Below are 72,089 nucleotides of genomic sequence, written 5' to 3' on the forward strand. Positions count from 1 at the left end.
CTCTACTCCACTCTGGTGGGACCCCAGCGTCCAGCTCTAGAGCCCTCAGCACAGGAAAGACATGGACCTGTTGGAGTGGGTCCTTCTGGGCCACAAATGTGATCAGAGGGCTGGAACACCTCTCCTATGAGGACAGGCTGAGAGAGTTGGGGTTGTTCAGCCTGGAGAAGAGAAGGCTCCAGGGAGACCTTACTGCAGCCTTCCAGTACTTAAAGGGGGCTTATAAGAAACATGGGGACAGACTTTTTAGCGGGGCCTTTTGCATAGGACAAGGGGTAATGGTTTTAAACTAAAAGAGGGTAGATTTAGACTAGACATAAGGAAGAATTTTTTCACAGTGAGGGTGGTGAAACACTGGAACAGGTTGCCCAGAGAGGTGGTAGATGCCCCATCTCTGGAAACATTCAAGGTCAGGTTGGTCAGGCCTCTTAGCATTGGGATTGGACTAGATGACCTTAAAAGGTCCCTTCCAATCCAAAGATTCTGTGATTCTATGAAATAGAAACATAATTCTTGTACTCTTTTTTACAAGGCAGACAGAAACTTATGAGCTACCTGCAGTGGTGACAGCCATATGCATTTTAATAGTATTTCAAATATATTTTTTGTAACTTTATCATAAGTATTCAAGTCCTGGCATCATGATCAGTATGCATCATACAAGATGCACCATAAATACAATCTCTGACATTGTATATGTGAAGCCTGAGGGCTTGATCCTAAAATAAAACTGTTTCATTTCAAATGAAACTAACTGGGACTCAATGCAGATTAGGAGACTCTGAGGCAAATATATGCAGAAATATGAATTCCAAGTCTCATTCTATCATACTACCTGTAGCAATATTTATCCAAGACCTTCTAGAAACTTCAGCCTGAAATGGTTACAGTGTAGAGACAGTTAAAGTTTCCAGATTTATAGGTTTAAAGGTCAGAAGGATCAATGGTGATCCCCAGTGTGATCTCACTTGCTAATTTCCTCATGAAGCCCATAATACATTTAAACAATAACATGTATTTAAGACAGACATCGAATCTTAATTCAAAGACATCACTTGATAGAAAACCCATCACACCACTCCACAAATTGTTCAAGTGTTAATAATCAGTACAGCCAACAAAAAGCAGGTTTTCCCTAGTCCTCTGAGATTTGCTCAGTGATGTAAATTTTACCCTAAAACTAAAAGTAGTAGTCTGGACAGCTCTTGGGACAATCTTTTTACTGTCCTGATGTTGTGTTACAATGATATAAATGTTTAACACCTGCTGCTAAACATTCTCTTTAGTTACTGATAGAACACAAAGGAATTCATTGTCATTCAAAACTGTGAATATAATTTTTCAACATGAAGAGCATAAATATTTATTGAATACCCTTTGATATATTTAATATCTCTTCTGTATCACAATTGGCAGTTTTAGCATCTTCATGCCATACTCGTCTAAACTACTGTTAGGATTTTGTTTATTCCTGTGGAAGTTCTGCCCATTGTCCCACTGGCCATATAATTTTTAATATACCTTTAGCTTTTTCTCATAACTGTCAATTGCTATTTCTTTCTATCAACTTCTTAATCTTTCCATTTCCATTTTCACTTGCCCTTTTTGTAATAATATATTTTAAATTCAGATAATTCTACTTATATGAATACAGTTCCATATTCTTCTAGATGTATGCAGAATGACCATAGGCAGATTCTGACACTTTTTCTATTAAAAAATTATCATCTCTTAACATTTCACTAATGGTATGGGATGCCCAGTATGTCTCCAACACTGAAATCCCTTCTAAAGCAAGGGTTTAATAAGGAAAGTGACAGGCTGCACTATCTGCGATAAGGAATTCATACTTCTCACCTTCTCACCAATACATAGCCCAAACCAAGTACAGCAGGAACTTTCTTCACCACCTCATCCTTTGCAGGCCTCTATGTTTGCCAAAAGACCAGCAAAACCCAGAAACTAAAACATTTACCTTAGAGTAATGAAACAAGGATCTAAAACAATTCTAAGGTTCTAGCATGTGTCACTAATCAACTGTAAGTTTTGCAAGTTTCTTAACATATGGAAGGTTATTGATTACATGATTAGATTAACTTTAGTATAGAATTATTTAGCCTAATAACTATGTGATTATGTTTAACAGCCTACTCTCATAGTCCTTAGGCTGTATTTCCTCAATGCTAACATTGTAACTATGTGTAAACAGTTAATCACGAGGAAAGCAGGCCTCATGAAAATTAAAATAAAGAAGAGTTAAGAGCAAGGACTGGGAGATTAAAGAGAACAGAGAAGATATCTTAACCTTGAGCATAGAGACAGACTGGCAGGAATGCTCAAACAAGGATGATAAGAAGGAACCGCTTGGCTGGACAACAGAAGGGGTGAACATCTAAGGAGAAGAAATTATCCTCAGGAGACCCGTGACCATAAAAGGGAAAAAGGAGTAGGGGGCTAACTCCCCAAACGACCACTGACGACCATCCGAGACACCCGCGCATGCGTAGTGTAGTTTTGCAATGCCAGCATTATGTAAATGTAATAGATAAGCAAGGAGGCAGTGATTTCTTAGAGAATGTGTGAATATTCATGTCTTTAAGGTATATAAAGGATGAACTTTTGTTTCAGCGCACGCATGTTAGGAGGAGATATCCCCCATGCATCCAGCGCTGCAATAAAGATGTCTGCTTAATAACACTTTGATGTTATTGAGTTTAAATTTCTTAAGTTTGAATTTCTTTGAATCAGTAACTTAATGCTGTTTTCAGCCATCAGGGTTCTCTGAACTCATCTCTTGAGCTGACACAGACAACATGAACACTTCCTTGGCCATCCTTTCTGTACTGCATGTCCTCAAGCAACAAAACAAGCTAAAATTTTCACCTTAAAGATGACAGCAATCTCACTGTCATGGTTTAACCCTAGCCTGTAACTAAGCACCACACAGCTGCTTGCTCACTCCCCCCTCCCCAGGTGGGAAGGGGGAGAGAATCAGAACAAAAATGTGGGTTGAGATAAAAACAATTTCATAGGACAGCAAAGAAAGAGAAAGTAATAATAATACTGATAAAGGAATATACAAAAACAAGTGATGCACAATGCAACAATTGCTCACCACCCGGTGATTGATAGCCCGTCCCCGAGCAGCGATTCCTGCCCCCCGCTAACTCCAGTTTATGTACTGGGCGTGATGTTATATGGTAGGGAATATCTCTTTGGCCAGTCTGGGTCAGCTGTCCTGGCTGTGCCCCCTCCCAGCTTCTTGTGCACCTCCCTGCTGGCAGAGCATGGGAATCTGAAAAGTCGTTGACTGAGTATAAGCACTACAACTATTTAGCAACAACCAAAAACATCGGCGTGTAATCAACATTATTCTCATACTAAATCCGAACCACAGCACTATACCAGCTATTAGGAAGAAAATTAACTCTATCCCAGCTGAAACCAGGACACTCACTCAAAATTTAATGTCACTGCCTCCTGCTAGCAGAATGCACTGTGTCAGCTTAAACACAAGTGCTGAGAGAATGGAAGATACTTTGATGGTGTCCTGGTTTCAGCCAGGGTAGAGTTAATTTTCTTCATAGAAGCTAGCATGAGGCTATGTTTTGGATTTGGGATGAGAAAATGTTGATAAGGTGCTGATGTTTTGAGTTGTTGCTAAGTAGTCAAGGACAGTCCAGCTTCTCATGCTGGCCTGCAGCGAGCAGGCTGGGGGTGCACGGGAAGCTGGGAGGGGACACAGCCGGGACAGCTGACCCAGGCTGGCCAAAGAGATATTCCATACCATATAACGTCATGCTCAGTATATAAAGCTGGGACAAAGAAGAAGGAAGGGGTGGAGGGACGTTCGGAGTTATGGCGTCTGTCTTCCCAAGAAACCATTACGAGTGACGGAGCCCTGCTTCCCTGGAGATGGCTGAACACCTGCCTGCCCATGGGGAGTGGTGAATGGATTCCTTGTCTTGCTTTGCTTGCATGCGCAGCTTTTGCTTTACTTATTAAACTGTCTTTATCTCAAACCATGAGTTTCCTCACTTTTACTCTTCCGATTCTCTCCCCCGTCCCACCGTGGGGGAGTGAGTGAGCGGTTGCGTGGGGCTTAGTTGCTGGCTGGGGCTAAACCACGACAGATGGCCAAACTGCCATCAAAACTGGTCTGTTGCCTAAGTTAGTGAGAACTTGATCTGATTCCCAGGCTGAGACTGAGAAGTCACTCTCATAAGGTTCCACAATGGACAGTAAAAACTCATGGACAAATAAACTTGAGTTAAGGCTCATCCATCCTGATTAATTGACAGGTATAAGCGAAGAGCTGCTGGTGACTAGTCCTTCACTTTGAGACCAGCCTCTGCCAGCCACCTCTCTGCACAGGGCCAGAGCAACTTGAGGGTTGACATGAACCTCTTCAGCCCAAAGACGACCCAAGTCCCATGGATTTCTAGAAACCAGTGGCATTTATTTGCCCATGATAAACCCCTGTGGGGAGTGACCAGGGTTAACACAGGCACAGAACCCACTAATAAGATCCTTTCCACAACTTTTTATCCTGAGTGAGGATAGAGATACTTGCATGTGGGAAATGAATGAATGCTCAATCCTTCATTCTTGCTATACGATACTTTATTCATCCTATACAATGGGTTTATTGCTGAGATCACTTTATTACTGAGATGCATGTTAAGGACTGGCAGTTGACCTGGGTCCATTCGTCTGTAACCATGAAAGACTCTCAGCACCATCCAGAATGTCTGTCTAGCACATGCCCCCGCTGCCACAGCATGGAAGAACTGCATACGTAATGGATTTATCTTGACAGCATCCTTAGATGGTTATGAAACATTATCTCTTCAGACAGGGAACAGAGACAGACATGCATTCCAAGCAATATTAAATGGAGGGTTAAGAATTTCTGAGTAACAGTCATCTATTACACAGATGGGGACTGAGATAGCTAATACATATTGCAAAGGTTAAACGAGAACCTCAGCATTTCTGCTCAATTATCTCTAATTTTACACAACCTAGTTTGAAAAAAACTTCTGCAATTTTATGTTCCCACTTGAAAAATATTTTGTTTTCTCCTAAATTCCATAGCACACTATAGTGTCTCCATTTCTGATATCTGTTTTATGTTTTCAAGTATGATTGTACAAAACATTTAAAAGCTAATCATATTGTATCTTTTAGAAGCTTAAAACGAAAAAAACCCAAACCCTAGAATAACATATTTGTCGCATTTTTTGCATTTTCTTCATTGCTTTGCTAGTTCAGTCTTTACCTCCTTTTAGTGTGGTAACTTCAGTGTTCAAAATCATTTCGTGCCCTCTAATGGCAGCCCTGCCGGGCACGCTGAACTTCTGCTCTGGGAGGATTGGGAATTAGATATTACAGTTACAGATGATATAGAAATGGAAGAAAAACAATTTATTACCCTTTTAAGTGAAATTTATTATCCATCTCTATAGTTTAAAAAATTACAGTCATTTCTAGTTATGATGAGATAGTACCTCCAGCAAAACAAAATCATCTAGAGATACAACATAAATAGCAACAATTAAAAATCACATACTGACTAAGCATTCATTTGACTGAGTTTGCTCTTAGAAATTATATTGATGAAAATTGGCCTATTTGTAGCCATTTCCTTGCACAAAGCACTATTCAGTGTGTTTCCTACTAGGTAATTGTCCAATATGAAGATGCACTGTTTTTCCAGGGTCCACAAAGGGGTATAATCATAATGGTGATCATGAAAAGAGGAAATGCCATCAGAGCTTCATCTTCTCTCATGGAAAATCACTTTGATTTTCTTACTAAAGCACCAAAATGATATCATAGAGGAAAATTAAAAAAATAAAGAAGGAAACATTTGGGGGCTTCAAGGAAAAGTTACCCAGGGGGTAAAACACACTTTTTTTATTTTTGATTTCAGAGCCTCTACTCATTCACTTTTTCTTAATTCAAGATAGCCTATACTTTATCTTTTCCCCAAAGTATTCCCAAATTTTTTATTATAATAAAGCTTCTGCATCTGAGCAGAAAAATAAATCAAAATGCTTTCAAACACCTCTTTCAGCATAGATTCTCAGGGGTCTTGAGATGCCTAACTCCAAATGAAAATAATGAGATATCCCATATGTAGACATCTTTAGCCATTTGGCTTTCAGTTTTACCCCCCAAATTACAAATGCCTAGGAACACATTAAATAATAAGCATTTTCACTGAATTATAGGTTATCAGTCTCAAGAGGATCAGAATAACATTCACTTTGACTCTAAAAATTTAATTCCCAATGAAGATGGCAGAAATTCCTGACCAAGCAAAGCATTCAGATACATGCTTTGTGCAGCTAAAACACCACAAGTCAATATGTGCTATTCTTATTTTGAAATCCTTGCCACCGTGTCCTGCTTTCGGCTGAGATAGATAGAGTCAATTTTCTTCCTAGTAGCTGGTATAGTGCTGTGTTTTGGATTTGGGATGAAAAAATGTTGATAGCATACTAATGTTCTTAGTTGTTGCTAAGTAGTCAAGGACTGTCCAGCTTCTCATGCTGGCCTGCCAGCAAGAAGGCAGGGGGTGCACAAGAAGCTGGGAGGGGACACAGCCAGGACAGCTGACCCAAACTGGCCAAAGGGATATTCTATACCATATGACATCATGCTCAGTATATAAACTGGGGGAGTTGGCCGGGGAGGCTCCACAGCTCGGGAACTAACTGGGCATCAGTCAGTGGGTGGTGAGCAATTGTGCTGTGCATCACTTGTTTGTCTATTCTTTTATCATTATTGCTACCATTATTATTATTCTTTTTTTCCCCTGTCCTATTAAACTGTCTTTATCTCAACCCACAAGTTCTACCTTTTTTCCGATTCTCTCCCCCATCCCACTGGGGGTGTGTGTGAGCAAACAGCTGTGTTTTAGCTTTGTTTTAGCTACCTGCCAGGTTAAACCACGACACTCTGCTAGTCTGAACAAGAAACAAAGCTCAATCAGTCCTTCTACTTGGCACTGTAGATGGTTACCAAGGGCCTAAGACGTTGACTTCTTCAAACCGTTGAGTTTTTTAAAATGTTAATTTTAACATCCACAACAGAGTGCCTGCACACAATGCTAATCAGAGTTGGCTCACTGGTGGGAGAGAGATGGAAAATGTAATTTCAAGCTAGTTATTGTTACAAGTTCTCTTTGCAATTTTGTCCACCAGGGAAATAATATAACACACTTTTTCCTTTCATAATTTTGTCTGATTTCACGTAACTTAATTTTTGTTAAAATCTCAAGATAAAACTGGAAGATTTTAGAGAATAACTACTTCACTAGTTTACACTTGTTTATTCAAGAAATATTATTTTCATTAGCTTTACAGATTTGATGCCTTCAAATTCTCCTGGTAGCAGTTTTTGTACCTGTTGAACTTGATACTTTGCTTGTGTCCGTTTGAGATGATACAAATAATGAGACAGTACTTATTAAGAAAACATCAGATCTAATGCACTAAGAGGGGCAGGGGGAAGCAGGAAAGCTGCCACCTCCACCTGTGCACCCAAGGAAGTAAGTCAGGCCCCCTGCTCAACTTTGTCCCTTCATCCTGCCCTGGCCATGACAGCCACAGCCTGACAGGCATCAGCATGACTCCTCACCATTTGGAGCAGCAAAATCACATTCCTGAACGGGCTTTGCAGCTGCGCAAGGCATCTTGTTCATCACTCCTGATTGTTCAGTGAAACAAATCTTAAATGTGTCTATTTACACAAATCAAGTAGGTCAGCATCATTTCCAGTACTGATCACCTCATGTGAAAAAGACTATTTCAGAGATAACAACAATAATGATTAAGGGCACTGAAAAGTAAGATGAATAGGGACTGAAAAGTTTGTGAAAGGAGTTGAATCAGATGCATTAAAACGTATATAAAACAATAAGTGGTACAGAAAAGGCAGACCAGGAACTAATTTTCCTGTAGTTTAACCTGTGAGGATTCATGTGAATGCACAAGACTGCCCAGATCAAATCATGATCAAAGTTAGGACTAACTTTGGAAGGAATACAAAACCTCTATCACTTATCTTAATTTGCTGTAGTCAGAATTTGGGATGAAATCTAAGACAGAGGTTAAACTGATCCACATCTACCTCCTGTTGGGGTTTTAGTCCTTACTCTAAGTTGGCTGTGTGGGTGGAGGGCAGCATACTGGACCTTGGATCAGGTACCTTAGGAATCCCTGCATTTGGCAGAAGAGACCCACATCTGTATCGAAGGCAGACACTGACAGCGCACTGGCTGCAGCAGCAGAAAGCTGACGATCACTAGCCTTGACAGAAAAAGAGCTTTGGCAGTTCTAAGAGTGCTGACAAATGCTGATGCAGGGCTTGAAGAGCACCTCAGAGCCTGCTGGGGGTGTTAATCATGACCAGGCCAGGTCAAGTTGCTTCCACTAGTACCAAGCAAGCTGGCAGGGAAACCCAGAAGCCTTGATACAGAGTTGTTTGAAGTCAAGGTCTTCAGCTGTACCATTTCTCGGGAGGAGACTGATGCTTCTTGCTTTATCACTGATGTGGATATTCAGTATTGCTCTCCGTAAACTTGCTGCTGCAAATTTAGTGCTTGGGTTTGGAGATAGTGGCACAAATGATGCAACATGAATGTGTTCCACCGGGCTGGCCGCCGAGGAGCTGGTTGCATGGTGAACTATGTGGTTCTTTGGGCACTATTGGTATTGGCTAATTAAAATAGACTTCCAGAGTTAAGCAGTGAAGGAATTTGGGGATAACATGCTAGGCTGGGGTGAGCTGATATATTAAAAATGCTAAGTACACAAGTAAAGCAACAGTAATAGAAAAGCACTGTGATAATATATGCACTAACACTGAAAAATGAAGATCAGAAGAAAAAAGTGAACAAAAGCAAAACCCAGGTATCAAACACTAAAACCAGCAATGAAAGCAAGCGGTGGGTCTTGTAGGATTCCCGTGAATTGCTCCCAGACGAAGACAAATTATTTGACACAGAGACCTTTGAGAAGTAACATACACTTTGAACTACGTCAGAGAAATCTGCATATCTGGCAGGATGTTGATGGGAAAACATGAAGAACTGGCGGCCAAACAGGAACAGTCTCCTCCAGAGAACTTATTTCCTAGCAGGGGCAAGAAAGAACACGCCACAACATGGTGAAGGCAGTGTTTACACCCAGGAGGAAGACAGCAGGCAGGAAAAAGTTTGTAGCCAGTGCGTGCCACACCAACTTTATTTCAAATTGTTCTTTAACGGGTAGAAATCTTGAGAGAAACTTGCAACCAGAGATCCAAAGACAGCTCATCATTAATGGGATGGGATCCATGTGATTAGACAACACAGGACAGGAGTTATGAGGGGAAATGATCATGGCAGGGAAAAAAGCACAGGTACAGAATTGAGGCTGTTCCACAAAAAGCCAACATAAGCAGCATGACCACATTTTTCAAGAGGGATAAAATACACATCATTCACAACTAAAATGCATGCTTTCCTAATTCTAACCTTATTTTTCTTGCTGCTTTGTAAGCAAGAACCAGCTGGACCACCAGAAACAATGTGACCTTCCCGTAGCATCTGCATAATACACCTACTACTGAAAAGTTCAAGAAGCGATGGTATAAATTCTTCCTTCTCACAACATGGAAACCCTGAAAAGAAAACAAAGCATCTGAGAAGACGCACAAGCTTCTTTGCCAATCCTGGAGAAGTGCTGAAACATCTTTGAGGGGGGTTGGAAGTAATCATCATGTGTTTGAGTAACGGAAATCTTGTAGACTTATGAAAATTCAATCAACAGATTTGAAGAGGCTGAACTTGCAAGTATTACAACCTATAAAACTTGGTATAAAACACTCAAAACACGGCAATTTGGAAACTCTACCAGAGTTTTATTATTACCGTTTTATTGTTCTGGCCGCGAGGCCGGGGTGCCTTTCTCGGGTGAGGGCAGAAGCCGCGGAGGGGAGGGTAAGCAGGGGCACGGCTGGGGTTTGGCGCCCCTCCCCTCGTGGCCAGTCGGACGTCAGGGGGCGGGCGGGGAAGGGGCGGGCCGGACCCATCGATGGGGCGGCCGCTCTGCGGTCGGCTCTTCCCTCCTGCCTCTCGGCTCTGGATTAGCGAAACTGGCGACGTGGGACGGTCGCTGGCCCGGCCCTCGCGCCCTGTCTCGCCCGCTGGGGTGAAGCTGGGACTCGGAGCCGGCCGTGCCGCAGCGCAGCTGAGCCGGGGGAGTCAGCCGCCGCAGCGTCCCCGCGGGCGGGACTTGGAGGCAGGGGCAGCCGCCGCGCTCTTCTGCCGCAGCCCCGACGGCGTGGCACCGCGGCGGCGGGGAGCCCCCGGGGGGCGGTTGGGCGGTGGGGCCATGGCGCTGCGGGCCCGGGCGCTGTACGACTTCAGGTCGGAGAACCCGGGCGAGATCTCGCTGCGGGAGCACGAGGTGCTGAGCCTCTGCAGCGAGCAGGACATCGAGGGCTGGCTGGAGGGCATCAACAGCCGCGGCGACCGCGGCCTCTTCCCGGCCTCTTACGTGCAGGTCATCCACGCCCCGGCCGCTGAGCCACCGCCGCCCACCCACTACGCCAACCTCCCCGCCGGCGGCTTCGAGCCACTGCCGCCCCCTGCCACCTTCAAGCCGGCGACAGAGCAGGCCCCACCGACGGCGGCGCCCGAGCCCTTCTCGCTGCCCCCCGCCGCCGAGTACCCCTTCCCGCTGGAGCCCTATGGTGGCTTCTACCAGCCCAACCAGGGCAGCGATGACGAGTGGGACGAAAACTCCACGGTGGCCGATGAGCCAGGTGCCCTGGGCAGCTCCTACCCATACTATGAGGCGGAGGGCAGCCGGGCCTCTGGCCGCTACTGCCTGTCTGCCCAGTCCGAGCTCTCCCTGAGCTCCCGTGGTGGCCACCTGGCAGGCCACCTGCACCTGCCCAGTAGTGGCCCCAAGAGCTCAGCCACGGTGAGCCGTAACCTCAACCGCTTCTCTACCTTCGTCAAGTCCGGCGGGGAGGCCTTCGTGCTGGGCGAGGCATCGGGCTTCGTGAAGGACGGGGATAAGCTGTGTGTGGTACTGGGCCCCCGGGGCCCTGAGTGGCAGGAGAACCCCTACCCCTTCCAGTGCTCCATTGAGGACCCCACCAAGCAGACCAAGTTCAAGGGTATGAAGAGCTACATCACCTACAAGCTGGTGCCCAGCCACACTGGGCAGCAGGTGCACCGCCGCTACAAGCACTTTGACTGGCTCTACGGGCGCCTGGCCGAGAAGTTCCCTGTGATCTCTGTGCCCCACTTGCCAGAGAAGCAGGCCACCGGCCGCTTTGAGGAGGACTTCATCTCCAAACGTCGCAAAGGCCTGGCCTGGTGGATGGACCACATGTGCAGCCACCCCATGCTGGCTCAGTGTGATGCCTTCCAGCACTTCCTCACCTGTCCCAGCACGGATGAGAAGGCCTGGAAACAAGGCAAGCGTAAGGCTGAGAAGGATGAGATGGTGGGTGCCAACTTTTTCCTGACCATCACTGGCCCTGGGGCCAGCCTGGACTTGCAGGAGGTAGAAAGCCAGGTGGATGGCTTCAAAGCCTTCACAAAGAAGATGGATGAGAGTGCCCTGCAGCTTAATCACACAGCCAATGAGTTTGCCCGCAAACAAGTCACTGGTTTCAAGAAGGAATACCAGAAGGTGGGGCATTCCTTTAAGTGCCTCAGTCAGGCATTTGAGATGGACCAGCAGGCCTTTTCGGCTGGCCTCAACCAAGCCATAGCCTTCACTGCAGAAGCCTATGACGCCATTGGGGACTTCTTTGCAGATCAGCCCCGGCAGGACCTAGATGCTGTGATGGATTTGTTAGCGCTGTATCTGGGGCATTTAGCCAACTTTCCAGACATCATCCACGTCCAGAAAGGTAACACCCTTATGTGTTTTCTGAAATGATGAAGTTTTATGTATCAGTGGTATGCACACAGATATAGAGACAAAGGGATAAATTTGCTCTGCAACTGGCTTGCTGGCCTTGGGTTAAATCTTTCAGTGTTTACTCAGGTAAACTGTTGCTAAAAATGCAAAAACCACATCAGTAACAATTTTCATTCTGTGTCAAAGGTCTAGACGTTGGGAATTTTATTGGTCAGAGGTTACTGTGTTTGGCTGCGTATCTCTGAAAGAAACCACATCTGCCTATAATGCTGATACATTAAAGATTAATGGGCTCGTTTACAAACCCTGGAGATCAAGTGGTATGAAAACATCTATTACTCTTTGATGTATGTTAGGTATCTTAAATATCTGATCTAGTAGATAGTAAATACGAAGTAATCTGAAGATGGAGATACCCCAATTGACCACATTGTTTGAGATATGCATAGTGGTGTGTGTGTTTTGCAGTGTCAGACATTCAGATGAGATATTTAAAGCTACTGGGGTTTGTCAGTTTGGCCATGCATTAAACTCTCTTGGTACCTTTATAAGGATGATGGTCTGCCATGATGTTCTTAGTTGGAGTTGTTCATCCTTTGCCCTTATTATCATAAAAAGACGTTGCTCACCTGTTTATATTTTTGTCATCTTTCTAGCTGAAACATGCTTCTGAGGTTCAGGTTGCTGTTTGTATGGTGCTTTGTGATCCATCGGAAAGAAACTCCAAAAATGAAAGAATCATTTGCTATATAACTAGTGACACTTGTCCAGATAAATAGAAGTTTGTAGCACTATATATGTGTAGATGATTTCCCAGCTGTGAAGTTAATACTATTCATATATTCTTCACCATTGTGAGAAGACTAGCCCATCATTCATTGTTTTTGCTGTTATACATGATCAGGGATGTGTGGGGATTAGAGCTGTAAAAGAGACCAAGAAAACATCACATATGCTGTACAGAAATGGGTGTGTGTAACGGTTATCTGAGAAAATGCGTGAGCTGCTTTGGAGATTAATAAGTGGTGTTCTGCACCCCAAGAGGCAGAGCTTGAATTGTCACCCCCAGTGAATCAGCCTTTTGTGCCCTTACGTGACATTTCCAAAGTCTTTGTATCTGGAACAGTACCTTGAGTTTTATGATAAAAGAGTGGGAAGAGTTTTTTCAAAAGATCAAGAAGTCAGGTTTCTGGGAGGTATGCATTATTGCTGGGAAAATCTGAGGAGGCAGAGTTGGTACAAAGTTCACAATTTGTTGTTACTTTAAAAAGTAAGCTTTTCATTAAAATTACATGCATCAAAGTAATATTTCTATTCTCCTGTCAAATCTTGAAAATTGTGAGTGGAAACTTAATCAATATTATTTTGGAGAGAAAAGGGAAGTGTACAATCTAACCTTAGAGGAGTTGTTCTGTTAGCTGCTGTGGCATTGTGTTCTGATAACAACTTCAAAGTATTTTAAATTTGGAGAGAAGGATGACCTTGGTAATGCCTCATGTTTGGGAGTAGAGGATTTTAAAGTGAGTTGTCAATTAATAATAGGATTATTTGTAAGCTTCTGGAAAAAAAAAGGAAAGATTTTTTTATTAGGTGGAATAGAACAGCAGATGATATATACTATTTAAATACTATACCCTCAGGCTTTAAGACTATATAGAGTTCTTCACTGTAATATTTTTGGAGACTTTACTTTGAGGAGAGGATTGGGAATAATAAGATACGTGCTCGACTCAACCCATATCTCCTTCAACTTGCATGTCTCCGTTTCCTTTATAGTTCTGTTTAAATTTGCGCTTATTGGTTAGGTTTACCATGCTGAACCAGGGAAAGTTCATCTAAATGAGCTTCCACTAGAGCAGTGCATGAGCATGATGTATGTAGAGTTGATTTTGTGCCAGAACACTGTCCTGGAACTGGTTGGAGAAACTTACAGCTGGTCTGTGTGCAGGCGTTAATGCTCCAGCACCTCTGGGCTAACACTGCCTTCAACACAATGTTATCCCTGGTACATACTTGCCATCAGAAAATGGCATGGGCTTGAGATATGGTCTCTGGAGTGTCCATGTTCATCACAGGAATAGGGTTAGAGCCATATTACATGTTTGTTCATAGAATCCTTAAGGTTGGAAGCCGCTTCTCATAAGACTTGTTCTACAGACCCCTCACCAGCTTCGTTGCCCTGCTCTGGACATGCTCCAGCAACTCAATGTCCTTCTTGCAGTGAGGGGCCCAAAACTGAACACAGTATTCGAGGTGTGGCCTCACCAGCACTGAGTACAGGGACACAATCACTTCCCTGCTCTTGCTGGCCACACTATTTCTGATACAGGCCAGGATGCTGTTTGCCTTCTTGGCCACCTGGGTACTCTGCTGGCTTATGTTCAGCCGGCTGTCAGCCAGCACCCCCAGGTCCTTTACTGCCAGGCAGATTTCCAGCCACTCCTCCCCAAGCCTGTAGCATTGCATGGGGTTGTTGTGGCCAAAGTGTAGAACCTGGCACTTAGCCTTGTTAAACCTCATACAGCTGACCTCACCCCATTGATTGAGCCTGTCCATATCCCTCTGCAGAGCCCTCCTACCCTCCAGCAGATCAACACTCCCACCTGTCGTGGTTTAGCCCCAGCCAGCAACTAAGCACCACGAAGCCGCTCGCTCACTCCCCCTCCCACAGTAGGGTGGGGGAGAGAATTAGGAAAAAAAACCTTGTGGGTTGAGATAAACACGGTTTAATAGGACAGAAAGAAAGAAGGAAACAACAATGATAATACCAACAAAGGAATGTACAAGAACAAGTGATGCCCAATACAGCAATTGCTCACCACCCGGCGATCGACAGCCTGTCCCCGAGCAGCGATTTCCGCCCCCCGGCCAACTCCAGTTTATGTACTGGGCATGACGTCGTATGGTAGGGAATATCTCTTTGGCCAGTCTGGGTCAGCTGTCCCGGCTGTGTCCCCTCCCAGCTCCCCGTGCACCCCCCAACCTCCTTGCTAGCAGGCCAGCATGAGAAGCTGGACTGTCCTTGACTGCTCAGCAGCAACCCAAAACATCAGCACATTATCAACTGTTTCTCATCCCAAATCCAAAACACAGTCTCACACTGGCTTCTGTGAAGAAAACCAGCTCTATCCTGGCTGAAACCAGGACACCACCCAACTTGGTGTCGTTTGCAAACTTACTGAGGGAGCACTCGATCCCCTCATCCAGATCATCGATAAAGATACTAAACAAGACCGGCCCCAATACTGAGCCCTGGGGAACACCACTTGTGACCGGCCGCCAACTGGATTTAACTCCGTTCACCAGAACTCTCTGGGCTTGGCCGTCCAGCCAGTTTTCCACCCAGTGAGGAGTGCACCCAGCTTCTCCAGGAGAATGCTGTGGGAGATGGTGTCAAAGGCTTTACTAAAGTCCAGGTAGACAACAGCCACAGCCTTTCCCTCATCCACTAGATGGGTCACCTGGTCATAGAAGGAGATCAGGTTGGTCAAGCAGGACCTGCCTTTCATGAACCCATGCTGGCTGGGCCTGATCCCTTGGTTGTTCTGCTCGTGCCTTGTGAGTGCCCTCAAGATGAACCTCTCCATAATCTTCCCCGGTACCGAGGTCAGACTGACAGGCCTGTAGTTCCCTGGTTCCTCCTTCTGGCCCTTCTTGTACATGGGCGTCAACATTGGCAAGCCTCCAGTTGTCTAGGACCTCTCCTGTTAACCAGGACTGCTGATAAATGATGGTTGTTCCCTTTACAAAATAGGCAAACTGGAAGAAAACTGAGAGTAAGATCATAGAATCATAGAATCATTAAGGCTGGAAAAGACCTTTAAGATCATCAAGTCCAACCATCAACCCAACACCACATGCCCGCTAAACCATGTCCCAAAGTGCCACATCCACATGTTTTTTGAACACTTCCAGTGATGGTGACTCCATCACCTCCTTGGGCAGCCTGTTCCAATGTTTGACCACTCTCTCAGTAAAGGAATTCTTCCTGATATCTAGTCTAAACCTCCCCTGGTGCAATTTGAGGCCATTTCCTCTCGTCCTATCGCTAGTTACTTGGGAGAACCAACACCCGCCTCACTACAAACTCCTTTCAGGTAGTTGTAGAGAGCGATAAAGTCTCCCCTCAGCCTCCTCTTTTCCAGACTGAACAACCCCAGTTCCCTCAGCCGCTCCTTGTAAGACTTGTGCTCCAGACCCCCAGTATGTTGCTGGTTTATTACTTTTAAGAGTTACTTGTTACAAGGTATAACTTTTCATTTCCAAATTGTAAACTTCTGATGAAAATATGGACTGTTTGGTGTTCTTACAACATATGAGCTTTCTTTTAAATTTACTAACCGTGATAGTTGTCAGTATTTGAGAATTATTGTCTGTATAGACCAAACAAAAATCAGTTCGTGATAATAGATCATCTGAAAAATAAAGTTGATGCATCTTTCTTTCAGTGTTTTATTTTCTAGTGCACAACTTCTTCATGCAGTAAAATGACCCCAAAGTGCCCTTAGAAGTGATAAAAACAGCAGGCTGATTGACATATTGCTTACATGGCCATAACTTTAAAAAGATGAACTCTGAAGTTGGGAGTACTTCTCCATTTTTCTTCTATGTAGTGCAAATGTATTGTCCACTTGGGATAAAAAATGAAGCCTTTTCTAGACTCCATTTCTGTATTACCCTAGACCTGAGAAGGACCAAAAAATAAAGGCTGTTATGCCCAAAACATACCCATATCTGTGGGTAGAATATTAGACTGTTATGGGTTTGCTGTACTGCAGATAGTTGAACAGCTGCTTAATGTGATTTGGAAGTGTGTTTTGTGGTATGGACTGAGAAGTCTGCATGTCTGGGGTTTTTGAATAATTTCTGCAACTTCTGCAAAAAGGAGGCCAGAGAATCTCTGAGCCAGATACAAAAATTTCCCTCCTTTCGGGCTTTATCTTTTCTCCTACAATTATGAACCAAAGCCATGTAAACCCCGCTATTGCTTTGTCTGCGTATCAGCAGGAAAATGTGTTAACCATTGTGCTTTTAATTGCTCTGGGGTCCAGGTCTTTCTGCCTCCTGTGTTGACATCATACATGACCTGAAGTATGCAGAAAGGGATTGTCATTTTGGTCACTTGTGTAAACCATGTTGTTGCAAATGAGTGGTTTAGGCTGCTTAAAGAATCACTGCTAAAGATATTAGGAAGCAAATGATTTTAATATACATTTGTCAAAAGTGCAACTTAACAGAATTCGATGTCAAGGTCCACTCTATTACTTATTCAACATGGAAAAGGTATACAAAGATAAACCAAATTACAGTTAGGTTGGAATGATTTACATGTGGGTCGGGAGGAATGATTTACGTGGAGTCAGGGAAATCGAGTCAGAATCGGGTTGATGTGATTTATCACTTGTGATTAACACTATTAAGGTAAATCACAAGTTGTATAATTTTCTAACTAAGCTTAATAATGCAACAACTTAGTTAAAGACTTAACAAGGTTCTCAAATTGCATACACACAGATATAGATATAGATGTAGATATATATAAAGAGATCTGAAGAAAGACATATATAGAAAGGTACCTGTTAAGGATTCCCTTTGAGTCCAGTGAAATATTCATGTCGAATGCTTTTGCATTTCTCAACGGGTGAGGGTTGAACCTCAAAGAGTGAGGGTTTCAGCCCAGGTCCTGTGGTGGTCTTTGGCAACAGTCCTCCGAACTTATCGCGAACTTAAGAGTTCATGAGCTCTGAGAGTCCCACTCAGAGGGAGATGCTAGTCGCAGCCTGCTGCAGTCCAGGAGCGCTCAGAGGGCTTCACTTGGGACTGCTGTTTACAGGGTCGGGAGATGATTGACTTTAGGCATGAGTGAATTTCCATCCTGGCCACAGCCCAGACAGGTAATTTCTCAACTCTCCAGTAGCACTGGTACCGGTTGTTCCAGGGTTGTCAGGAGATAATTAATCCTGTTCCCATTCCTCACCCTGGTCAGGCAACCGCATTCCTGATACAATCAGTGCTATTCTCCACTTCAGCTACGCAAGAGTGCTTGGTATGGTTGAGGTGCTCTCAACTGCCAAATTCTTTGTTCAAAGGCCAAGGCTTGCCAGGCAACTGAATTCCCCAGGTTGTAGAGCGGCCCAGGTACAAGGTGAGGAGAGAGGAGGGGAAATGCACCACACAGTCCACCTCGTGACTAAAGTCAATCCATCTCTTTCTCACAGAGTGGCGGTATGGTCGCCTCTTGCCTCTGTGCCTATAAACAGAGCAATGTTATATTCCAATTGTATTTTAAGGGGAAATTCTTGTGTTAGATTAACCTTTGTAACCAGTAAAGACTTCATTAGATGGGGTTAAACAACATTATATATGTGAGAACGTTTTTGCACTAACATAATTTGGTGTGCCATTCGCCAAGTTTTGATGTATAGAACAATGTTTGACAATAAACATAGTATAACAAGAGTCAATAGAATTACGATGGGATGTAGCATCTGGTTCAGAGTTCCTGTTGCTTTTGGAGACTATCCAAACAGAGTGTCCCACCAGTGATGTTCCCCTGCGACGAGCGAGGGAAGGCATGCAGTCGACTCAATATGAGTGATAAAGCAAGCTTCAACTTTATTGCAAAACCTTACACATATTTATACACTAAGTTCTACCTTATGCATACTTGTCTTACAATCATTGGCTTAGCTCTAAAGATTGCATTATCATACTCCTCCTACTTGCCGTTACTGCTACGTGGTCCGGGTTCCATCCTGTTTTTCTTATACAGTGCTGCTTCTTAGCTGTTTACCACAGCTCCTTCTCCTCAAGGCCGAGCCCTGCAGATGTCCAGCTGTTTACCAGCTTCCCAGTGCCACAGCTCCCTCTTCTCAAGGCCGAGCCGTGCAGATATCTAGCTGTTTACCAGCTTCTCAATGCTGCAGCTCCTTCTCCTTAAGGTCGAGCCGTGCAGAGTGATCCCAACATTCCCCATCTTTCTTCACCCTTTCCAAGACACGGTGTATTTCTTCTGTATCATGATGAGCGGTGATTGGAGTGTTGTATCCATTGTTTTGGATGTGTTCTAGCGGTTGGCTCAGGTCATCATGTTGTAACAGTTTTCTCATCAATGTGAGATTCATTCCAATAGGGGTAAGTAGTAAATACTAAAGGAATCAAGATATGATATAGATTGTAACAATTGATAAGATGTGACAGTAGCTGAATAATTAAAGTCACATCACATAATTTTGGTAAAGTTACAAACGCAAATATTTGAGTGGTTGCTTGTCTTAGTGGTGTCGTCTGCAAATGTCGAATCACAAAGGGTTCTTATACAAACACATTCATTTCCAATATATACTAGCACAATTTCAGGGGTTTCATTGGGGTGTACTTCAAAATTACAAACATTTTGCTTGGTATCAAGACAAATATCTTGAGCCTTGATGGTATTGCTTTCACAGATAAATCCCTGTTATTCCCATACCACACATGCATCAACATCGACAGTTTTCCATTTGTTTCCATTTTGTTGGGCCCATATTCTATGTTCTAACAAGTAGAGTACGGTTCCATGATGATTTAATCCCAGCATAATGATTGGGTATATGGTGTATACCGAAGCATTGCGTATTGTCAGAACAAAAGCTGTGGCTTTACTGTCTGTGGAGTCATAAGTGAAATTAACTAGATGCCACCAGGATTGGAATTCCTTTTCAAATTTGGTTGCATTATCCCAGATTATCTTTCGAATTTCAGTGGGTAAGGTTCCTCCTTCTCCTTCTCTAATAATAGATGCTACTACAGACTGTATCCACAATTGTGCTTGGATACAACTCAAGGCAAGAGAGGTGTTACCTTGGGTTGCTCCAAGGGCATTTATAATTGATTGGTGGTCATTTTCTTCTATTCATTCCCAGTGAGGTAAAATGTTTGATAGGAGCCATTGATTTGCTCCTAATGCCAATAGAGATGATTTTAATGGGTGTTCTAATTTGTTTAGGTCATTGGTAGTCACAGTTAATTTGTTCATTTAGGACTTCAGCGTCTATGCTATTCAATACTCCCAGTCCTGTTCCTAAGATACCAGTTACATCTCTCCTTGATCATTTTGGAGAGGTGAGGGTTTGTCCATGCAACCATGCCAACCATCCTGTATAAGATGTATTCAGGAATGGTGAGCAGGTAGGTTTAGTTGCAGAGATATCAACATGCACTGACAGTTCCACTCGTTTGAGAGACCATGATGGGCTGAATAGCACTTGCTGTTGCCCAATATTTTTAATTATGTAAGGGCCAGTGTTATAAATGTGAGGAGACAATTTGATAGGAGGCTGAGTTGGTGAAAATGATTGTTTGACATCAATCTTGAATTGAAAGCCTAGATCGGAACGAGAGTTGGGATCTGTCCAAAGGCACGTTATGAGTGCTGAATGTGGTATGGTAAAAGTATACCAACATTCATTTTTGAAAGGACAGTCATGTCTGTGTTGTTTTCCCTCAACATAGTTTATGATAATGTGCAAAGTTGTTGTCATGCACTTAGTGTGGTTTTCAATTCGGCATCCTATCAAAATGGTATCTCCTTTGGTTCCCTTGAAAGATGGAATTTGTTGATCTTCATTTTCATCTTTAATGACCCATTCTTGTCTGTGGAAGGTGACATTGTTGTGTAGTACTACTGTTGATAAATTTAGATTAGGTGTAGGTATGTCAAAAAGTATGTATGCATCAGTCCATGGCCACCCCGTCACACATGAATTCCACATTTTGTGTTCGGTAATCACGAAATCAAATATGGGGTGTTTTTTATATATATATATATAAAAATATATATATAATATATAATCAAATATGGGGTTCTGCACCACGATTACCCCAGAGGCAGAGTGCGATGACAGGTTGTATGAAAGTGAAATTATACCAGCAGCCTGGTTCTGGTATCTTATAACAAAATTTCTCATCTTTTGGTTTAGAAAAATCAGTATAATCTATTTTAATTTCAGTGGGTTTTCTATAGACCAATTCATTGATTGCTCAGCACCCTATTTTTATTTCTTCCCCTGGTGTGGCTTGAAGTAATAATATTTGATAAATGTTGTTGTGGTTATGAGATATTTTAATATTTTGATTATACAGCGTCTCCCATCTCCAGTCACCTTTTAGATATGTCTCGTTTCCATGAACAACTAAAGTAGCAAGGTTCAGGTTTGCCTTATCTTTTGGTTAGATTTAGCACTTCAAATATAATTTAGTAATGCATGGTCTCAAAAATTTTGTGCCCAAATTGGAGTGATCATACTTATCCCGATTAATAGGGAAAGCGAGGTTGGCTAGAGAGCATGCTGCCGTTGTCATTGCTGCCATCAATGTAGATTCTTGTCCTCCTGTAAAAGAAAAGAAGGGAAAAATGTTTCAGTGGGGAAGGCCGAACAGGTTACCCCTTTTATGATGCAGGATAGATCCATTGCGTGCCGATTCTGTGTTTTGCACCATTGTTATCAGCAGCCTCCCATGCATACAGGCCACGAGGCTTAGTTGAAGTCATGGGCACAGTGCCAATGGACAGTAGGTTAACCATTACAGGTTGTCCTGGTTGTAATGTCGTAAGGCACTTTCTTTGCTCGGTAGATGGAGCACTGAGCTTAGTCTCCGGAAAGAATGCTCAGCTCACCGGGCTCCCCATGGGCCCATACCGATTATTTAATTGACGAAACACTTTGGAAAGTTGAGTATCCCACTGGGCCTTGTGTGGTTCAAGGCTCCTTTTCAATAGGCCATTGGCTCTTTCTACCATCCCATTTGATTCGGGGTAATATGGGGTATGGAACACCCATTGAATTTCTTCCTGTTTTGCCCATTCTTGTACCTCTTTGCATGAGAAGTGCAAGCCATTATCGCTTTGGATGACATCAGGAGTAGGTAGGCCTGAGAACCAAGATGATTGTATTGTATTGTATTGTATTGATTGATGATTGTATTGTATTTTGTCCATCGGCTTTCCGACACTTAGTTGCCATAAGTAAGCCAAAGACTACCTCTACTCCTGTGAGGATATATCGATATCCTGCAGAGGATTTCAGTGGTCCGATATAGTCAATTTGCCATGTGGGCCACAAAGTTTTGCCTTTACTGATATGTAGAGGTGGTACTTTAGCAGGGTGATCTGCTTGTAGTTTTAATGTACACTGGGGACATTCTGTAAGGATAGTTTCACAAGTTTTTCTGTTAATAGGCCAACCTTTGCTTTGTGCAGCAAAAAAAAGTGCTGCTTTACCTGTGTGGCCTAGGTTTTGATGTAACCATTCTCCCAATTGATACCACTCAGGGTCTAAAGTGATTTTCCTAATCTTTGTTAATTCATCTACCTTTTGGTTCCAATTTGTATCTGGCTTATTATCCTTAGCATGAGCTTTCATCCATCCCATCTTAAATGGGGTTTTCCTGGCTATATTTAATAACACTTGCCAGTCTTGAGTTCTCTAAACTGGAGACCTGTTTACTTCCCAGTTCAGGGATTCCCACTGACAGAGCCCTTTCTGACTGTAGGTTTTTGTGCAATTCCTTCTGGCAGAGCAGTTCCTTTTAGGACTGTTTCTAATAAGTTAAGTGGCCCTCTAGTCTGAACAGGTTGTCCCTGGTGTATTTTCTCAACTTGTTTGACCGCTTGGACTAAAGTCCCTTTTCCCATTTGGAATATCTCTGTTCTGTTTCTTTGAATGCAGTCGAACTGAACAATAAAGGTCTCTTTGGTCTGTCAGGGCCAGTTTGAAATAGATTATAGTAAGTACCATGTTCAGCAAAACCCCATTCTGCTATAATAGGATCGTGGAGGCGTACTGGTCCTAGTGACTGGTATGTTTTTAATTCCTGTATTAAAGTCTTAATTGCCTCTTCATGTTCTGGGTCCCATTTCCATGATTTTCCCTTTCGTAGAAGTGAGTACAGTGGACGAGCAATGATAGAAAATCCAGGTACATGTTTTCTCCAATATCCTAGAGTACCCATAAGCTGTTGTAATTCCTTTCGAGATTGGGGCATCTGCAATTGTTCTATTTTATTTAAGGTGCAAATTTAAGGAATTGCTGCACTACCTGCAATCCACCAAGTACCTAAAAATTTTACTTCTCTGCTTGGTCCCTGACATTTTTCAGGTGGGACTTCAACTTCTGTCTGATGTAGCGCTTACCATACTGCTGTTGCTGCCTCCCCCACCTTTTCTGAGGAGGTTCCTCCGATTAGAATATCATCTACATATTGGTACAGTTTCACATCCTGAGGGAGTGAGACTGTTTGTAAAAGTTCAGCAAGTGCAGCATGAGCAATCGTGGGTGAATGTTTATATCCCTGTGGGAGTCTGTTAAAGGTGTATTGTACGCCTTCCCAAGTAAAAGCAAATTTCCCTTTATCCTTTTCTTGTAAGGGGACCATAAAGAACATATCTTTTATGTCTAGCGCTGCCATCCATGGGTGCGCGGCTGCTTGGAGTGTGGCTGTTAAAGTTGCAATATTAGGTACTGCAGCTGTTAATGGGCCTGTGTTAGCATTTAAGCACGGGTAATCAATAATTAATTGCCATCTCCCATCCGGTTTTCTGACTGGCCAGATGAATTATATGGGGAGTGGGTTCTGGAGATAATTTGTCATTTTTCCAAATCTGCTATTACCTCAGAAATTCCATTTTGTGCCGCAGCAGAAATCGGGTACTGTGGGACGTTAGTAATTTTTGAATCAGGGAGCGCAGGGGCTGCATGGAGTACTCGCACTGTAGCCTCCTGATTTAGCCTCCTGATTTTTATTTGGGTTAGACTTTATTTTTTAACCGAAGGACCACACACTGCTGTCTGGCAGGCGCCAAGTTTAGCCGTTCAAAACATCAAAACCTAAAATATTTTCATTGTGATCTTTAACTGCAAAGTGAGCAGAGGACATGCACCCGCTGTGGTCCAGGAGAGCTCAAAGGGCCTCACTTGGGACCGCTGTTTATAGGGTCAGGAGATGATTGGCTTTAGGCATGAGTGAATTTCCATCCTGGCCACAGCCCAGACAGGTAATTTCTCAACTCTCCAGTAGCACTGGTACCGGTTGTTCCAGGGTTGTCAGGAGATAATTAATCCTGTTCCCATTCCTCACCCTGGTCAGGCAACCGCATTCCTGATACAATCAGTGCTATTCTCCACTTCAGCTACGCAAGAGTGCTTGGTATGGTTGAGGTGCTCTCAACTGCCAAATTCTTTGTTCAAAGGCCAAGGCTTGCCAGGCAACTGAATTCCCCAGGTTGTAGAGCAGCCCAGGTACAAGGTGAGGAGAGAGGAGGGGAAATGCACCACCACACATGTGGACCAATGGACTCTGAGAATGTTTTCAAACTGCTTATTATCTTATCAATATTGTAAGTATTTTATGAAATAGCAATAACTTCAATAGGAGATTTTAAAAGCTTCTTCTCCTTCATCTTGTGCACCCAATGTTTAAGGAATTTTCTGTGATGGAAGGAAGAGTTGAAGTTCCTGCTCCAGAAGAAACAGGGGAAGGATTTGAACTCCCACATGCCAGTTGAGGACCAACTTCTGGTTTAGTAGGCTTGAAAACTAAGCTGTGCTTTTTTAATTTCTTTTGCAGAACTGGTATATCTTTCAAGAAATACCAGTTTCAGTTGCTTTAATTTTGAGAAGAAAAGCAGCCTTCCATTTTCATTTGTAATGCATAATGCCTTCTTTTCTGTTTTTTTAAGGTCAACTTGTGGAAATTCCCTAGGCATTCTTGGCAAAATAATTCCTAAATATTAATTGCTAGAGCTTCACTCAACTGATGAGATCTTCTGACTTACATATGTTATAAATGATTTAGTCCCAAACAGGATTCCAATTCAAATTTACAATTTATTAAGCGAATAGAGGCAAGCAAACAGCGCTGGGTGCGCCGGGAGTCTCCGCTCCACCAAGACGCACGCGGTACAGTTCCTGTTCCTGGTTTATATCCTGTCCGTTAATACATATTCATGAACAGGCGTGTCTTCTTCGGCGCATGCCCTCTTCTCCTTCTAGAATCTTCTCGAATCTTCCTCAGCGTGATCCTGTTCGCTAATACATATTCATGAATAGGCGTGTCTTCTAATACATATTAATGAACAGGCATGTCTTCTTCAGCGCATGCCCTCTTCTCCTGCTAGAGTCTTCTCGAATCTTCCTCGGCATGCCCCCAGGATGGCCCCAAACCTTATGCATGCACTTTCTTTACACAATACTATGCGGTCAGTGGTCAAACTGGTTTGAGCTGATATACCAGCAAAGTAGTTTAACTTTCTCCTGTAAAATACCCCTTTTTATGGTGCAGGAGAAATCCATGAAAGTACAGAAGATTACACTTCATCACACGAATCAGATAAACATATTTCACAATCCCCCATCTTCTTCTTTATAGTATTGATTCGTGTTTTCATTTCCAATTGAGTATAACCGAGTAGATTAATCTAGTAACAATCCCACACATATCCTCAATACAACTATCCCCATTTTAGTAAGCCGATCACCACCCATAAAATCTCCTAATTTATGGGTAACAGGAAAAACTAGGTTTTATTGTTGATTACAGGTATGGGCTGTACTATTAGAAAAGGTCCTCAGTTTTTCCATTTTTCTGGAGTAAACTCCAGCTCGACTTGTTAGTCGGAGTCAAGAAACTCACCCCACGTAGAACTAGAAGAGGTCCGGTCAGGGCCATAGTGATCGGCGGTCACAGCCCGAAGGGGTTGCAGCCCTTGGCAGACCCTTTTTAAGCCGCAACACCAGTTCCCCTCCGGTCTTGCCCTCTTCTTTCCTTTAAGGGGGTGCTTTCTTAGTACCCAAATTAATTGAGCACTGCTTGTGAAGGCCAGAGCTTTGATAGATCAGTGGTTTGTCCAGACCTAAGCACTTGCCCGAGCCTGGTGATCCTCTTTATTTGCAAGGCTTTATGGCTACAGAAAACTGCCAGTTAGCCTGCAACACTAATCTTACAAATACACACCACCTTCTACACAAAGGACAAATTCTAGTTCCAGCTCCTTTTTCCTGTTCTTCTTTTGCCAACAACTCCTTCCGATTATACTCGTTTGGAGTACCCATTGTTGTTTCCTATTACCCTTTCCCATTGTTTTCCAAACTTGGGGATTGCTTACATTTCTCTCCATAGCTTCCCATGGCCATCGTTCACCTTGATTTGTTCCACCACAAACGTAACAATTAGTTATATTCCATGACTTTACAAATAGATTTTTAAAATTAGAATTTAAAAAGAAATGGGGAGTTTGTTGGAAGACCCCCTAGGGGTCTCGGAAAAATTAGACCAGTTCCTAGGTCCTAATATATATACCTGGGATGAGCTACAAGCGATTTTGAGTATTTTATTTACGTCTGAAGAGAGAGAGATGATCAGACGAGCTGGAATGAGAATATGGGACCATCAACATCAAGGAGGTCCGGCAGCAGATATAAAGTGGCCAACCCAAAAACCTAATTGGAATAATCAGAACGAAGTTGATAGAGGCCACATGTCCGATTTACGGATAATAATTATACAGGGAATTAAAGAAGCCGTTCCTCGAGGACAGATTATTAACAAAGCATTTAACGAACAGCAAAAGAAAGATGAAACCCCTACAGAATGGTTAGAAAGATTAAGGAAGAGTTTACAATTGTACTCCGGGATAGATCCAACCACTGATTTAGGGCAAGCGTTACTAAAAACTCAGTTTGTGGCTAAATCATGGATCGATATCCGGAAGAAATTAGAAAAGATGGAGGACTGGCAGCAAAGGGGATTAGATGAGTTACTCCGGGAGGCGCAGAAGGTTTATGTCCGGAGAGAGGAAGAAACTCAGAAGAAACAAGCTAGGCTTTTGGTTGCAGCAGTAAGGGAAGGACAGAGAGGTACTCCGCCCAGACGGAATAACCCATCGGGACCCTCTGGAAAGGAAAGTAGGGACCAGGGAAGGAAAAAGGAAACAAGAACCTGTTTTTATTGTGGGAAGATTGTAGAAAAAGGATGATGGATGAGAGAATGTTTAAAGAAGATTAGGGGGGTCAGGGGCTTTATTTGCTGGGGACCCATGAGAAAACTGAGCCCTTGATAAAATTAAAAGTGGGTCCCCAGCAACAAGAAATAGAGTTCCTAGTAGACTCTGGAGCAGAAAGATCTACTGTTCAAAAATTGCCCCGGGGGTGTAAGATATCCTCGGAAAAAGTGGAAGTTATTGGAGCGAAAGGGGAACCTTTTAAAGTAACTAATAAAAAATGTGGTTCTTGAAAGTGATTCTAAATTAGGGGTGGGGTCCTTGCTGTTAATGCCTGAGGCGGACTATAACTTATTAGGCAGGGATTTAATGACAGAATTAGAGATTGGTTTAGAAGTCATAAGAAATGAACTAAGAATTAAATCGTGTCCTTTACGGGCAGTTGATGAGGGAAGAATAAACCCTGAGGTATGGTATACTCCGGAGACCATTGGAAAATTAGATATCAAACCTTTTTCGGTGACAATAAGAAATCCAGAAATACCAGTGAGAATAAAACAATACCCCTTACCGATGGAGGGGAGACAGGGATTGAAACCTGAAATTCAAAGGTTAATTGAAAAAGGAATATTAGAACCTTGCATGTCCCCTTTTAATACCCCCATTTTACCTGTAAAGAAACCTGATGGAACATATCGATTAGTGCATGATTTGCGAGAAATTAACAAACGAACGGTTACTAGATTCCCTGTAGTGGCAAACCCTCATACACTTTTAAGCCAGTTAGGCCCAGATGATCAATGGTATAGTGTAATAGATTTAAAGGATGCCTTCTGGGCATGCCCCTTAAAGGAAGATTGCAGGGATTATTTTGCCTTTGAATGGGAAGATCCGGACACTCACAGAAAACAACAATTACGGTGGACAGTCTTACCTCAGGGGTTCACCGAGTCTCCAAATTTGTTTGGACAGGCATTAGAACAAATATTGCAGGGGTACGAACTAGAAGGTGGGGTGACCCTTGTCCAGTATGTGGATGATTTACTGTTGACCGGTGGCGACGAGGAGGCAGTTAGGAAGGAGAGTATTAGGTTACTAAGTTTTTTTAGCTTACAGGGATTAAAGGTGTCAAAATCAAAACTGCAGTTTGTCGAAGAGGAAGTGAAATATTTAGGACACAGGCTGAGCAAAGGAACTAAGAAATTAGACCCAGAAAGGGTACAGGGCATATTATCATTGCCGGCTCCAAAAACTAAGAGACAGATCAGACAATTGTTGGGCCTTTTGGGATATTGCAATGGATTGAAGGCTACAGTAGAAAAGTAAAATTTTTATATGCTAAGATACCTAAGGATGGCCTATTAAAATGGTCTAAGGATGATGATGAACAATTAGAAGTTTTAAAAACTGATTTGGTAAACGCTCCTGTTTTGAGCTTACCGGATGTCAAGAAACCATTTTATTTATTTATTAATGTTGATGAAGGAACGGCATATGGGGTGTTAGCACAAGAATGGGCAGGGAAGAAAAAGCCTGTAGGATACCTTTCTAAATTGTTAGACCCTGTAAGCAGAGGATGGCCTATCTGCCTACAAGCTATAGTGGCTGCAGCTCTGCTAGTGGAAGAGGCTCACAAAATTACCTTTGGGGGAGAACTGAAAGTATTATCACCCCACAATATCAGAGGAATCCTACAACAGAAAGCTGAAAAGTGGATTACTGATGCCAGGCTCCTAAAGTATGAAGGTATCCTGATATCTTCGCCTAAACTTGAACTTGAAGTTACTAGTTTACAGAATCCAGCACAATTTCTGTACGGGGAACCGTCAGAAGAAATAACTCATGACTGCCTGCACACTATTGAAGAACAAACTAAAATTAGACCAGATTTAGAGGGAGAAGAACTGGAAGATGGGGAAAAACTTTTTGTAGATGGATCTTCCCGGGTCGTGGAAGGGAAAAGAAAATCAGGATATGCAGTAATTAATGGAAAAACATTCAAGGTAATGGAATCAGGGCGCCTAAGTCCCAGCTGGTCGGCCCAAGCATGTGAGTTATACGCGGTTTTAAGAGCTTTACAATTATTAAAAGGAAAAATCGGTACAATTTATACAGATTCTAGATATGCCTTTGGAATAGTGCATACATTTGGAAAAATTTGGGAAGAAAGAGGCTTAATAAATTCCCAGGGAAAGGGGTTGATTCATCAGAAATTAATAGTTGAAATTTTGCAGGCTTTACGGGGACCAGTAGGAATAGCAGTGGTTCATTTAAAAGGACATCAATGGGGATTGACTCTGCTGACAAGGGGAAACAACTTAGCAGATCAAGAAGCAAAAAGAGCTGCTCTGATGATTTTTAAGGAGAAGAAAGTTAGAAATCACGGGAATGAAACCCATCAAAGGTGTATCAATTGCAGGGATAATTTGCTTGAGCCTCCCTGTTATGATTGTTGGAAGGATTCTGGGAGCGATGCGCTCCATTGTAGTTGTGATAATCCCAAGTATAAATTTTGTAGTGTGCATGGGAAAAAGTTTTACCTGTACAGCTTTACTGTACAGGAAAAAGACAAGTTAACTCAGATGGGAGCAAAGGAGATCAAATCAGGAAAGTGGGAACTTCCTGATGGGCGAGAAGTCATCTCAAAGACTATGGCTATAAGAATCATGCGCAAGTACCATGAAAACACCCATTGGGGGGTTCAAGCATTAGTAGACCAATTTGCTATAAAATATGCCTGTATTGGGGTATATAATATAGCAAAAAGAATAATTGGAAACTGCTTAACTTGTCAAAGGGTGAACAAGCACCAACTAAGAGAAAGGCCATTAGGAGGAAGAGAGTTAACCCATCGACCTTTTGCTAAAATTCAGTTAGACTTTACCGAATTACCGAAGGTAGGAAGATATAGATATTTGTTGGTAATAATAGACCATTTAACACACTTTGTAGAAGCATTTCCGACTGCCAGGGCCACTGCCCAAACGGTAACCAAACTACTGCTTGAAAATGTGATACCTAGGTATGGCTCTATTGAAACTATTGACTCTGATAGGGGACCACATTTTGTTTCAAAAATCATAAAGGAAGTTTTTACTGCTTTGGGGACTAAATGGGAATATCATACACCTTGGCACCCACAGAGTTCGGGAAAAGTGGAACGGGTAAACGGTGAGATAAAGAAACAACTAACCAAATTGATGATGGAGACCAAAATGTCTTGGGTGAAATGTCTTCCCCTAGCCTTATTAAATATTAGGACTCAACCCCGTACTGATGTGGGAATCTCCCCTTTTGAGATGTTATATGGAATGCTTTATGATTTGGAGGTTCCCCGAGATCATCCCCAGGTTGAAAGTTTACAACTGAAATCATACATAATTCAACTTATGTCTATGAGAAAACAACTGCGAGACAAGAGCTTAGCAGTACAAAGGCCTCCATTAGATATTGCAATACACAATATACAACCTGGAGATAAAGTTCTTATCAGGTCATGGAAGGAGTCCTCATTAACTCCCCGCTGGGAAGGGCCTTATCTTGTTTTACTTACTACAGAAACCGCCATTCGGACTGCTGAAAGAGGGTGGACTCATGCCAGCCGAGTAAAAGGACCCATCTCTGAGGAGGAGTGGGAGAGTTCTGGAGACCCAGAAACTCTAAAACTAAAACTGCGGAAAAAAAGGTTAATGAACTGGATTGATATTCTGCCCTAGAAAGGATTGTATTTGTTATTCTTTTGTTTGTATAAAATGCAATTTATGTAAAGAGAATTGGTGGGATCATTGTAGCGGGGATTTTCTCTTATGGGATAAGAAAACAATGGGAAAGGGTAATAGGAAACAACAATGGGTACTCCAAACGAGTATAATCGGAAGGAGTTGTTGGCAAAAGAAGAACAGGAAAAAGGAGCTGGAACTAGAATTTGTCCTTTGTGTAGAAGGTGGTGTGTATTTGTAAGATTAGTGTTGCAGGCTAACTGGCAGTTTTCTGTAGCCATAAAGCCTTGCAAATAAAGAGGATTGCCAGACCCGGGCAACTGCTCAGGTCTGGACAAACCACTGATCTAGCAAAGCTCTGGCCTTTACAAGCAGTGCTCAATTAATTTGGGTACTAAGAAAGCACCCCCTTAAAGGAAAGAAGAGGGCAAGACCAGAGGGGAACTGGTGTTGCGGCTTAAAAAGGGTCTGCCAAGGGCTGCAACCCCTTCGGGCTATGACTGCCGATCACTATGGCCCTGACCGGACCCCTTCTAGTTCTACGTGGGGTGAGTTTCTTGACTCCGACTAACAAGTCGAGCTGGGGTTTACTCCAGAAAAATGGAAAAACTGAGGACCTTTTCTAATAGTACAGCCCATACCTGTAATCAACAATAAAACCTAGTTTTTCCTGTTACCCATAAATTAGGAGATTTTATGGGTGGTGAAAATCGGGACGAATAATTAAGGGGATAACTACAGTGCCTAACATTCCTTGTATACAACCTCAAGTTAAAGCAAAGATTGGGAGGCCTATAAAAAGCGAAAAGAGAAACAAGAGCATTCTCCTGAAGAATACATTTGCTGCCGAGAAGATGGTACACCTCGCTGCACTAGGCAAAAGTGTAGGCGAAGGAGGCAGAGACGTAAAGAAGTGGAGGCTGGAAAAGGGACGCTCAAGGGGGATGTCAACATCACTCACCCCCGAGGCCCCAGGCTTTATTGCTTGAGGAAAAAGGAAAAGGCACAAGGGACACAACCAAATTCTGCAGGCTAAAAAGGGAAGTTTCAATTAGAAATAAGAACCCACCAGTCCTCTTTAACATTGGGTAATATCGGAGGTGGAGGAGACCTTCATTTTAAGCCAGCAGGAGCTTAAGCGATTTGATGAACAAAATGATGAAAAGAAAAAGGGGGGATTGTGATAAACTGTAAACTGTTTTGTTCATCAAACTTTGTGTATAGGTGTTATACAATTAAGTCCTGTGATATGTGTTAGAACCATGTTTGCTAAAGTTTTCTTAAAGCATTAAAGTTTAGATGGTAATGCTAAGAATGAAAGAACTGTATAGTAAGATGGAACAGCATGATAAGAAATCGTTGCTTAACACCTTGAATACCCCCGGCAACAAGACAGAACAAGCCCGGCAACAAGACAGAACAAGCCCTGAGGTAGAAGGGGAGGGGGGGAGCGGAGTAGATTGCAATTGGAAGATTCGAAAGAAGGCGTGAGTGAAAAAAGGTATAAAGAGAGGACTGAAAGACCTGTTAAGTTGCCGGCCGTTGGTGGAGCAGGAGACTCCCCGGTCGCCCAGCGCTGTTTTGCTTACTGGTCGCTTGCTTTAATAAATCAAAAATTTCTAATTGACTAGCCTCTGTCACTCAATTGGACAGGTGAATTTATAACATTCCTAACTTCTTCTATTAATAATGCTGTAGCAACCAAAGCTTGGAGACAAGCAGGCCATCCTCTGCTTACTGGATCAAGTAACTTAGAACAATACCCCACGGGTTTTTTTTGATTCCTGCCCAGTCTTGAGTAAGAACTCCATATGCTGTCTGGCTTGATGTATTCACAAAGAGATAGAAAGGTTTTTCTAGATCTGGGAGGCTCAGTACAGGTGCTTGTATTAATGCCTTTTTAACTTCCTCAAATCTCTGATCATCTTCAATAAACCATTTAAGTTGGTTATTAGTTAATTTTTCATATAAGAATTTTACTTTTTCACTATAATTTTCAAGCCATGGTCTACAATATCCTAATAATCCCAGTATTTGCCTAATTTCTGTTTTAGTTTGTGGGGATCTTAAGGATAGAATCCCAGATACCCTATCAGGATCTAACTTCTTCCTTCCCTTACTCAGCCAATGTCCTAAGTATTTTACTTCTTGTTCTACAAACTGTAGCTTTGATCGGGACACCTTTAATCCCTTTTCCCCTAGAAAATTTAACAATTTAATGGGGGCTTTTCGGATCCCCTCTTCAGTTTCTCCTGCTACTAATAAATCGTCCACATATTGCAATCCAAAAAGCATCTTTCAAATCTATTACACTATACCAAGTATGTTTGGGAGATATATGACTCAATAAAGTATAAGGATTTGCCACCACAGGGAATTTAGTGATTGTTCGCTGATTTACAGCTCTTAAGTCCTGCACCATCCTGTATGACCTGTCCGGTTTCTTTACAGGAAGAATGGGCGTGTTATGAGGTGACATACATGGTTCTAGGGTTCCTTTTTCCAAAAGTCTGTCAACTACAGGTTTTAATCCTTTTCGACCCTCCATAGGTATAGGGTATTGCTTGATTCTAATTGGGCGGTGCGGATCTATTATTTGAACCCTTATGGGGTCCATTTTTATCTTTCCAGTTTCCCCTTCCTTAAACCACACTGAGGGGTTAATAGCTTCTTCATCCTCTTGTGTTAAAGTGTATAATTTAATCTGCAATTTGTCCCCTTGACTCTGAATGCTCAAGTTTAACTTCAAAATCAAATCCCTTCCTAATAAATTGTATTCCGCTTCAGGGAGCAAAAGTAAATCATTAAGACAAATTTTCTTTTCTGTTTCTACTTCTACATCTTTCAATATATTTACTTTCAAAGGCTCTCCTTTTGCTCCTACTACTGACACGTAACTCTTCCCTTTTTCTATTCCTTTTGGAAGTTTTTGAGTGGTTGACTTTTCGGCCCCTGTATCCACTAAAAATAAAACTTCCTCTTTATGGGGACCAATTAATAATTTTATCAAGGGCTCTGTTGATGTTGAAGTCCCCAGAAGATAGAGCCCCTGACACCCCTAGTCTTCTTTGAACATCTTCTCATCTTGTTCCCGCTTACGGCAGTTCTTCTGAACATGTCCCCTCTTGTTACAGTAGTAACAGACGGGAATTGTAAATCTTTCTCGATAAGGCTGTCCCCGGGGTGTCTGCTCTATTCTTTTTTCCCTTTTCTCTCCAGGAGTCGTCTTATTTTTCTGACTTTCCCTTACTGCTGCTACAAAAATTTTTGCTTTTGCTTTTTGTTTTTCTTCGTCCCTCCTAACATAGACTTTCTGGGCTTCTCTAAGTAACTCCTCTAATCCTCTTTCTTGCCAGTCTTCCAGTTTTTCTAATTTCCTTCTTATATCCCCCCAGGATTTAGCTACAAATTGTGTTCTAAGGAGTGCGGTCCCAGCCACTGTATTCGGATCAAGTCCAGAATACATTTGTAGGTTTTTCCTCAACCTCTCCAACCATTCTGTTGGAGATTCGTCTTTCCCTTGTTGTTCATTAAATGCTTTAGTAATGTTTTGCCCTCGGGGAACCGCTTCCCTTATTCCCTGTATCCCAGTGGGGATCCACATTTGGCCATTTCTGATCTCCTGGGGGTCCTGCCTGATTCTGTCTTTCCCAAATTCTCATTCCAGCTTGTCTAATCATTCCCCTTTCCTCAACAGTGAATAGGGTCCCTAAAATGGACTGTATTTCTTCCCAGGTATAAGTATTGGGGCCTAGGAATTGGTCCAGTTTTTCAGCTACTCCGAGGGGATCACCTAATAGGGTCCCCATTTCTTTCTTGAAATTTCTTACATCTGTGGTATTTAATGGGACTGCCACAAACCCGATGCCTCCCTGATTGCCTCCGAGGGGTACTTCTCATAAGGGGTATAGAGAAGCTCCCTCAGATACAGCAGTCCTACTTCTCGTACATGCAGCCGGAGGTCGATCTAATTCCGGTGCTGTTGGTGGTGGAGATAGGGGCAACGGTGGTACAGATAGAGGTACTACGGCCACCGGAGGGGGAGCCGCCGCCGAAGATGGATTATTAGAATATGGAGGCAGTAGGTTATCCAGTGGCTCCCATTTATCATCTTTTTCCTTTTCACTTTTCCCCTCTTACTTTTTCCTTTTCTGGGGCCCCTATTATTCCAATTTTCAATCATTATTCCTAATGGACTCTCCGGAGGTATTTCTAGTAATTCGCTCCCTTTCTTCTGGTCCTGGGTTCTCGATTTCGTCTGACCCATCTAGGAATTTTTACTTTGGCAATTCCTACAGCCCTTGGCTACCAGTAAGAGTGTCTTGCAGGGGGTTTAGGACCTATCACCCACCCACGAATCCTCTAAGGATCGCTTCGGTCCTTCACCGGCCAAGTCCCTCGCGGGAGATTGGAACCGCGGTTAGAAGACCTCCACAATCGCTTCGGAACTAGGTTCCGTCTCAGTCACACTCTTACACACACAGGCAACCGAATCCCACCCAACCGAACGGTATACACCTTAAATACTTACGACCCCGTCGTCTTCGTTCAGATCTTCGCGCGCAGAATTATGGGCAAAATAAACTGCTGCAGCCGGCAAGGGAGCTCATAAAAAATCAAATTCTTTGCTTGCCCCTATTCAGGTTCAGGATGGCGTTAGTCCCGACCCGATCAGGAGCCACCAAAAGGTGGGGCGCCCCTCCTAGATCAAGTCAGAATTCAGGAACCAAGACCATCCCGGACGAGCCCCCAATTGTTATAAATGATTTAGTCCCAAACAGGATTCCAATTCAAATTTACAATTTATTAAGCAAATAGAGGCAAGCAAACAGCACTGGGTGTGCCGGGAGTCTCTGCTCCACCAAGACACACGCGGTACAGTTCCTGTTCCTGGTTTATATCCTGTCCGTTAATACATATTCATGATTAGGCGTGTCTTCTTCGGCGCATGCCCTCTTCTCCTTCTAGAATCTTCTCGAATCTTCCTCAGCGTGATCCTGTTCGCTAATACATATTCATGAATAGGCGTGTCTTCTAATACATATTAATGAACAAGCGTGTCTTCTTCAGCGCATGCCCTCTTCTCCTGCTAGAGTCTTCTCGAATCTTCCTCGGCGTGCCCCCAGGATGACCCCAAACCTTATGCATGCACTTTCTTTACACAATACTATGCGGTCAGTGGTCAAACTGGTTTGAGCTGATATACCAGCAAAGTAGTTTAACTTTCTCCTGTAAAATACCCCTTTTTATGGTGCAGGAGAAATCCATGAAAGTACAGAAGATTACACTTCATCACACGAATCAGATAAACATATTTCACACCTTGAAGTTGACATTATGAACAGGGCATTTACAAAAGCTGTTAAGAGTGTATAGCATCACTCTGACAGAAAAGTGCATGTTCTTAACATCCTAAATGGGAGAAATTAGTGTTCTGAACCTATGATGATTATACTGTAATAGACCAACTTAAACTCTGGAAAAACAGAGTTTTATCTTAAAAGCCTGTTTGGTGCCACTTTTAGATGTAAGCTAGTAAGAAGTACTTAAAATCACTGAAAGGTTTCATCTTGGTACTCCTGCAAATTATGAGCATGACCAGCTTTTCAGGGAGCAAATGTACTGCATTTCTAACAACCTGCATAGTTTAAGTTTCACTCCTTTCTGTACCCTCAGTCTGCAGTGTCAGCTGAAGCCATACCAAAGAAAACCTCCTTAAATGGTACATATGAGTGATGAAAAGCACCGACTGTCTTAGAATTGGTCAAAATCAGCATTACCTAGTGTTTGCCACTCAGGCTGTGGTGCAAAACTCTATGTTTTTGATAATGAACAGCAATATACACAGTTTAGCTAGATTTTACAATCAAATTATACCTGACAGGCCTCCTTTCAGACATCACTGTAGGTACCTGTAAGTCAGAACTACTCATGAACACAGTTTAAACTGCTGTAGTGGCTGAAATAAGGTTGGTTGCTGAAAACACTGTCTGCGTACAGTACATCTAAAGATAATGTTAGTTTTAAAGTCACTGCATTCAAGATTTGAATGGAAAACTTCCATCCAATTTTGCACAATTTTTACATGCGGTTACGTAGCAGTATGGACTTTTTTTGTTTTGTTAATGGGGTTATGCGTGGCGGTAGGTGCAATAGACAAGTAATTCTGTAGCGTTTATTTCATTTATTTGCCATCTTGCTCTCACCTCCTATTATCAACTATTTCAAGGGCAAACTATGGCTTGTTGCTTGCATAGCAGTGTGGTGTAACGTGGCCCAGTGAAACATTCATACTGGAGGTGCTGCGCACCAAACTTTAGATTCCTCTGGGGACTCTAGAGCTGAAATGCACATTGCCAATGTCATAATTTAAATATTTTTCAGTAGCATGAGCATTTTGGAGACTCTGAACATGAACAGGTATGACTACAGTCCTTGTAGATCTGGATAAATAAATTGGCTATGTATGCTCTTCCTATGTGTGTGTACACCAACTTGCAGATGTATACACAATGAGTCTAATCAGGTCTTAAATATGGCATTATTTAAAAAAAAAATTAGCCATGTATCGTGTCCATTAACACCATCAGCTCTTTAAAATTGAGTGACATTTGACACTGCATTCTAACACCATCATTAATCAGTTATATAGTAATTAAATCAATGTAGATGTTAAAAACACCAGATGAGATTAAAATTAATCAAGTTTCTGAAATCTCTAGCAAAGACTGTTTTGTTTTTGCGTGATCTCTGAATTTTGTAGATTAGAAGGTGATTTCATTTTGAACTGAAGAATGCATCTCTGGGTGATAGCTTTCAATGAGCTTTGCAACTGGGTAACTGGAAGAACAAATAAATGTGTCTAACATTAATAATCCCGCAGTCAGTCAATGTTAACCTAGATGTTAGCAGAGTACTGTAATTATGAACCTAGATTTATAGGATAGTCGTATTTTATTCTTTTTTTGGGGGCAATGGGCAACAAAATAATAAAAAATAAACTTCACTTTTTAACTGTTGTTAGGCTGCAGATTCTAAAAGCATTTTCACATATCTATACACCCACTCCCCTGTAATACTAAATGTTGTGGTTTAACCTGGCAGGCAGCGAAATACCACACAGTGGTTCACTCACTCCCCCCTCCCTGGTGGGATGGGGGAGAGAATTAAAAAAAAAAAAGTAAAATTTGTGGGTTGAGATAAAGACAGTTTAATAGGTCAGAAAAGGAAAGAAAAAAAAGTTATAAAAGGATATACAAAACAAGTGATGCACAATGCAATTGCTCACCACCTGCTGACCGTTCCTGAGCAGCACCACTCCCTGGCCAACTCCCCCAGTTTAGATACTGAGCATGATGTTATATGGTATGGAATATCCCTTTGGCCAGCCTGGGTCAGCTGTCCTGGCTGTGTCCCCTCCCAGCTACCTGTGCACCCCCAGCCTTCTTGCTGGCAGGCCAGCATGAGAAGCTGGACAGGCCTTGACTGCTTAGCAACAACTAAAAACATCAGTATGTTATCAATATTATTTTCATCCCAAATCCAAAACACAGCACTATACCAGCTACTAGGAAAAAAATTAACTATCTCAGCCGAAACCAGGACACTAGACAAAATTTGATATAATTTATTTTTATATTTCTAACTTTCAGTATGGAAAATAGAACTTTGTTGAAATAGTTTTCCACTATCAAGCAGCATATCATCTTTGAATTAGAAAGCCTGGTTTTGAAAACTCTATTGTGTTGGCACTTTCAGAAAAAAACAGGTGACTTCATCATTTTGTCTTTGATGTTGAAGATCACTTGTTTTTTTTCTGTTTAAAATTGTAAAACCAGATTTTAAAGTTACGAGTCGTTCCTACGTTAGTTACTGTAATGCTACTTTTTCCCCGTGACATTTCTTATATACAGTTAAGTCTCTACTGGAGAAGTCTTCTGTTTTTAATTTTAGGCAAATTCCCATTACGCCACTTTCCATTCTAAATCATGACCAGAAAATTTAAAGAATCTGCAGAACCTTAATTTAATGTAGGCTTCTTTTGTTAATCTGTGCTCAAAGCATTCTTAAGCAAATAATCGGTCAACGTAGTAAAATCTCTGTTCTACTACATACAATTTCATTGTTTTGCTTTGAATTGACAGAGGGAAGTTTGGGGGCAGAGTAGGATTTCATGCTATGTGTAATCTCATGTGGTGCTTCTGCAACTTCCCTTGTGTTGAAGCTAATGATTTGATTGCGTAGCCCTGGGGTGAGTTGGATCAAATAGCTAAGCCATTGATAAAACTAAGCCATCTTCCTCCCCTCCAGGCCAAATGCAGTTTTTTATTGGATTGGTCATTTGAGTCATCCCATAACGTCTTTGATAGATCTGTTGTAAGTGGGATGGCCATGTAGACAGGCTTGTTCTGGAGCAGTCTGCTGGATTAGAGATAATGTTGTTTCTTCCACAGTTGTTTATTTCATAAGGAGGGTAAATAAAAAATGTGCTATATGCACATGGGCTACCCAGGGCTTGCCTTTTCAAATCTTTAAGCAAAGAGCTGTAGCCAAATAATCTCATCATTAGGTTCTTTGGTAAGGAAAAAGTAAACTTATTTCATTTTCTGCTTTTGCATCCTTTTCTGGAAGCCACTAAAAGCAACATGATGAATATATTGTTTTCTCCCTTCTTTTCAGAGATGTCTCATATTAGAGACAGTGTCTTGTAATAAAAGTAAAGCAAAGGGAGTTGTTAGACTCATTCAAAGCTCTCCCTTCAATAGCGAGTAGCCTGCTTTGAAGGACACATCATGCCTACTGTTAGGCTATTTAATATGATGGGCAGCTGAATGGTGTGGAAATGTCAGTTGTTTTACTTTCTAGTAACTAACGTACCAAGTTTTATTTTGTAGCTTGCTGACAGTAGAAAGATGAAAAATTGTTTATTGCACCGGTCTTTTTATTTGCACAGAATTTCTCAGGTACAACTGCTGAAAGATTTTCTTTGTCAAACTTGGGAGTTTCTTTAAGGAGCACAGTGTTTTCTGACCCTAGCTGTCCTTTCCCATGAGGCAGCCATCTCTCAGAGGAGCCTTTGGACTTTGACACAAGGTCTTGGGGGAGGCTGTCGCACCGAAGCTTGTTGGCTGGGGGACTTCTCAAAGGTGGTGGTCAGGAATCAGGCACTCATTGGTTTTGCCACAGTTACCACTGATGTCAAGGCCGGAACGATCACCCTCCTCATTTTTTTCCATTCTGCCATTTTTATGGCTGTTTTTTTCCCAGTATCATTTATGAATAGGGTTTACAAATAGAATAAGTATGGATTTGTGCTTGGAGCAGCTGGTGGCCAGGTGCCACGTTTCTGTCCCTTGGAATGGTTACTGCTTCTCACCTGCAGCACGACTAGCAGCCCTGGCGGTGTGCCAGCCTGCGCTTGCCTCCCTCCCGGCAGTGCTGAAGCCAGATGGGGAAAGGCAAAGAGCTGTCACATGAGGAGCTGCACATACTGTTGGGCTGGCACCCAGCTCACTGCTTCACTCTCCCTCCCTCCCCCAGCTCCATTAAAAATATATTTCAGAAACTAACATTCTTTGTAATATATCAAGGAGAACCACAAGACTAACTTTTTTTGTCTCTTGTGTCTTCTTTCATTCCCTTTGCAGTTGTTTTGCAATAACTCTTTAACTCAAGGTATAAAGTAGAGTAACAATAACGTGGGTATTTGCTGAAAGTGTTGTATTAATCATAACTGACATACATGTAAACTGTTATCTCACTACTAGTGAAAGAAATCTATTTATTTGCTCTGTTTTAGCATAATTAATCACTAAAGTGAAGGAAATATTTGAATAACTGCAGTGATAAAGGCATTACAATTATATAGGATCTAAAAAAAATGATTTGTTGGCTCCTATAAGCTGGGTGAGTTTTTAAGTTCAGTATTTTGGACTGAGATATTGAAGACATTGATATATTGGTGACTTAATACACGTTACTGAGAGTGACTGACTGTGAATTGCAGACCTCCCTGATTTCAACAAATACTTAGTGCTGCATTCTAGCAATGTTGAGCTGACACTTCTTTGTTTCATTCCATATGCAATATTACTGTATGCAGTTAAATCATTGCTGCTACAGCAGTTTCTTAGATGTTTTTCAGAAAAGTGTGATACAGTTATGAAGCGTATCATTAATTACTGCTTGTGTTTTTTAAGAATTGAGCAAGCCCAGCTGTGGAACAAACGTCCCCTGTACTAAGCACTGTGTAAATAAAGGGCAGAAAAGGGCTCTTGCCCTAAAGAATTCCCTTTCTCTAGGCTTTTCTTTATTTGGATTAGTAGTTAAAGACACAGATGAAGTTTTGCTCCTGACTGCTGTATGCAAAACTCCAAAGCTGATGTTCAGGTACTTTGGGGAGAGGTGGAGATGGGGCAGTGGGAAGATGGTACACCCTTAGCAGGTACTGCTGCTTCTTCAGCTTCTGATTGCCCATGCTGGCAGGTGCAGGGAAGACCTAGCTTCAAGTGAGACAAATGAGTTGAGTGAAGAGCAGTCTTGTTTCAGGGCTCATGAAGAGTGCAATCTTTTTCCTTCTGGTTACATTGCAGGCAGCAGCTTGGACTTATGTCATGTATGCTGAGCATGAAGAACCAGCGTAGGGCTGGCTGCTGGTAGGCTGATCACACCATGCAATTGGAGAGCTTGGAGACATCAGCATGGGTTTATGTGTATATATGCATATGTATAGTGTGGGAGGGGAAGTAAGTACAAGCTCAAGTATGGATTCAAACTCACCCTTAGTTGACTGTTTACACAATTTCAAAGCATTTATTAGTGTAAAAAACTGCAGGTGATGGGAAAATATATTGTTTGACTCAAACCTGAGTGCTCTCAGGTTCAGGAATTTTTTAAATTTAATTTTCCTGAATGTATTTGTGTTTTCCTGCCTCATTGCAACCTCATGTTTGCATGTCCAGCTTACTAACTCAATGCACTTCTTTTTTCCTGATTACTCCTCAGCACCTATTTAAGTTGCTGTTTGTATTGTGTGTTTCACAATTTAGAAGTGTTTATTTCTAGGAGGAATTTTACATTGTCCCTGTCTTCTTGTCTGCTAGCACATTACTATAAATGTCCCTTGTTAAATGTGTTTATATCATCTTGTGTTGTCTAATTTCATATTTCAAAACAAGCACTGAAACCTGTGAGTTTCTCTTAAGCCCTTAGCAGCATTCAGTGAGCACCACTGTCTGTTTAATATCAGGCTTTGGGCAATGTAAACCAGCATTCACATCTTGCTTTTCCCCACCTTTAAGAACAGAAATAGATGTAGCACAGCTTTTTGCAGTGTCTTTGTTCCAGGCCCTCTTCTCTGTTTGAAAGCTAGTCCTGATCACTGGAACATGATCTCCTGACAGAAGGTCTTTTCATCAGACCAGAAGCTTTAAATGTATGGGCAAGAATCTGTAGAGTTGGAGCCAAAAAAAAAAAAAAAGGAATTTTTTCAATGTATTCCATCCCTCTGGGAACAGTGCACTGGCAGATATTTATCCCAGATGTGTATTCAGCAGGAGGTTTCCTTGAGCTAATGTGCATTAGGAGGTGACTCCAGTTTCTTTTCTCTATAATGTGTGTTAACCTTTTCTAGGGCTGCCATAATTCTGCTTTTGTTTTGAAATGCATCTTGCTTTTTTGGATTATCCAAACCAATACTAAATGTTCACATCTTTAAATTCAGAAACCAGGAGATTCTTCTGCAGGTGTACTTACACCAGAGGGGGCTTGCTCAGCCTCAACAGCCTGCAAGGGTGGCAGCAGGAGCTGGAAAGTTCTGGATTAGGTGCTGAGGGTAATGGATAGATTAGTGAGCATGGGGGAGGGGGAGTGTTCATGGTGTACGGCCTGGGGTGAGACCGGTTAGGAATTGCAGGCTGGGAGGCATTAGGGGTTACCACAGGCCCTGTCCTCCACTCAGGCCTCTCTGAGCAAAACCCTTGTTTTCAAGCAGGGATGCACATAAGGGGCTGCTGTCTTCTCCCCTCTTCCCTCACCCTGTCCTCCTTTCACCATTAGAAACCTGTGTGGATCGTTGCACATCAATGAATTTCTGCTCTAGCTCAGAGTTTTGCTCAGGTGGATTTAAATACAAAGGCTGTAGGCTATGGAGAAGTGTTTTGCGAAACTTTTAAATGAAATGGGGTATGTTATTGTTAGTAATGCTGTTTGCAAAGCTGTGCAAACTAAAACTGTTTTCTAAGATTTACTAAAATAAGTCTTGCAAAATTCAGTAGATACTGAACAAATTAAAAATGACATTTTAGAACAAATGGTCGTTTGCTTTTTAAAATAAAGCACATTGACTTTTTTTATGTGTGCTTTGGGAAGGTTCTTTGTCCTAAAATAAGCTAAAATTTTCCCTCTATTAAGTTATTTTAAGGTTAATTTTTTCACTAATAATTCAACACTTCATTTAGAGGCACTACAAAAAAACAAGAAAGCTCGTGCTTAAGCATATGTATAAGCTCTTGTCATACATTTCTGACCTCCAATTGTAGTCTGCCTAGGTTTTAAAGGAAATTCCAGTATAGGACCAGTATGAATCTATATGCATTAAGAGAGCATTATTAATGGCTGCAAGTTTTCCCCTTCGATTCCTTTCCCTAATTGTATATATATATTTTTTAATAGCAAAAAATGCATAATGCATAATATGTCTAGTCTGGAGAGGTTTAGTGTTTGGTAATGTATGTTTTTTATTGATGTAAAATAATTTGAAGATTATACATGCTCCAGAACTTAGTTATGCTTTCAGCTGCTGATGCTGTAAATTTCAGTATTTTTCTTCCAGTTTGGTCGTTCTAGAAATAACATCTGAAGCTGTTTCCCACATCACAACTGAAGAGTTGTCATGTTTATTTAACCAGCTCCATCCAGCTTCCAGTAAGTCCCAAATTTCAGTTTTTCACAGCTTTACATGGATTCCTGCTATGCCAACAGAATGCAGAGAAAATTTTTGCTAAGCTCAGTTTTGTTTGTGGAAAGAAGCGTTCTTTTTGCAGAAGAGGGGATTAAATATTTTTCAGATCATGCCCTACCTCACAGATTCATCACTCCTTGAACGAGAAGATACAGATCTTCTGGCATGGTCCTGCTGCTGGCACCACTGCATGTGGAAAAGGGTTTTTGGTGGTGTTTTTTTGGGCCAGGCTGGAGATGATGAGGTCAATCAGCTGTAGCAGCTGGTGCCAAGCTTTTAGCCATCACACTGGTGGGCCGTGGGGACCAGGAAGGTGTGGAGCCAGGCCCTGCCGCCACCTTGCAGCCCCTGGGGAGAGTCACCGCTCTTGGCCTCTGGGCAGCTCTTTGGCGCATCAGGTTCAGAGCGTGGCCTCTGCCACTCAAATACTGGCATCCTCGGCCACGCAGTCTTTAGTGTACACTTAGCTTGTTAATAACTTCCCTGCCACAGTTTAAAAAAGAAAAGGAAAATCTTCTGTATGGTCTTTCTGCAAGTATGTCACACCAGAGGGGAATTTCTTATGCTTGCAACTCAGAGCTCGTACTAGGACTGCAGACAGGAGATGCCATGTAGAGCGCAGCCTAAATGCAGATTAATAATGTCCTGGTTTCAGCCAGGGTAGAGTTAATTTTCTTCATAGAAGCTAGCGTGAGGCTATGTTTTGGATTTGGGATGAGAAAATGTTGATAAGGTGCTGATGTTTTGAGTTGTTGCTAAGTACTCAAGGACAGTCCAGCTTCTCATGCTGGCCTGCAGCGAGCAGGCTGGGGGTGCACGGGAAGCTGGGAGGGGACACAGCTGGGACAGCTGACCCAGGCTGGCCAAAGAGATATTCCATACCATATAACGTCATGCTCAGTATATAAAGCTGGGACAAAGAAGAAGGAAGGGGTGGAGGGACGTTCGGCGTTATGGCGTCTGTCTTCCCAAGAAACCATTACGCGTGACGGAGCCCTGCTTCCCTGGAGATGGCTGAACACCTGCCTGCCCATGGGGAGTGGTGAACAAATTCCTTGCTTTGCTTTGCTTGCGTGCGCGGCTTTTGCTTTACTTATTAAACTGTCTTTATCTCAAACCATGAGTTTCCTCACTTTTACTCTTCCAATTCTCTCCCCCGTGCCACCGTGGGGGAGTGAGCGAGCGGCTGCGTGGTGCTTAGTTGCTGGCTGGGGCTAAACCACGACAAGGAGAAAAATATGATTTTAAGAGTAGAGAAGTACTAATAACAGAGAAAATATTTTCCAAGTATTTGCTATGAAAAACACACCCTGGCCCAGTTAACAAGTTGTTGTTAGAAGTTGAATGGAGAAAAATCATGCATGCTTCTCTGAATTTAGGAATTCCAGAGTTTATTTATAATGCAGGGCACAACTCCCATTACATTTAAAAAATGCAACAAACTCTTTTTCCCTAAGTCTGCCAAATCATATGGTATTTTAACTTGCTTGTTGTAAGAGCATACCTTGACCCTCCGTTCTACCTGACTGCCTGGTGAGGGTTTGGAGATGGGCAGGGGATGAGCTACAGCAGGCAGGGGAACGTGAGAAGTGGGAACGAAATGCAGTGAGCAGCGGCCATGCTGCCCGGTTCCCTCCCAGCTCGCTGCCCATAGAGCAAACCCAGACACTGCCGTGCACAGTCATGTTCCAAATCTGAATTGCAGAGACTTGTCAGGGCGCTGGGGTAAGGCATATTTGTAATGACATATTAAACAGGCACAGGAAGGAAAGGATGGAAGGTAATATTACTGCTGCTGAACTGCATTTTTACTGTTTAATGGTGTTTACTACATATGTGGATTCAGGCTGACAAGAAGACAAATCTGCTTCCCCAGCAGACAGTGGAGGTTGTCCTCCTGAAAGATATAGGCAGAGAGGTTTGTTTCTCTATTAGCTTGCTGGCTAGTGTCACTGTAGAGTACAGAAAAGCATTTCTTCAAGGCAATGTAAAGGGAGTCCTGTCAGTGAACTGTAGTCATTTGTATGGTGTATTGGGTTTGCATGGCAAGGTTTTGGTAGTGGGGGAGGTTGAAGGGGTGGCTTCTGTGAGAAGTTGCTACAAGCTTCCCCCATATCCAAGAGCCAATGCTAGCTGGCTCCAAGATGGACCTGCCACTGGCCAAAGCTGAGCCAATCAGCAACGGTGGTAGCACCTCTGTGATAACATATTTAAGGAGGGGGAAAAAACTGCTGCACAACAGCAGCCGGAGAGAGGAGTGAGAATATGTGAGAGAAGCAACTCTGCTCTGCAGACACCAAGGTCAGTGAAGATGGAGGGGGCGGAGGTGCTCCAGAGATTCCCCTGCTGTCCATGGTGAAGACCATGGTGAGGCAGGCTGTTACCCTGCAGCCCATAGAGGTCCACGGTGGAGCAGATATCCACCTGCAGCCTGTGGAGGACCCCACCCTGGAGCAGGTGGATGCCTGAAGGAGTCTGTGACCCTGTGGGAAGCCCATGCTGGAGCAGGCTCCTGGCAGGACCTGTGGACCTGTGGAGGGAGAAGCCCACCACTGGAGCAGGTTTTCTGGCAGGACTTGTGACCCTGTAGGGGACCCATGCTGTAGCAGTCTGTTCCTGAAGGACTGCACCCTGTGGGAAATCACACATGGAAAGGGCCCATGCTGGAGCAGGAGAAGAATGCGAGGAGGAAGGAGCAGCAGAGACAACATGTGATGAACTGACCATAACCCCCATTCCCCGTCCCTCTGTGCTGCTCAGCGGGAGGAGGTAGAGAAATCGGGAGTCAAGTTGAGCCCAGGAAGAAGGGAGGGGTGGGGGGAAGGTATTTTAAGATTTGGTTTTAGTTCTCATTACCCTACTCTGATTTTGGTTAGCAATAAATTAATTTTCCCCAAGCCGAGTCTGTTTTGCCCATGACGGTAATTGCTGACTGATCTCTCCCTGTCCTTATCTCAACCCACAAGCCTTTTTTTATACTTTCTCTCTGCTGTCCAGCAGGAAGTGTCCAGGGGAAGTGATAAGAGCAACTTGGTGGGCACCTGGCATCCAGCCAGGGTCAACCCTCCATATATGATAAGAAGTGTAATATGAAAGGAGAGAGTTAGTTAAGACATTACAAGTAGTTGAAGGAACAAGTAACTTAAGTGTGATCATAAAGGTTGTGAAAAATGCCAGATCACTAACGTATTGTGAGAAGATGAAAACTTTATTGATCTGTTGTCTTGTTCAATATCTTTATCGATGATCTGGATGAGGGGATCGAGTGCTCCCTCAGTAAGTTTGCAGACGACACCAAGTTGGGTGGGAGTGTTGATCTGCTGGAGGGTAGGAGGGCTCTGCAGAGGGATCTGGACAGGCTGGATCGATGGGCAGAGGTCAACTGTATGAGGTTTAAAAAGGCCAAATGCTGTGCCCTGCACTTTGGTCACAACAACCCCATGCAATGCTACAGGCTTGGGGAGGAGTGGCTGGAGAGCTGCCTGGCAGAAAAAGACCTGGGGGTGCTGGTTGACAGCCGGCTGAACATGAGCCAGCAGTGTGCCCAGGTGGCCAAGAAGGCCAACAGCGTCCTGGCCTTTATCAGAAACAGTGTGGCCAGCAGGAGTAGGGAAGTGATCGTGCCCCTGTACTCAGCACTGGTGAGGCTGCACCTCGAATCCTGTGTTCATTTTTGGGCCCCTCACTACAAGAAGGACACTGAGTTGCTGGAGCGTGTCCAGAGAAGGGTGTCGAAGCTGGTGAGGGGTCTGAAGAACAAGTCTTATGAGGAGCAGCTGAGGGAACTGGGGTTGTTCAGTCTGGAGAAGAGGAAGCTGAGGGGAGACCTTATCGCTCTCTACAACTACCTGAAAGGGGGTTGTGGTGAGGTGGCTGTTGGTCTCTTCTCTCAAGTAACTAGTGATAGGATGAGAGGAAATGGCCTCAAGTTGCGCCAGGGGAGGTTTAGACTGGATATTAGGAAAAATGTCTTCACCGAGAGGATGGTCAACCATTGGAACAGGCTGCCCAGGGAGGTGGTGGAGTCACCATCACTGGAAGTGTTCAAAAAATGTGTGGATGTGGCACTTTGGGACATGATTTAGTGGGCATGGTGGTGTTGGGTTTATGGTTGGACTTGATGATCTTAAAGGTCTTTTCCAACCTTAATGATTCTGTGATTCTGTGATTGGTTTTAGTTATATGAATAAAATCTGTATATAATATTTAAGGCAAAGAAGTTGCTCTTATGGGAGATTGAGACATGAACATAAATGTCTAAGACGCATCTTGGTATTCTGTGTCACTATGAGTCTCCTTTGGGTGAGTCTAGTTTGGGTGATATTTTGTTTTTGTAGGATGTGTGTGCTTTAATTAGCAATTTGGAGGATGAGGACTGTCAATTCTTTTGTTCTGTTTCTTCTAGCTCTTACAAGATTGTTTTATTTCTACCTGTATGTCTACAACTTTGAAATAAACTTTTAGATTCTCTAGTACTCAGTAATTAGTTTTGGGGTATCTGTAGTGTAAAAGCAGAATGGTGTATTGGCAAGGTTTTGTGTATTCAGACCTCTTTTTGATGTTTCACTAAGATTGTGAAAAGTTATGATGTTTCACAAAGTCTGATTTATGAATGAGGCTATTTTTCTGGTGTTTATGTAGGCTTGAATTGATCTGACTAGTTTTCTAGTGCTTTCATTTTTTTCCACTGCTGGTATATTTTTCAGATGTTCTCTGAAGGACACCATTTGATTTTTAAGATTGTGAAATAGGCATGTTTTACTAACTTTTGCAAGCTAGAGCCTTTAAAACAATGTTGTTGTTTTAAACAAGATTCACTGTTCTGTGATTTTTGATCTGAAAAAGCTTTTCTTTTATTCCTTTTCATTTATATGTATATATGCACACATATAAATACATTTAGAATGAGCCTTCTATGAATCCTTGTTGTTATTAAATCACTTGTTAAAGTACAGTAGTTGAGTCTACATTGTCCTCACAGTTCAACTATTTTGTTTTGTTCTTTACACAGGAGCCCTTACCAAAGTAAAGGAGAGTAAGCGACATGTGGAAGAGGGGAAGATGGAGCTCCAGAAAGCTGAGGGCATTCAAGAACGCTGTAACATTATTTCTTTTGCGACCCTAGCAGAAATTAATCATTTCCACAAAATTCGTGTGAGGGACTTTAAATCACAGATGCAGCATTTCTTGCAACAGCAAATACTCTTTTTTCAAAAAGTGACACAAAAGCTAGAAGAAGCTCTTCACAAGTATGACAGTGTTTGATCTCTGAACTTTCCTCAGTATGAGTGTGACTCAAGCAGCAGAGCAAACATTGCTGCTGCTGAAGAACTGTTGCCAGTGGTAGATGGTGGTACAAGGATGGTTTTGTGTTCACCTGGAATCCTGGTTTAATCTCCAATTGTGTAGAAAGGAAAGTTATAGGGCTATGTAGTAGAAACAGTACCACGCATTGTAACTAAAAGTTATACTGTGTATGCCTACACTACCATTGTAACTTTTTTGAAATAATGAGTATACTGTTTGCCTTATTGCTTTTTGAAATATGGTATTTTAGTGCATACTTTTTAGACCTCAAAACATTTTGGATCTTTAAGGAAGTTGGCTAGATAAAAGCCTGCTTCAGATGCCTTTTTACTTTCCTAGATTTGGATTTCCTAAATTCAAACAATTCTCTGTTTACAGACTCCTAGTAGAGCAGCCATGTGATTCTATGCCTTTTAGACTGTATTTTTCCTTTTCTAGTAAGTCACATTTTTATGATTGAATGAATGAAGGGTTGATGCCTATAACAGGAACTAATTATGAAACCTCATATTGACTGGAAAAAAATCAGCTGCTATCCAGTTTGCACAGCAAGTACTGTCTTATGACAAGTGTTGTCTCAAAAAGGAGAATTTAAATCTATTCACACTTGCCCTGAAAATGGAAACTACTTGTTACATGTACTAGGATGTTAAGCACATATACAAAAATACACCACTAAATCCCCTTTCCGAAATGAATATTACAGTGAGGGGGGATTTTAGTGTAAAACATTACTGTGAGTGGAAATTTGAAGAGCTAGCCTAATAAAAATAATGTTTATCAAGGGGATATGAATGCAAGCTGTGTGGCTAGAACATTTTTTAAGTTTGAAATGATCTGCTTATTGTTCATTGCTGATTCAGTTTATCTTCAGACTTGCATCTACATTGCCAGTTGTCTGAATTGAGACTCCACTGTGATTCATTAGTTTACTAAGTTACAAATTTTCAGGGATGTTCAGTAATATAAGTGATCTGAAATAAGTCTTGGCTGAACTGACTTGGAAAACAGGTTGCATTTTTATGTTTATAACACTCAAGAATTAACAGTTGTCTTAATTTTTATATAAATATTTTTTACAAGCAGGGTGCATTTATATATACAAAAACACTATCTTTTAAAGGCTTTGCTGGCTTATTTTTATTTTACTTTTTTGTTTTAATTAAATTAATCAAAGATAGCTTAAACAAATGAAAGCCTGGAAAAGGAAGTTAAGTAACAGTTACATTTAAGTACAAACCATTCCTCACCTATGCAGCATAAATGTACAGTTCTTTTGCTCAATCAATCATGTGAGTTTCTGTAGCTTAACCCCACACCTCTGTTTTAGAGGATTAAATGTAAGAATGTAGTTTTGGTTTTAAGATTCATCCCCAGATGCTAGGAGATTGCTATTTTGCTAGTATGTACCCAAAGGTGTAAAATACAGAATAATGAAGAGGAAAAAACAGTATTTGTAAAAGAAAGGACAGTCAGTAAGTAAAGACTCCATTTCCAGGCTATTGAGTGCTGCAAACAACAAGGTTTACCATAATAGAAGGACTATAGTCATAGGGCTGACTTGCTCTTCCTCATGGTGTCTCGTTCTACATTCAAATCTCACCACTTCCCGTAATAGCTCTTCCCAGCAGTACTCCAGCTTCCCATATGTTGTTTAATTACATGAGATGATAGTGATGAGCTAGGTTTGAACTGAGTTCCATGGCTTGTGTTTGCTTAAGCCAGATACTGTCTTATTAAATGTCTTTGCAGTAATTAGATCAGACTACAATCAAATTAATTCTATGTGGAAGTATTAAGACCTGTTCAGAAATTGATCTTGGTCCAGTTGAAGTATTCTGGGAGGTTAGTATTAATGACATGTACGTGTCCAGGGGGAAATTAAGCTGTGATATGTATACATACAACATTATCAGACAGGTACAGTTTTCCCAAATAAACTGTCATGGCCTTCACCTTACTTTCTCATTTGTGAATTTTTGGGGCAGGGAGGAAAGTGGGGGTGCTAATTGATTAAACTTGATGTACCAAAAAAACTTGACTGGAATCCTGGATCTGAATTGTTGCAGAATTCGGAAAGGTTCAAATCTGCATCCATATTAGCATCTTCTTTTTTTCCTCATTCATTATAGAGTTGGAGTTAAACTGATATAGGGAGCCTAAATTTCATTAATGCTTACTGCACTATGGGAGAACTACAGTTTTAATTTTATTTGGAACAAATATGATATTGACCACTTATGACTGACGGACTACTGGATGGTATGGTCTGAGATCCAAACGTACTCTACAATAAAGTGAATGTATGTTGTGTGGGGCTATGGAAACATCAAAGGAAATAATCAGAATCCTTTTAAATAAATACACGTGGAGGAAAGCAAATTAGCTCTATAGAATAATGTTAAATGCCTTTGTTTTATTCCATTCCTGTAATTTGTTTTTGATGCACCATAATTTTTGCATTGACAGTAGTAAAGTATCTGGCATACTTGCTGGGGGTTAGAGAGGTTGAACTGAAAGCTGCAAGAAGATCCACTGAGGTTTTTGTGAAAGTGCTGAATCCAATGAAAACTGTGGAATAAATCCATCAGGGGAATATATCTACTTAAAATGACCAGCAAGTGGAGTGTGAATAATGTTTCTATTTAAATTGTAGGGTTTAGATTTAGAAATTAACAACCTGCTAAAATGATTAAATCAGTGTGTTTCCTACCCCTTTTGTTGTCTGATACTTGCAGAGAAGACAGTTGCCTCTATTTATGACTTGTGTGTGTTTCCTAGATTCTCTCTACTGGTTTCAGGATCCAATGGCATGGTACACTTGATTTAGAAGTGTTCTAAGACCCAGCTTAGAGAGATCAGTAGGAAAATTATGTGGTGATGGAACATTCAAGACAAGCACCAACAAAATCTGAAAAAAATTCAAAATGGAAGAATATGTTTCATATAAAATTGATATGTTTTTAGAAAATGTTAACTGCTTACACTGAAAATACCTACATTATTTGGTGATGCACAACTATCTTTTTGGTGAATTACAAGACCTTGTTTGCAGTGCCTTCTTATTTTGCCAGACCTTCACTATTCCAGCTGGTTGTCTGCTCCAGCTGAATTCTTCTGGGAAACTTAAACAAAAGTTGTTCAGCTATTTCTCAGAAGGAGATCATAAAAATAAAGTTTTTTCCTCTTAGATTATTTAAACAGTTTGGCTAGAAAGCTTTAGTTCTTTCATACTTTGGAACAAGGACTTGAAATTTGGCAGACATTACCTTTTGCATCCTTAGATATGCCTGCTGCACTGCCTATGAAAATTTGCCCAAATATTTCCAAGTTAAACTAAGGTTTCTCCAAGGCCCTACTGTGCTAAAGTTTGACAGATAAATTTTCTGTAGCTCCCACTTGCTCCAAGCAATCTTGGTTCTAACTTCGGTCAGCAGTGGCTAAGTGAGACTTTCTCTGTAATTGTTTTTCCCTTCATCCAGAAGGGGCTGAACTTCCCAGACCAGAAGCTGAGCAAAGAAGCTGTCGGTAGGTACTGGCATTTCTGCTCTTTCTAGTTGGCCACGGGAGGAGAGAAGCAGCAGTCTGGAATACAAGTTTGAAGTTGGGCCTGGCAGCTACAGCAAGGTGGAGGTCAGAGATGGTTGGGGAGGAACACATGGGAACAAAGATCAGAAAAGGGCGAGGACAGAAAGCCCTGTGACTACAAAAGCCTGTTCCTTCCAGTCTCTGATTATACTTTGGACTTCCAAAGCATCCGTGTCCTTTTGCTGTTATTAAATAGCCATAACGAGAAGTCACAAAATGGGTAACTTAAGTTCTGGTGGTGGTGACAGAAATGTTTTGTTTCTCTCATTATAAATTACTTTCTTTGCTTGATGGTCAAAGGTCTGATATGGCAGTTGAAAAGTTTTAACTGTTGATGAACTCTAGATTTAGGGGCTGAAGGAGATGCCATAACGCAGGCTCTGTGATGCAGTGCTATGGGTTAGTGATGACAGAACATACGGCTCCGTATGTTCTGTTTTTTTCTTGGGGAGGGAAGAGGGAATTGATTTAGGAAGTTGCACACAACAAACGACAGTATTAAAGAATGCTAAGGTTGACCAGTAAAAAAAAAAGTTAGGAAATTTCAGAATTAAAGAAGTTGCCTGTGTAGCTAATATATCAAGGCACATCATGACACACAATCACATAACTGCTTTCCACCACTTCCCTGCCTGATTCAGTGCACAGGGTATACTAAGGTCTTTCAGGGAAGGTATTGTTGGTATAATCCTTCCTTCTTTTGCAGCATCAGTTGTACTGTGCACAGTGAGAAAGAAAGGCAGCGTGAAGATCAAGTAAGGGTCTCCCTCAGGCTGCAGAGTGGTGCTCAGAGAACTCAACTGTCCCTGCCTCTAACCAAGTTCTTCTATGTAATACAAGCCACACAAAATAATTTGTTTTAAGAGTGTGCTCTCCATTTTGTGTAGGTTTGAGTTTAAACCCAGGACCTAATCTGAAAAAAAGTGCTGAGCGTTCACAGTTTTTGCTGAAGGTTGTGGACATTCTGCTTTGAACAGAGAAAATGCTACAAAATGCAAAGTTCTCTGGAAAAAAAATATCAGGAATTCATTTCTTTAAGTAGACCACCACAAATTAGAGGACACTTTTAATCTAGGAATTTCCTTAATTAAGGAAATTCATACTCAGTCTTCAGCATGAGGTGTGAATATTATTTGGGAAATAAAGGATAGGGCCATGTGTAGAGCAGTGAGGTAAAATAAGCCTCTAGAGGAAGCTCACTCAGGTACTGTTCATTCAGTGAACTGAAAGAGAGAAAGGCCTTCCCAGAAAAATCGTATGTGATCATGTCATTGGAGCCCATTTTTGATGCATATTCACAAGAAAGCTGAATTAAGTCACATGGGTTACCTTCTGGCATTTCTTAAGTTTTGAGATACTGCTTTTGTAATTTCAGTAATTTCTCAATATAATACAGTGCAGAATAGTACGTGCTATACATAGAAACATAAATTGTATAATATATACAAGTACTGTAACTTCAGTATACTTCAGACTCATGCAGTTAACAGCAGAGCTTAGGCATGCACTGAGTTAATTTCAATACATATGACTTTTAGATGCAGTAAAAACATGAGGAGCATAACATAAATACACAAAAAATTAAAGAGCTAGGTGAGATGATAGTACAACATTTTATTTGTAGTGAGTTAAGGTGGCTGTATTTCTCACAGTTGGTACTGATTCATCCGATGCTATTTTTAAGATTTTTCTTTTGGAAAAAAAGCAAGAGTCAGTTCTTTCATTAAAAATAAAAGTAGTGAAATAATGTAAGAGCATCCCCCCCTTCCCTTTTTAATCACTATCTCTCAAGAGCTGTAGGAGATGCTCAGTTCCTTCTCTGACCTTGAGGAGTATTCAGCCATCTTTCTCTCTTTCAGGAGGGTACCATACCCATCAGGACAGCCCAAATGTCTATTCAGGTGATGAGAGGGAAGAGCCACAAGCACCAGTTTCAGTTTCTCAGTCAGTTTCTGGTGTATTTGCAAACAGGCGAGCAATGTTGCAAAACTTCGCTTGCAAAATAAGTGTCAGACTCCTCCAGTGCCATCCTGGCAGAGTTCTGCCACATTTGCTTGCTTTCGTTTTGCTTTGCTCAGAGAAATGTTGCAGACAAGAAGACTATGCTAATTGTTAAATCGAAGAAATTGAGGACCATGCTGCTGATTCAATTGCTGCCGTGTCAAGTCTGTGCCATTTTTTAATCTATCATGGGTAGGTTTCACTTCATACAATTGTAAGAAAAATAGGAAGGGTTTTTGAGAACCTTGTGTTGGGAATGCAAGCAAACTTGTTCAGCAACACAGCAAGCTGTATCAGAAGGAAAGTCTCTGCTGTCAGAGCGTTGTACCAGTTCCATGTTGCGTCTCTGTGTAGCTACAGTGTAGAAACACAGTCCGTCCACTAGATTCATGCAAACAAGACTGAACATGCTAATGAAGGATTGCTAGACAGTAAGGAAAGTCTGTCTACCCAAGCTCAATTACCTTCTTCAGCAGAGTCTTTAATTTCAAAAATTTTAGTGTATGCATTTTCTTTTTTTTCTTCTTCCTACTGTCTCCCTGGGACTCACTTGTGATAAAAGCATAGGCAGTTGCTCTCAGACAGTTTGAACTGTTCCATAAGCAACATCCATTCACAAGCTGTGTGCCAAAAGGCAGCTGGATCTCTGCTTTGATTAAAGTAAACAATGTGTCAGGGTGCCTTTAAGCTGAATTTTGAGTGGCATGAAAGTCAAATGGAAAATTGAAGTTGAGATGGTACATGTTAAACCCTGAATAAAAATGTGGCTGATGCATCATCCTGCAGAGGTGAGCAGCTGGAGCTGTTGTCCCATTCTGCCTGCCTTTTCCTCCAGGTGGTTGTAAGCAATGACAGTTCTGTCTTGCAGTGTCTTGAATTTTCCAGGCTTAGCTGTCCATACCCCCTGCAGCACACGCAGTGATGAAGAAACATGCTGTAGTTCAAGAAGTGATTGCTCACACTTTGAACCATAGTTAAAGAATGTATTTGGCCAAAAGAGTTGAGCAATATGCATCCCTGTGCCTGGGGGTGGGGAGGAAAGAAATTTAACTACTCACAGTAGTAACCAGATAAAGGGCAGACTCTGCACCTTGGAGCATTGCTCAGTGTATCAATGTGGCAAGAAAAGCCTGGCTGGAACTGGGCAGGAGGATGGGAAGGAGAAGCAATTTTCTCTTTCCTTGCAGTCCGAGTAGAGCACAGACTGGGGAGCCAGAGAAGGAAGCTGGAAGATGCTGCAGGTTTCCCTCTGGACTGCTCTTAGATCACGAGTGCACATCCAAAGGATGAAGTATCCTACAGAAGGCAGCTGTGGCCACTTTCTCTTTAAAATCCATTATTGCTTGGTGTAAAATACAGGCGCAGCCCTGGGAGGAGGAGCCACTGGCAGTAAACGCTCATAGCAATGGGCCTCACGGTCATGCTCTCATCTCACAACCTCCCTTGGCATTCTTCTGCACTCAGAGACAACAAGAGAAGGAAGAGCCCTAGCTCACACAGATGCTCCTGGGTTATATGCGCCTGAACCTCTGAGGCTGAAGAAGCTGGGATCCCCCTCCACATGGGTGAAGATGCTTCACTGCTAGCCAGTGCAGTGTGCAGGAGGCAGTGGTGCTCCCACTGTCAAGGCTGAGCTTTACTCTGTTCTTCAAAAGGAAACACTGAAGGTGCCAACCCACCTAAAGGAACTCCAGGCTGTAGGTCCCTAGGTTATAAAAACATTCATCTGAAGCCATGAAGGAAGGACGTAGGCTCCCAAGGGGTCAGTTCTGCCCACGACCCCTGTGCTCATTCCTTCGCTGGCTGCTTCTAGATGTCCTTTTGCTTGTCTCTCTAGGGACTGTGTATGCAAACTGTGCGGGGAGCCAAGTCACCCAACACAGAGGTCCCCTCTGCGAGCCAGGCACCTTAAGCAAAGCTTACAGGTTCTGCATTCTTTATAGTCTCTAGCCTTAAACAGTTGTCTACTTAGAGACTCAAAAAAATTTGTCCATATTATATCTAAAGTAGATTAGCTAAACCATGTTAAAGCCTTGTGTCCATGTTCTCATTCAGAGTTCATCTTATTTCCATTTAGCTTAATTTACTTGGCTAATGAATTAAAGCAAATCAAATTAAGTTTACTTTAATTCTGAACAAGAATGCCCAGTGTTCGCATAGGGAGTTATGCAGCTGTAATAACCTAAATTCCCATACCTAGTTGACACATGACAACTATTCTGAAAATTCAGAAAACAGAAAAGCTCCCAAATAGTTTGCCATATATTCTGGGATTTATACAAAATCTGAGCACCTTTTCTCACTCAACTTCTTTTCTAAACTGGGATTTGCTCTAGTCCGGGTCAGATTCCCAATAGGAGCTGTAGCTGCATATCTACAGGTATCCCAAACCCACAAAAGGTGGGGGGAGAAAAAAATGTATCTATCACTCAGTACATGCTCTTCAGGCCTTTATGGTCCTCAACATTGCTGAGAATACAACGCTACCTCATGTGAGAGGCATGACATGGGTTCTGCCCTTCCCACCAAACATGCCATACTTCTGCTAACAACCCTCCACTGAACCACATTCCCACAGAGCAGTCACCGTCCCCACTGCCTGGAGGAGGAACAAGCCTAACAAAGGAAAATGGGCAAAAATAGACTGGTAGAATTAGACCGGCATGTAGGGTCTATGGTCTGTAGCAATTGGCAAAGATAGCTATGTGTTTGTGGGCAGAGGTGACTCAATTTTTTCCTTATTATTGGTGTGTCAGGCATGTTCTGTCTGTAGCAACTCTATTTTTGTATAAATTTACCATATATATATCTTTTCTACATTCACTTTTTACTCCAGTTTGGCAGGCTACATTCTTAGAACTTACATTAAACATTCATGAAACCATTTTTCAAGATTTTACCTGTTGTATACTTTTTTGTCTCTTGTGAATAACTGTCACTGAGATATTGTTTCAGTGGTGAATTTGAACTCTTTCTTGGTTCATTTTTAATTCCTGCTCAAAGGTTTGTAATTTGAAAGTAGTCTGACAATGAGCAGAACCTAATCTCTATCAATAAGAAGGGAGATAACCCAGCTAAATTTGTTTCCCTATCTCAGGGTCCTGATGAACACCAAGCAGCCCAGAGCAGAGGTGTGTCCCAGATTGCAGAACAGTGATGCAGTAAAGCCAATATATCAGCTGCTGTAGTGAGCTGCAGAACAAGAATGTTTGGGACTACATTCAAGGAGGCACTTAGACACCCAATTCTCAAAATTAGGTACTTAAAATACCTTCATAAGCCACTGCTCAGTCCTGGAAGTGCCTAATTCCTTAGTCACCTACCTTTTCAGGTTTAAGTTCTTGGGGCTGCTGCAGGTGCACTTTGCACCTCCTTCAAGGTTGTTCAAGTCTTTGTAGGGTCAAGCAGCTCCTTGCTTAATGTGCATCTAAGACTCACTAGCACAGATTAACTGGGTATTTCTCTGTGTGCGTTTCTTAGAGTTGTGATAGTTGTGCTAGAGGCCATCTAAAGGAAAACAAGGTCTAGATTAAAGAGTACTTGAGTGCCTGCAAAGTGAACTCTAACACTCCTTTTTTTAAGCATCTGGTTCCTGAGTGCCCAGAAACTGAAACCTTGAACTAGGTTCAATTTCCTACAACTGATCCTGCATACTTTCCTCTGGGAGGAGAGTTTGTGGCTCTAGAGAGCTGAGTCCCAAGACCCACATGCTGAGCAAGAGAGCTGAGTCCCAAGACCCACATTCTGAGCATGAGACCTGAGATGCACAGGCTGAGCTTAGAGTCTCTCTCTAGGAAAGTCGAAATACAAGGTGCATTTGAACTCACACTCAGCTAGAAATGCTGGTTATTTGTTTTGCTTTAAACTGAATTTGAATTGAAGACAGAAATAACCCTGAAAAAAGTGAGTAGATGACAAGACTTCTTTCTTCTCAGGAAGCAACCTGATCAACAGGGAGAATGTGAACAATGACATGTCGGGGTGTGTGAGCTGTGCAGGCCGGGGGAGCCTGTCCTGCTTCATGGATCCCAGGTGGATTTAAAGAGGATCTGAGAACTTGCAGGCTGAAGGAAGGCTGGTTTTACATGCTGTTGAGGTTGAGTAGCCATTGAGCATAGAGGGGTTTGAATCACATTTTCAGGGTACCCACCTCAAGGATGCCCAAGTTGTGTTTTGTTTCTAACCACAGGCATTACAGGGAGTTGCTGGGGGAAGAAATAACCCATTGGTTTTTAGGTCCCTGCTTTGAGCCACTTTTCGGTCCTGAGCAATTCTGTGTGATAGCTGAAGTGAACCTTGCGCACCACCAGTGGGGCCCCTGCGGCCTAGTGCATGAGCACACAGAGACAGGCAGGGCACACCCAAACTGCTGCAGCACAATACAGACCTCTGTGATGTCTGAAGCACTGCATTTCTTTGGAGATTGGTTCTTCACAGGTGCTTGTATTCAGCAAACAGAAAAAACAGACTTTTTTCCCCTGTATTTTGGCATTTATAATAAATAAAATCTCCTGCTGTATGGACTTAAATAATATCAGGTTGGTTCCTACTCTTTCAGTCCCAAGAGAGCAAATACTTGTATCAGTTTTTTACTCCCTTCACAATTCACCTTCTTCAAGAGAAGTCTTGGGCTAAGACTTTTTGAAATCATCTCTCAGGCTCCAGAAAAAAACCCACTATAAAATTAAGTGATTTATATCAAACTTGTTATCAAGTAATTATTAGAACTGCTAAGAACAACATGATAGCAACAAAGAATAACACCCAATATTTCACATATGAAATGTGGTGACCTTGCATTGTGCTGGCTTGGGCAATAAGTACTTCTGAAACCAGTGACCAAAGTTTCAAGTGTTTACAAAAGAGAATTTCCTCTAGAAAGAAGGTTTCCAGTCTGCCAGAGGGTTAGTTTATGTTTGAAATGTTCTGACCAAAGAAACAAATTCAGATGCACTATTTGTCTGCTTGGACACTGATGTTAGGAAGAACAAGCGAAACCACCAAGGCGAAGGGCTCCGGAGCGGAGGATCGCGTCGGGGGACCCTTCCTAAAGGGGCAAAACTGTGAAGGTGAAAGCGCAGGGAGAGAGAGGGTGCCCCAGCACCCCCCACGAGCTGGCAGAGCGAGCTCCTGAGGAGCGGCAGCTCTGACTCAGTGTGAGCGGGGACAGGAGCAGCAGTGGCCAAAGACCCTCATGTACAAGAGCAGCCCCCAGGGAGCATGAGTGACCCGGAGTGCAGCGTGTCAGTTTGCACAGGGATAGGCGTGTGGGCAGGTCCCAGTCTCCCCGCCCCTCCTGGCACTAGAGTCTCTCTCAACAAGTGGTCATTGCCCTCCCAGAAGAGGCCCCAGCTATGGTCTCCACTCGGTTGAAAGCCATTGCCAGAAGGAATGTGGCGACTCGGAGCTCCCACACAAACACATGGCTGTCCAGGTGTCCGGCTGCAGGGAGTGCCTGAGCCTGTCACTCATGCTGGAGGCCAGTGGAGGCAACATCTGTGTGTGGTGTGACCAGGTGAATGATCTGCTCAGCCTGGTGATAGAGCTGAAAGAGGGAGTGGAGAGGCTGAGGAGTATCAGGGAGTGTGAGAGGGAGATTGGTGGAGCCACATCCTACCATCCCTGAGGCAAAGGCAGCAGATGGAGGCTCCACAAGCAGCAGAGGATCCCTTACCCTCTTGCCACCAGGCAGAAGGAGGGGACCTAAGAGACAGGGGGGAATGGAAACAGGTCCCTGCTTGGAGCAGCAGGTGAATACCCTCCCGGCCTCCCTCACCTTCCCAGCTGCCCTTACACAACAGATATGGGGCTCTGGAACTTGAGGGCCAGGCAAATGAGGATATAGATGAAGGCCTGTTCAGGGGGTTGTCTAGGGTGAGTCAGTCAGCCCCAGGCATTACGACTACCTCTGTTAGGAAAAAAAGGAGGGTAACTGTCATAGGTGATTCGCTTCTGAGGGGAACAGAGGGCCCAATATGCTGACCAGACCCAACCCACAGGGAAGTCTGCTGTCTCCCTGGGGCCCGGGTGAGAGATGTTACTAGGAAACTCCTTGGTCTGGTATGGCTCACTGATTACTACCCGCTGTTGATTATACAGGTTGGCAGTGACAATGTTGCGCAAAGAAGTCTAAAAGCCATTAAAAGAGACTTCAGAGCGCTGGGGTGACTGGTTGAAGGACCAGGAGGGCTTTTGTCAATCCCTTCAGTGGCAGGGAGGCATACTGAAAGGAACAGGAAAACGCACCTGATTAACATGTGGCTCAGAGGCTGGTGGTATCAGTAGAATTTTGGCTTTTTTGACCATGGGGAGGTTTACACGGCACTGGGCCTGCTGGCAGCAGATGGAGTTCAGCTGTATCCAAGGGGAAAAAGGATTCTCGCTTATGAGTTGGTGGGGATCATCAAGAGGGCTTTAAACTAGATTCAGTGAGGGAAGGGGATAAAACCAGGCTCACTAGAGATGAGTCAAGGGGTGGCATGCCAATGTTGGGGGTGAAATTGATAGCCCAGCTCAAGTGCATCTACACCAATGCATGCAGCATGGGCAGCAAACAGGAGGAGCTGGAAGCCATTGTGCAGCAGTATAGCTATGACTTAGTTGCCATCACAGACACATGGTGGGCTGATTCACATGACTGGAGTGCTGCAATAGATGGCTATAAGTTCTTCAGAAGGAATAGGCAAGGAAGGAGAAGTGGTGGGGTGGCTCTGTATGTTAGGGAGTGTTTCAACTGTATAGAGCTCAACAATTGTGATGACAAGGTCGAGTGCTTATGGGTAAGGATGAGGGGGAAGGCAAACAAGGCAGATATCCTGCTGGGTGTCTGTTATAGACCACCCAACCAGGACAAAGAGGCAGATGAAGCATTCTACAAGCGACTGGCAGAAGTCTCACAATTGCTAGCCCTTGTTCTTGTAGGTGACTTCAACTTACCGGACATCTCCTGGAAATACGACACAGCAGAGAGGAAACAGTCTAGGAGGTTCCTGGAATGTGTGGAAGATAACTTCCTGACACAGCTGGTAAGTGAGCCTACCATGGGAGGTGCCTCGCTTGACCTGCTGTTTACCAACAGAGAAGGACTGGTGGGAGATGTGGTGGTCAGAGGCCGTCTTGGGCTTAGCGAACATGAGATGATAGAATTATTGATTGTTGGTGAAGCAAGGAGGAGGGTCAGAAAAAACACTACCATGGACTTCTGGAGGGCAGATTTAGGCCTGTTCAGGACACTGGTTGAGAGAGTCCCTTGGGAGACAGACCTGAAGGGTGAAGAGGTCCAAGACGGCTGGACATTCTTCAAGAAGGAAATCTTAAAGGCGCAGGAGCAGGCAGTCCCCATGTGCGGTAAGACAAGCTGGCGGGGAAGATGACCAGCCCGGCTGAACAGGGAGCTTTTGCTGTGACTCAGAAAAAAGGAGAGTTTATCACCTTTGGAAGAAGGGGCAGGCAACTCAAGAAGAGTACAAGGATCTTGTTAGATCATGCAGAGAGAAAATTAGAAAGGCAAAAACCCAGCTAGGACTCAATCTGGCCATGGTTGTAAAGGATAAAAAAAATGTTTTTACAAATACATTAGCAACAAAAAGAGAGCCATCCTTTTTGGATGGGGGGGGGGAACATTGTCACCAAGGATGAGGAAAAGGCTGAAGTATTTAACGCCTTCTTTGCCTCAGTCTTTAATAGTCACACCAGGTATCCTCAGGGTAATCAGCCCCCTGAGCTGGAAGACAGGGATGGAGAGCAGAATAAACTCCCCATAATCCAGGAGGAAGCAGTTAATGACCTGCTAAGCCACCTGGACACCCACAAGTCTATGGGGCCTGATGGGATCCACCCAAGAGTACTGAGGAAGCTGGCAGAGGAGCTTGCCAAGCCACTCTCCATCATTTATCAGCAGTCCTGGTTAACAGGGGAGGTCCCAGATGACTGGAGGCTTGCCAATGTGACGCCCATGTACAAGAAGGGCTGGAAGGAGGATCCTGGGAACTACAGGCCTGTCAGCCTGACCTCTGTATCGGGGAAGATTATGGAGCGGTTGATCTTGAGAGTGCTCACAAGGCATCTGCAGGACAACCAAGGGATCAGGCCCAGCCAGCATGGGTTCATGAAAGGCAGGTCCTGCTTGACCAACCTGATCTCCTTCTATGACCAGGTGACCCGCCTAGTGGATGAGGGAAAGACTGTGGACGTTGTCTACCTGGACTTCAGAAAAGCCTTTGACACTGCCTCCCACAGCATCCTTCTGGAGAAACTGGTGGCTCATGGCTTAGACAGGTTTACTCTTCGCTGGGTAAAAAACTGTCTGAATGGCCGAGCTCAGAGAGTTGTGGTGAATGGAGTTAAATCCGGCTGGCAGCCGGTCACAAGCGGTGTTCCCCAGGGCTCAGTTTTGGGGCCAGTCTTGTTTAATATCTTTAGAGATGATCTGGATGAGGGAATCGAGTGCTCCCTCAGTAAGTTTGCAGATGACACAAAGTTGGGTGGGAGTGTTGATCTGCTTGAAGGCAAAAAGGCTCTGCAGAGGGATCTGGACAGGCTGGATCGATGGGCCGAGGTCAACTGTATGAGGTTTAACAAGGACAAGTGGTGGGCCCTGCACTTTGGTCACAACAACCCCATGCAACGCTACAGGCTTGGGGAGGAGTGGCTGGAGAGCTGCCTGGCAGAAAAAGACCTGGGGGTGCTGGTTGACAACTGGCTGAACATGAGCCAGCAGTGTGCCCAGGTGGCCAAGAAGGCCAACAGCGTCCTGGCCTTTATCAGAAACAGTGTGGCCAGCAGGAGTAGGGAAATGATCGTGCCCCTGTACTTGGCACTGGTGAGGCTGCACCTCGAATCCTGTGTTCATTTTTGGGCCCCTCACTACAAGAAGGACACTGAGTTGCTGGAGTGTGTCCAGAGAAGGGTATCGAAGCTGGTGAGGGGTCTGGAGAACAAGTCTTATGAGGAGCGACTGAGGGAACTGGGGTTGTTCATCCTGGAGAAGAGGAGGCTGAGGGGAGACCTCATCGCTCTCTACAACAACCTGAAAGGGGGTTGTGGCGACGTGGGTGTTGGTTCTCCCAAGTAACTAGCGATAGAACGAGAGGAAATGGCCTCAAGTTGCGCCAGGGTATAACCAAGGTGGTAGGGAATTAAAATAAAATAGGGTTAGAAAATAGGTTTGTGAATTTGTAGAAAGTTGTAACTATAAGAACATTATGCACCAGCAATGCTGCTCGAGAACCCACCTAACCCTTCTCATCTTGATTTAATGATCAAGGAGTTAAGTGTAACATTGTGATCATGGTATTATGTTTTGTTCTAATAACAAGTAGTCAGAAAGAAGGAACACCTTGGTCAGTTCTACGGTCCGGTGGGTAGGTAATTATTCATTCTATAGTCTTGTCTTAAAACAAAGGACTGTGGGGTGAATGATTGCATATTGGACCGACAGCCCGTGAAGATCTATTTAGTGTTGCCAAGTTTAAATGAACTTAGAAGGAAAGGTAATTCCGGCAGGGGGAGATCGCGACCACCGACTCAGAGACCACCCACTCAAGAAACCCTCCGACTCAAAAGATTAAGGAAGTAAAATCCCAAGAAATTATAGTGAGCATGCGTGGTCATTTACATGGTAGGCGAGGAATACTTAACCAATCATTGTATGGACACTTGATGAATATGTATTAATCTTGCCTATAAATGTTTGATTTTTGAACTGATCGACGAACACGATTTGGGAGGAACTATCCCCCGTGTTCCCAGCGCTGAAAATAAAGAATGCCTGCCTTTTAACACTACATTGGTGTTAGGAGGTTTATTCCCGATTTCAGTGACAGTTTTGGCGACCCAGATGGGACACTGCTTGTGAATCTCAACGGATCTGTGGGATCACAGGACCTCCAGCCGGCACCGAGGGATTCTCGGGGAGAACCTCTGATCCCCGGACCGAAGAATTCTGAGCAAGTCCCCTGGAAAGGTAATAAGGCATTCTTTAAAGGATTGAAGTAACGTGGGTTCGAGCCCCACTAGCTCGCTCGTAAGGCGCGGCGAAAGCTACGCAGAGTAGGGCTGAAAGGTACCTCTGGAAAGGGTGAGGGTACGAGACCCTCACAAGGAATGCCTGCCTATAAGTCGCGGCGAAAGCCTCGCAAGGTTGGGCTAGGGGCCCAGGTAAGGAGGTTGGGGGATTTCTAGCAGGGGGCTAGAAGATCCAGAGGGACCCTCGAGGAGAGTAGGGGTCCCTCCGACTAGTGCCTGTGATAGTGCACAATCACACCCACTAGTCTTGGGAAGATGGGAACATTTCCGAGTAAAAGATCTATCCCACAAAAAAAACCACCTTTGGGATGTATTTTGAGGCATTGGAAAGATCTGGGAGGTGATCCTCTGACTCGGAAGCAATTAATTGAATATTGCAATCATTGGTGGCCAATGTATGTCCAAGGTTGGACAGTGGGGAGAAATGGCCAGAAAATGGGACATTGCAACATAGCACCATCTTGCAATTAATGTTGTTTTGTAAAAAGGAGGGTAAATGGGAAGAAATGGCTTATGTTGATTTATTCTTTACACTACAAAATCATCCAGAATGGCAGAGACAGTATGGAATACATCTGTATGATCCCATGGTAAAGATTGTGAAAAAGGGAAAATGTGATGAGAACTCGAAACAGTGGTGGTGAAAGTTCCTTTTTCAATTACTGATTTAAGATCATGGAAAGAGACTGCAGGTACCTATCAGGAGGATCCCGAAAGGGTGGCTAAGGTAAAATGCTTGAAATTGCTTGGGCTGTATATAACAATAGAGTAAAAGAAAAAGAAGTGAGGCAAGCCCGAAGGGGTGAAAAGCTACTAGCAGTTTTGGCAGGGAATAACAGGATAGGCAGAGGGAGAGGACGAGGAATGAATATCAGAGAGAGAAGGAAAATAAGCCCCGATTAGCAGAAGATCAATGTGCTGTTTGCAAGAAGTGTGGGCACTGGAAAAGAGAATGTCCTAAGGCAGGAGAATTAGATCCGGCTCTCCAGGCAATTAAATTAATGACTCTGGATGAAGAACTATGAAGGGGAGCAGGGGAATCAACCCTAGCTGAACGTCTGGTTACATTGAAGCTAGGGAATGAAGAAATAGAGTTTCTGGAGCTACTTACTCAGTATTGAATACATGTAAAGGGAGATTTAGTCACAAATCAGTAGATGTTGTTGGTGCGACAGGGCAGAAGGAAAATTGGCCATTTTTAGAGCCATTAAAGTTTAAATTGGGAAAACAATGGGTAACTCACCAGTTTCTGTATATGCCTGAATGTCCACTGTCTTTGTTGGGACGAGATCTATTGAGTAAATTAGATGCACAAATAACTTTCAAAGATGGAGAAATCAAATTGTTAATACCAGAATCAAAAGCCATAGAGGCAAGAGTGTTTATGTTACAGGATTCCTACAGGGAAGAACAGATTCCAGAAGAAGCGGAAAATGCAGTTATTCCTTTGGTCTGGGCGAGTGGAATTCTGGGACGATCTAAATTGGCAGAGCTGGTAAAGGTGATTTTAAAACCTGGAGCCAAACCGGTAAGACAAAAGCAATATCCTATTAAGTGGGAGGCTCGAAAAGGATTAGAGGGGTTGATTACAAAATTTTTAGAATATGGACTATTGGTAGAGTATGAATCAGAATATAACACTCCCATATTACCAGTAAGGAAATACGGAGGTAAAGAATACCAATTGGTTCAGGATTTAAGAGTTATAAATCAGATAGTCCAAGATATACACCCAGTAGTGACTAATCCATATATTTTACTGCCTTCTTTGAAAGAGGAACATAAATGGTTTGCTGTACTAGATTTAAAGGATGCCTTCTTCTGCATACCTCTAGATATAGGCAGCCAAAACGTATTTGCTTTTGAGTGAGAAAGTCTGGCCACAGGGCGAAAGACCCAATTGACATGGACTGTACTTCCACAAGGATTCAAAAATAGCCCTACGATATTTGGGAATCAATTGGCCAAGGAATTAGAGATATGGAAGAGACAGGACCAAAGGGGAAGTGTTCTGCTACAATATGTGGATGATATCTTGATTGCAGCAGAAAGCAAAGAAGAATGTCTCGAAGTTACTATCAGTTTACTAAATTTCCTAGGCCAAGGAGGATATAGAGTCTCCAGAAATAAGGCTCAAATAGGAACAGAAACAGTAATTAATTTGGGATTTGAAATATCCCAAGGACAGAGACAATTGGGAAATGAAAGAAAAGAAGCTATCTGTCAAATTCCTGAACCAAGTAGCCCGAAAGCATTGAGAACTTTTCTGGGAATGATTGGGTGGTGCCGACTTTGAATTTTGGATTATGGATTGTATGTAAAGCCACTGTATGAGGCTTTAAAGGAATCCAAGGATCAGTATCTGACTTGGACACCTCAATGTCAGAAATCATTGAAAGAACTGAAAAAGGCATTAATGATGGCACCTGCTCTGGGATTACCTGATGTGACCAAACCTTTTGAGCTGTTTGCACATGAAAGGCAACATCTGGCTCTTGGAGTGCTGACAAAACGGCTGGGATCCTGGAAACAACCAGTGAGGCACTTCCCTAAACAACTTGACAATGTGAGTAAAGGATGACCAGGATGTTTACGTGCTGTAGCGGCAACAGTATTGCTGATCCAAGAAGCTCGAAAATTGACCATGGGTCAAAAGATGGTGGTGCACGTACCACATATGGTAATAACTATTCTAGAGCAAAAGGGGGGTCACTGGCTATCCCCCAGCAGAATGCTGAAGTATCAGGTTGTCCTATTGGAACAAGATGATGTGGAATTGAAAACCACACCGATTGTTAATCCAGCAATATTCTTGTCAACAGAGAATCCAACAGGAAATTTGGAACATGATTGTTTGTTAACTATTGAACAAGTTTATTCCAGTAGACCAGACCTGAGAGATGAACCTCTGGAAAAGCCTGATCTGGAGTTATACACAGATGGAAGCAGTTTTGTGCAAGAAGGAAAACGAATGGCTGGATATGCTGTCGTCACCACCTCTGAGGTATTGGAATCAAGGACACTACCTGTAAGTACCTCAGCACAGAAAGCAGAATTGGTGGCATTGAGGCGGGCTCTGCAAATAGCTGAAGGAAGAAGGGTGAATATTTGGACTGATTCTAAATATGTGTTTGGTGTAATCCATGCTCATGGAGCCATCTGGAAAGAAAGAAGACTGCTATTAGCCCAAGGAACATCAATCAAATGTAAAGAGGAAATTCTACAACTCCTGGAAGATGTGCAGAAACCAAAAGAAGTGGCAGTAATGCATTGTAAAGCTCATCAATTTGGTCAGACGGCTGTAAATGTAGGTAATCGATTGGCAGACAAAGCTGCAAAAGAGGCCGCAGAACGAAGTATCCTTGCACTAGTACCAGTAAAACAAACAAAATTATTAGATTTGAAACCGAAGTACAAAAAATTGGATGAGCAATTAGCAAAACAATTGGAAGCATCATAAAATGCAGAGGGATGGTGGGTGACATCAGAAAAACCAGGTGATAGTAACCCTGCAAATTATGACATAACTTGCAGAGGAAAAACATGAACAAACACATTGGGGAGTAGATGCAATGGTTTCAAGTTTAAAAACATCTGTAGTATGTGTAGGAATGACAGGAATAGTTAAATCAATAATAGCTAAATGTCCAATCTGCCTTAAAAATAACCCCATGAACCAAAAGAGGCCACCTCTCGGAATGATAAAACAAGGAAATTCTTCAGGAGATTACTGGCAAATTGATTTCTCTGAGTTACCCAGTCAGAATGGATACAGGTATTTATTAGTACTAATTGATACATTTTCTGGATGGCCGGAGGCCTTCCCTTACTGCACCAACAAAGCTAGAGAGGTAGTTAAAGTGTTGTTGAAGGAAATAATACCAAGATTTGGAGTGCCATTGGGAATGTCTTCTGATAGGGGACCACACTTTGTGGCAGATGTAGTTCAACAGATCAGTAAAATTTTGGGTATAAAATGGGACTTATATACCCCCTGGAGGCCACAATTGAGTGGAAAAATTGAGAGATTGAATCAAATGTTGAAAAGACAAATAAGTAAAATTTGTCAGGAAACATCTTTGAAGTGGCCACAGGCTTTACCACTAGCTCTCTTGAGAATCAGGATCCAACCAAGATCAAGAGACGGTATAAGTCCATATGAAGTCCTGTATGGTAAACTGTACCAGACTCCTTTAATCCCAGGGGATATGAAGGTAGCTGGGGAAACTGATTTGAAAGTGTATCTAATTTCTTTAGGAAAAGTTCTTGGAGCACTTTGGAGATACATTGTGCTGACTAGGTCACTTGCCTTGGATACGCCTGTACATCAATATCAGCCAGGTGATCTTTAAACTTGGAACTCTGAACCACTGCAGGAAAAGTGGAGGGGACCATTCTAGGTACTGTTAACAACTCATACTGCAATCAAGGTTGGAGGAGTGGAACCGGGGATACACTACACCCGAGTGAAGAAAGCCCCGGCATGGAAGGTCATCAATAGGGATTCAGAGACTACAAAGTTGACTTTAAAACATGTTTAAGAAATTATCATTGGAAAATGTGGAAAAATGGGTTTTGATTTGGAAACTGATGATGTTGGGAGCATTGTTTGAGATGATAATAGATCAATTGGAAGGGAGAGTGAAGCAGAGCAGCTAATAAACATTCCAAGGAGAACTCCAGAAGAAAATTTAATGGTAGGATTGATAAAGGAATTTGCTAATCTGCAAAATGTAACCCAAATAACCGCATGTCTTCCAATTCCAAGAGCAGTAGGTGAATCAATTCCATGGGAAATCTTAACAACAAATTTGAGCGCAGTAAGCACAAGGGATGAACAATTATGCAAAGAAATAAGTAGAGGCCTCCCTGTACATGATCCCGAGGAAGCTGGACGAGTAGTTCGTAATTGTAAAAATCAAACCGAGCAAGAGGCAGAGGTTGCATGGGATCCAGTGTGGTCTATGGATATTCTATCTCAATTTCAATATATGGCTAATACTTCATGGTGTTTTGCCTGGGATGGAACAGTCTTTACAGTTTTCCCATCAGTTAATGACAGAGGAACCACATCCAGGGAAAAGGAAGACATAGTACCCTGGTGGAATTGTAAAAAGATATGTAATTGCAGTACAGTTTATAGAGCAGTCCAAGAAGTTCCTCCCTTAGCAGCTGCATTGAAATATGGGTGTTGGTGCAGAGGACTCAAGAATGATTTAAATTTGACTAGTGTATATAAAATTAGAAGGGGATCAATATTTACTTGTAGAAGGTCTACAGTTCAGAGCCCAGGACATTTAGTTTGGGCAATGAGTGATGGAACTTGGACCACTCATTTACCAATGGACGGGAAAGTAAAACAAATTGCTTTAGGAATGCCAACATTATGTCCAATCTGAAAGAAAGCTCCCTTTAGGGGAGATTCTGAAAATTTAAATTTAATATGGACAAAAAGATCACAAATTGATGATGATGTTTGGAATGAACCCTCGACAGGAGTGAAACTTGGATGAGCCTTAGAATCCTTATTGACTCCCTTGGCAACTTACGGGAATAGGGATTGGTTATATAAGTTGACAGGTCAAGTGAAAAGATTAGGCAAAATAACAAGGAAAGGATTTAAACAACTAAATTTACAGTTACAAGCCACTTTGAAGATGACCCTACAAAATACGATGGCTCTAGATATGCTCTTACTAAAAGAACATGGAGTTTGTGGATACCTGAGGGATAGGATAGATCATTGTTGCATACATATCCCAAATGTTACTCAGGATATTGAATATGATTTGGACTTATTGAGAAAAATAGAAAAGGATACTCAGGAAATACAACAAGACATGCAAGAAAATTGGTTTGATAAAATTTTCAGTGGATAGGGATAAAACTTGAGTTCTTGGGTGAAGTCCTTAATTGGTACTGTGTTATTATTATTAATAATATCTTTGAGAATATTATTCATTTATCATTGTTTGAAAAACAAATTTACAAAAAGAGCTACCATTGATAGCAGAATTACACTTGCATTGACTACAAAACACCAAAATTTAAATGGACTAACTAATAATGCTCCTACCATCATACAATAAAGTGATTGAATGTTAATAAGGAAATTAATTTGTAATGGAAGTATTGAAAAGAAATTATTTCAAAACTTCCAAAGGGGGGAAATGTAACCAAGGTGGTAGAGAATTAAAATAAAATAGGGTTAGAAAATAGGTTTGTGAATTTGTAGAAAGTTGTAACTATAAGAACATTATGCACCAGCAATGCTGCTCGAGAACCCACCTAACCCTTCTCATCTTGATTTAATGATCAAGGAGTTAAGTGTAACATTGTGATCATGGTATTATGTTTTGTTCTAATAACAAGTAGTCAGAAAGAAGGAACACCTTGGTCAGTTCTACGGTCCGGTGGGTAGGTAATTATTCATTCTATAGTCTTGTCTTAAAACAAAGGACTGTGGGGTGAATGATTGCATATTGGACCGACAGCCCGTGAAGATCTATTTAGTGTTGCCAAGTTTAAATGAACTTAGAAGGAAAGGTAATTCCGGCAGGGGGAGATCGTGACCACCGACTCAGAGACCACCCACTCAAGAAACCCTCCGACTCAAAAGATTAAGGAAGTAAAATCCCAAGAAATTATAGTGAGCATGCGTGGTCATTTACATGGTAGGCGAGGAATACTTAACCAATCATTGTATGGACACTTGATGAATATGTATTAATCTTGCCTATAAATGTTTGATTTTTGAACTGATCGATGAACACGATTTAGGAGGAGCTATCCCCCGTGTTCCCAGCGCTGAAAATAAAGAATGCCTGCCTTTTAACACTACATTGGTGTTACGAGGTTTATTCCCGATTTCGGTGACAAGGGGAGGTTTAGACTGGATATTAGGAAAAATGTCTTTACTGAGAGAGTGGTCAACCATTGGAACAGGCTGCCCAGGGAGGTGGTGGAGTCACCATCACTGGAAGTGTTCAAAAAACGTGTAGACATGGCACTTTGGGACATGGTTTAGTGGGCATGGTGGTGTTGAGTTTATGGTTGGACTTGATGATCTTAAATGTCTTTTCCAACCTTAATGATTCTGTGATTCTAACTGATGGATGTGCAGCAGAACTTGAGGAGTTCTTGTCCATAGAGTTTTCCTTCTGATGTCACCATTCATTGAGGTTGAAATGAAATTCATACACTGAACAAATCTATAGGGCATTAGATGTTTTATTGGCCAGCTGGTCATGACCAGTACAAAATGAGGCTGGATTAGGGTAAAACACATGCTGCAACAACAGTCTGCTTTTTCACTCTCTCCTAGATGTGGGTTTTTTAAAGATATTAGAGGGTTAATTATCAGCACATTTTGAATTGGACTCTACCCCTGAGTCAGTGTTGTGTTGATCTAGGTGTCTCTGAGCAACTTGCTAAACCTGCTTTGTGAAAAAGGTTTGTTGTCCTTTCAACAGCAGGTAACATCTCTGTTTGAAGCTTGAATGAAAACAAACGATAGGGGGACACTTGGTCAGCTCTTGTGCATATTTATTCAGCAACTTATATTTGGGAAGTGACAT

General features: G+C 42.5%; 1 protein-coding gene across 1 annotated transcript; it reads left to right on the forward strand.

The window, feature by feature from the left end:
- Positions 1-10,385: 10,385 nt before the first annotated feature.
- Positions 10,386-48,855, forward strand: LOC309415042 (sorting nexin-18-like; the record flags this gene model as incomplete). Its single annotated transcript, XM_082012433.1, has 2 exons — positions 10,386-11,922; positions 48,602-48,855. 2 exons carry the CDS (start codon positions 10,386-10,388, stop codon positions 48,853-48,855), a joined length of 1,791 nt encoding a protein of 596 aa, XP_081868559.1.
- Positions 48,856-72,089: the final 23,234 nt, after the last annotated feature.

This window comes from Phaethon aethereus, assembly GCF_964289735.1.
Source record: "Phaethon aethereus genome assembly, chromosome: W".
Taxonomy (NCBI): Eukaryota; Metazoa; Chordata; class Aves; order Phaethontiformes; family Phaethontidae; genus Phaethon; species Phaethon aethereus.